This window comes from Desmodus rotundus, chromosome 9, assembly GCF_022682495.2.
Source record: "Desmodus rotundus isolate HL8 chromosome 9, HLdesRot8A.1, whole genome shotgun sequence".
In the NCBI taxonomy this organism is placed as follows: Eukaryota; Metazoa; Chordata; class Mammalia; order Chiroptera; family Phyllostomidae; genus Desmodus; species Desmodus rotundus.
Window position 1 is genome coordinate 41,199,749 of NC_071395.1, and position 71,162 is coordinate 41,270,910.

The 71,162-nt window shown below is 52.2% G+C and overlaps 2 long non-coding RNA genes across 2 annotated transcripts; both read right to left on the bottom strand.

Moving 5' to 3' along the window:
• Positions 1-19,532: 19,532 nt before the first annotated feature.
• LOC123480630 (uncharacterized) lies at positions 19,533-21,821 on the bottom strand. The gene is made up of 3 exons (XR_006656715.2): positions 21,768-21,821; positions 20,520-20,624; positions 19,533-19,587 (listed from the first exon to the last, which is right to left on the bottom strand). It is a non-coding gene; the product is annotated as an uncharacterized lncRNA (long non-coding RNA).
• A 5,543-nt stretch (positions 21,822-27,364) lies between these two features.
• LOC123480628 (uncharacterized) lies at positions 27,365-39,104 on the bottom strand. Its single transcript, XR_011650351.1, has 3 exons — positions 38,967-39,104; positions 31,928-32,041; positions 27,365-27,542 (listed from the first exon to the last, which is right to left on the bottom strand). It is a non-coding gene; the product is annotated as an uncharacterized lncRNA (long non-coding RNA).
• Between the last annotated feature and the right edge of the window lie 32,058 nt (positions 39,105-71,162).

A 71,162-nucleotide genomic window follows, 5' to 3' on the forward strand; every position in this document is an offset into this window, starting at 1 on the left:
CTGTTGTGTCCGGCTCCTGCGGAGAAACAGGCATACCCGGAACAATGGAACTGGCTTCTGCTGCAGGATGGGTGCCCCATGAGGCTGCTGTCTCTGGTTCAGGCGGGGAAAGAGTCAGAGTTGCAAAAGCTGTACCAGTCTCTGGCCTAGAACCGCTTACCTGTGTGATCTCCACCCCTGATACACCAGGGGAAAGCGCCAAGGTTGAAACGGTTGAACCGGTCTGTGCCCCGGGACGGGTCACGGAGGACACTGTGGGATCTGGCTCACGAGGGGACTCAGTCAGAGTTGGAACAGCTGACCTGGCTTCCGTTTCCAGATGGGTGGCCCAGGAGGCTGTGGCCTCCAGATGAACTTGGTCTCTGGTCAAAGTTGAAGCACTTGTGGTGGTGTCTGGCCCAGGACTAGTGGCCCGTGACGGCACCACCCCTGGGACAACCGTTTCCACAGTCCTGCCTGGAGGAGTGGAAATAGCTTCTGCACCAGGACCAGTGGCCATCGAGGGTGCGCTGTCTGACTCACTGTTGGAAACACTGGAAGTGCTTTCGGAAGAGAACGCGCTGCTGTCTGAAGACTGGGTGACCAAAGAGACTCTTGCATCTAGATCCTCAGGGGAAACAGTCAGAGTTGGAACCGCTGAACTGGCTTCTACGCTCTCTAGTTCATGTGGGAAATCAGTCAGAGTTGGAAGAGTCGGGTTGGTCTCTGCCCCAGAACTGGTGTCAAGTGAGCTCACTGCTCCTGAAACATCAGCGGAACCAGTCACAGTTGGCACGGCTGAAGCAGTCTGTGCTGCAGGGTGGCTCACCCATGGGGCTGTGGTGGCCTGTTCATGAGGAGAAAGAGTCAGAGGTGGGACAACCACACCGGCATCTGTCCCAGAGCTAGGAACCTCTGAGGTCACCAGACCTGGGACCTCAGGGGATGAGAGAGGAACATCTGGACCAGCTGAACTGGCTTCTGTTCCAAGACTGGGGGCCGTTGGGGCGGTGCTGTCCGAGTCACTACGGGAAACACTGGTAGCTGCCCCGGGGACAGTGGAGCTGGACTCTGCGGGACGGGTGACTGAGGAGATGCTTGGATCTGAGTCATCAGTGGAAACAGTCCCAGTGGAGAAAGTTGTACTGGCTTCTGTTGCAGAACTGGTGACCAGGGAGGTGGCCATGGTGAGTACCTCAGGCGGGACAGTGACTGTTGGAAGGGCTGAGCTGGCTCCTGCCCCAGGACCGGTGGCTGTTGAAGACATGGTGTCTGGATCACTGTGGGAAACTTTGGAAGTTGTTTGGGAAACATTAAGGCCGGTCTCTGAAGGACGGGTGACCACAGACACTGTGGGATCTGGCTCACGGTGGGACGCAGTCAGCGTTGCAACAGCCGACCTTGCTTCCGTTTCAAACTGGGTGGCCCACGAGGCCGTGGTGTCCGGATGAACTTGGGAATGAGTCGAAGTTGCAGCGGTTGCGCTGGTCCCCGTCCCAGAACTAGTGGCCTGCGAGGTCACCACCCCTGGTCCAACAGGTTGGACAGTCTTACCTGGAAGAGTTGAACTGGCTTCTGCCCCAGGACTGGTGGCCACCGAGGGTGCGCTGTCTGACTGCCTGTGGGAGACGCTGGAAGGGCTTTCGGGAAACAACGTGCTGGGCTCTGCAGGATGGGTGACCGAAGGGACTGTTGTATCTGATTCACGCAGGGACTCCGTCGGGGTTGAGAGAGTTGTTTTGGCTTCTGGTCCAGGACTAGTGACTAGGGAGGTGGCCACCGCGAGTACATCAAGCGGGACAGTCCCTGCTGGGAGGGCTGAACTGGCCCCTGCCCCAGGAGTGGTGGCTGTTGAGGATATGCTGTCTGTTTCACTGTGGGAAGAACTGGGCGTCTTTCTGGAAACCGAGGGGCTGGTCTTTGGTGAATGGACCCATGAGGCTGTTGTGTCCGGCTCCTGCGGAGAAACAGGCATACCCGGAACAATGGAACTGGCTTCTGCTGCAGGATGGGTGCCCCATGAGGCTGCTGTCTCTGGTTCAGGCGGGGAAAGAGTCAGAGTTGCAAAAGCTGTACCAGTCTCTGGCCTAGAACCGCTTACCTGTGTGATCTCCACCCCTGATACACCAGGGGAAAGCGCCAAGGTTGAAACGGTTGAACCGGTCTGTGCCCCGGGACGGGTCACGGAGGACACTGTGGGATCTGGCTCACGAGGGGACTCAGTCAGAGTTGGAACAGCTGACCTGGCTTCCGTTTCCAGATGGGTGGCCCAGGAGGCTGTGGCCTCCAGATGAACTTGGTCTCTGGTCAAAGTTGAAGCACTTGTGGTGGTGTCTGGCCCAGGACTAGTGGCCCGTGACGGCACCACCCCTGGGACAACCGTTTCCACAGTCCTGCCTGGAGGAGTGGAAATAGCTTCTGCACCAGGACCAGTGGCCATCGAGGGTGCGCTGTCTGACTCACTGTTGGAAACACTGGAAGTGCTTTCGGAAGAGAACGCGCTGCTGTCTGAAGACTGGGTGACCAAAGAGACTCTTGCATCTAGATCCTCAGGGGAAACAGTCAGAGTTGGAACCGCTGAACTGGCTTCTACGCTCTCTAGTTCATGTGGGAAATCAGTCAGAGTTGGAAGAGTCGGGTTGGTCTCTGCCCCAGAACTGGTGTCAAGTGAGCTCACTGCTCCTGAAACATCAGCGGAACCAGTCACAGTTGGCACGGCTGAAGCAGTCTGTGCTGCAGGGTGGCTCACCCATGGGGCTGTGGTGGCCTGTTCATGAGGAGAAAGAGTCAGAGGTGGGACAACCACACCGGCATCTGTCCCAGAGCTAGGAACCTCTGAGGTCACCAGACCTGGGACCTCAGGGGATGAGAGAGGAACATCTGGACCAGCTGAACTGGCTTCTGTTCCAAGACTGGGGGCCGTTGGGGCGGTGCTGTCCGAGTCACTACGGGAAACACTGGTAGCTGCCCCGGGGACAGTGGAGCTGGACTCTGCGGGACGGGTGACTGAGGAGATGCTTGGATCTGAGTCATCAGTGGAAACAGTCCCAGTGGAGAAAGTTGTACTGGCTTCTGTTGCAGAACTGGTGACCAGGGAGGTGGCCATGGTGAGTACCTCAGGCGGGACAGTGACTGTTGGAAGGGCTGAGCTGGCTCCTGCCCCAGGACCGGTGGCTGTTGAAGACATGGTGTCTGGATCACTGTGGGAAACTTTGGAAGTTGTTTGGGAAACATTAAGGCCGGTCTCTGAAGGACGGGTGACCACAGACACTGTGGGATCTGGCTCACGGTGGGACGCAGTCAGCGTTGCAACAGCCGACCTTGCTTCCGTTTCAAACTGGGTGGCCCACGAGGCCGTGGTGTCCGGATGAACTTGGGAATGAGTCGAAGTTGCAGCGGTTGCGCTGGTCCCCGTCCCAGAACTAGTGGCCTGCGCGGTCACCACCCCTGGTCCAACAGGTTGGACAGTCTTACCTGGAAGAGTTGAACTGGCTTCTGCCCCAGGACTGGTGGCCACCGAGGGTGCGCTGTCTGACTGCCTGTGGGAGACGCTGGAAGGGCTTTCGGGAAACAACGTGCTGGGCTCTGCAGGATGGGTGACCGAAGGGACTGTTGTATCTGATTCACGCAGGGACTCCGTCGGGGTTGAGAGAGTTGTTTTGGCTTCTGGTCCAGGACTAGTGACTAGGGAGGTGGCCACCGCGAGTACATCAAGCGGGACAGTCCCTGCTGGGAGGGCTGAACTGGCCCCTGCCCCAGGAGTGGTGGCTGTTGAGGATATGCTGTCTGTTTCACTGTGGGAAGAACTGGGCGTCTTTCTGGAAACCGAGGGGCTGGTCTTTGGTGAATGGACCCATGAGGCTGTTGTGTCCGGCTCCTGCGGAGAAACAGGCATACCCGGAACAATGGAACTGGCTTCTGCTGCAGGATGGGTGCCCCATGAGGCTGCTGTCTCTGGTTCAGGCGGGGAAAGAGTCAGAGTTGCAAAAGCTGTACCAGTCTCTGGCCTAGAACCGCTTACCTGTGTGATCTCCACCCCTGATACACCAGGGGAAAGCGCCAAGGTTGAAACGGTTGAACCGGTCTGTGCCCCGGGACGGGTCACGGAGGACACTGTGGGATCTGGCTCACGAGGGGACTCAGTCAGAGTTGGAACAGCTGACCTGGCTTCCGTTTCCAGATGGGTGGCCCAGGAGGCTGTGGCCTCCAGATGAACTTGGTCTCTGGTCAAAGTTGAAGCACTTGTGGTGGTGTCTGGCCCAGGACTAGTGGCCCGTGACGGCACCACCCCTGGGACAACCGTTTCCACAGTCCTGCCTGGAGGAGTGGAAATAGCTTCTGCACCAGGACCAGTGGCCATCGAGGGTGCGCTGTCTGACTCACTGTTGGAAACACTGGAAGTGCTTTCGGAAGAGAACGCGCTGCTGTCTGAAGACTGGGTGACCAAAGAGACTCTTGCATCTAGATCCTCAGGGGAAACAGTCAGAGTTGGAACCGCTGAACTGGCTTCTACGCTCTCTAGTTCATGTGGGAAATCAGTCAGAGTTGGAAGAGTCGGGTTGGTCTCTGCCCCAGAACTGGTGTCAAGTGAGCTCACTGCTCCTGAAACATCAGCGGAACCAGTCACAGTTGGCACGGCTGAAGCAGTCTGTGCTGCAGGGTGGCTCACCCATGGGGCTGTGGTGGCCTGTTCATGAGGAGAAAGAGTCAGAGGTGGGACAACCACACCGGCATCTGTCCCAGAGCTAGGAACCTCTGAGGTCACCAGACCTGGGACCTCAGGGGATGAGAGAGGAACATCTGGACCAGCTGAACTGGCTTCTGTTCCAAGACTGGGGGCCGTTGGGGCGGTGCTGTCCGAGTCACTACGGGAAACACTGGTAGCTGCCCCGGGGACAGTGGAGCTGGACTCTGCGGGACGGGTGACTGAGGAGATGCTTGGATCTGAGTCATCAGTGGAAACAGTCCCAGTGGAGAAAGTTGTACTGGCTTCTGTTGCAGAACTGGTGACCAGGGAGGTGGCCATGGTGAGTACCTCAGGCGGGACAGTGACTGTTGGAAGGGCTGAGCTGGCTCCTGCCCCAGGACCGGTGGCTGTTGAAGACATGGTGTCTGGATCACTGTGGGAAACTTTGGAAGTTGTTTGGGAAACATTAAGGCCGGTCTCTGAAGGACGGGTGACCACAGACACTGTGGGATCTGGCTCACGGTGGGACGCAGTCAGCGTTGCAACAGCCGACCTTGCTTCCGTTTCAAACTGGGTGGCCCACGAGGCCGTGGTGTCCGGATGAACTTGGGAATGAGTCGAAGTTGCAGCGGTTGCGCTGGTCCCCGTCCCAGAACTAGTGGCCTGCGAGGTCACCACCCCTGGTCCAACAGGTTGGACAGTCTTACCTGGAAGAGTTGAACTGGCTTCTGCCCCAGGACTGGTGGCCACCGAGGGTGCGCTGTCTGACTGCCTGTGGGAGACGCTGGAAGGGCTTTCGGGAAACAACGTGCTGGGCTCTGCAGGATGGGTGACCGAAGGGACTGTTGTATCTGATTCACGCAGGGACTCCGTCGGGGTTGAGAGAGTTGTTTTGGCTTCTGGTCCAGGACTAGTGACTAGGGAGGTGGCCACCGCGAGTACATCAAGCGGGACAGTCCCTGCTGGGAGGGCTGAACTGGCCCCTGCCCCAGGAGTGGTGGCTGTTGAGGATATGCTGTCTGTTTCACTGTGGGAAGAACTGGGCGTCTTTCTGGAAACCGAGGGGCTGGTCTTTGGTGAATGGACCCATGAGGCTGTTGTGTCCGGCTCCTGCGGAGAAACAGGCATACCCGGAACAATGGAACTGGCTTCTGCTGCAGGATGGGTGCCCCATGAGGCTGCTGTCTCTGGTTCAGGCGGGGAAAGAGTCAGAGTTGCAAAAGCTGTACCAGTCTCTGGCCTAGAACCGCTTACCTGTGTGATCTCCACCCCTGATACACCAGGGGAAAGCGCCAAGGTTGAAACGGTTGAACCGGTCTGTGCCCCGGGACGGGTCACGGAGGACACTGTGGGATCTGGCTCACGAGGGGACTCAGTCAGAGTTGGAACAGCTGACCTGGCTTCCGTTTCCAGATGGGTGGCCCAGGAGGCTGTGGCCTCCAGATGAACTTGGTCTCTGGTCAAAGTTGAAGCACTTGTGGTGGTGTCTGGCCCAGGACTAGTGGCCCGTGACGGCACCACCCCTGGGACAACCGTTTCCACAGTCCTGCCTGGAGGAGTGGAAATAGCTTCTGCACCAGGACCAGTGGCCATCGAGGGTGCGCTGTCTGACTCACTGTTGGAAACACTGGAAGTGCTTTCGGAAGAGAACGCGCTGCTGTCTGAAGACTGGGTGACCAAAGAGACTCTTGCATCTAGATCCTCAGGGGAAACAGTCAGAGTTGGAACCGCTGAACTGGCTTCTACGCTCTCTAGTTCATGTGGGAAATCAGTCAGAGTTGGAAGAGTCGGGTTGGTCTCTGCCCCAGAACTGGTGTCAAGTGAGCTCACTGCTCCTGAAACATCAGCGGAACCAGTCACAGTTGGCACGGCTGAAGCAGTCTGTGCTGCAGGGTGGCTCACCCATGGGGCTGTGGTGGCCTGTTCATGAGGAGAAAGAGTCAGAGGTGGGACAACCACACCGGCATCTGTCCCAGAGCTAGGAACCTCTGAGGTCACCAGACCTGGGACCTCAGGGGATGAGAGAGGAACATCTGGACCAGCTGAACTGGCTTCTGTTCCAAGACTGGGGGCCGTTGGGGCGGTGCTGTCCGAGTCACTACGGGAAACACTGGTAGCTGCCCCGGGGACAGTGGAGCTGGACTCTGCGGGACGGGTGACTGAGGAGATGCTTGGATCTGAGTCATCAGTGGAAACAGTCCCAGTGGAGAAAGTTGTACTGGCTTCTGTTGCAGAACTGGTGACCAGGGAGGTGGCCATGGTGAGTACCTCAGGCGGGACAGTGACTGTTGGAAGGGCTGAGCTGGCTCCTGCCCCAGGACCGGTGGCTGTTGAAGACATGGTGTCTGGATCACTGTGGGAAACTTTGGAAGTTGTTTGGGAAACATTAAGGCCGGTCTCTGAAGGACGGGTGACCACAGACACTGTGGGATCTGGCTCACGGTGGGACGCAGTCAGCGTTGCAACAGCCGACCTTGCTTCCGTTTCAAACTGGGTGGCCCACGAGGCCGTGGTGTCCGGATGAACTTGGGAATGAGTCGAAGTTGCAGCGGTTGCGCTGGTCCCCGTCCCAGAACTAGTGGCCTGCGAGGTCACCACCCCTGGTCCAACAGGTTGGACAGTCTTACCTGGAAGAGTTGAACTGGCTTCTGCCCCAGGACTGGTGGCCACCGAGGGTGCGCTGTCTGACTGCCTGTGGGAGACGCTGGAAGGGCTTTCGGGAAACAACGTGCTGGGCTCTGCAGGATGGGTGACCGAAGGGACTGTTGTATCTGATTCACGCAGGGACTCCGTCGGGGTTGAGAGAGTTGTTTTGGCTTCTGGTCCAGGACTAGTGACTAGGGAGGTGGCCACCGCGAGTACATCAAGCGGGACAGTCCCTGCTGGGAGGGCTGAACTGGCCCCTGCCCCAGGAGTGGTGGCTGTTGAGGATATGCTGTCTGTTTCACTGTGGGAAGAACTGGGCGTCTTTCTGGAAACCGAGGGGCTGGTCTTTGGTGAATGGACCCATGAGGCTGTTGTGTCCGGCTCCTGCGGAGAAACAGGCATACCCGGAACAATGGAACTGGCTTCTGCTGCAGGATGGGTGCCCCATGAGGCTGCTGTCTCTGGTTCAGGCGGGGAAAGAGTCAGAGTTGCAAAAGCTGTACCAGTCTCTGGCCTAGAACCGCTTACCTGTGTGATCTCCACCCCTGATACACCAGGGGAAAGCGCCAAGGTTGAAACGGTTGAACCGGTCTGTGCCCCGGGACGGGTCACGGAGGACACTGTGGGATCTGGCTCACGAGGGGACTCAGTCAGAGTTGGAACAGCTGACCTGGCTTCCGTTTCCAGATGGGTGGCCCAGGAGGCTGTGGCCTCCAGATGAACTTGGTCTCTGGTCAAAGTTGAAGCACTTGTGGTGGTGTCTGGCCCAGGACTAGTGGCCCGTGACGGCACCACCCCTGGGACAACCGTTTCCACAGTCCTGCCTGGAGGAGTGGAAATAGCTTCTGCACCAGGACCAGTGGCCATCGAGGGTGCGCTGTCTGACTCACTGTTGGAAACACTGGAAGTGCTTTCGGAAGAGAACGCGCTGCTGTCTGAAGACTGGGTGACCAAAGAGACTCTTGCATCTAGATCCTCAGGGGAAACAGTCAGAGTTGGAACCGCTGAACTGGCTTCTACGCTCTCTAGTTCATGTGGGAAATCAGTCAGAGTTGGAAGAGTCGGGTTGGTCTCTGCCCCAGAACTGGTGTCAAGTGAGCTCACTGCTCCTGAAACATCAGCGGAACCAGTCACAGTTGGCACGGCTGAAGCAGTCTGTGCTGCAGGGTGGCTCACCCATGGGGCTGTGGTGGCCTGTTCATGAGGAGAAAGAGTCAGAGGTGGGACAACCACACCGGCATCTGTCCCAGAGCTAGGAACCTCTGAGGTCACCAGACCTGGGACCTCAGGGGATGAGAGAGGAACATCTGGACCAGCTGAACTGGCTTCTGTTCCAAGACTGGGGGCCGTTGGGGCGGTGCTGTCCGAGTCACTACGGGAAACACTGGTAGCTGCCCCGGGGACAGTGGAGCTGGACTCTGCGGGACGGGTGACTGAGGAGATGCTTGGATCTGAGTCATCAGTGGAAACAGTCCCAGTGGAGAAAGTTGTACTGGCTTCTGTTGCAGAACTGGTGACCAGGGAGGTGGCCATGGTGAGTACCTCAGGCGGGACAGTGACTGTTGGAAGGGCTGAGCTGGCTCCTGCCCCAGGACCGGTGGCTGTTGAAGACATGGTGTCTGGATCACTGTGGGAAACTTTGGAAGTTGTTTGGGAAACATTAAGGCCGGTCTCTGAAGGACGGGTGACCACAGACACTGTGGGATCTGGCTCACGGTGGGACGCAGTCAGCGTTGCAACAGCCGACCTTGCTTCCGTTTCAAACTGGGTGGCCCACGAGGCCGTGGTGTCCGGATGAACTTGGGAATGAGTCGAAGTTGCAGCGGTTGCGCTGGTCCCCGTCCCAGAACTAGTGGCCTGCGCGGTCACCACCCCTGGTCCAACAGGTTGGACAGTCTTACCTGGAAGAGTTGAACTGGCTTCTGCCCCAGGACTGGTGGCCACCGAGGGTGCGCTGTCTGACTGCCTGTGGGAGACGCTGGAAGGGCTTTCGGGAAACAACGTGCTGGGCTCTGCAGGATGGGTGACCGAAGGGACTGTTGTATCTGATTCACGCAGGGACTCCGTCTGGGTTGAGAGAGTTGTTTTGACTTCTGGTCCAGGACTAGTGACTAGGGAGGTGGCCACCGCGAGTACATCAAGCGGGACAGTCCCTGCTGGGAGGGCTGAACTGGCCCTTGCCCCAGGAGTGGTGGCTGTTGAGGATATGCTGTCTGTTTCACTGTGGGAAGAACTGGGCGTCTTTCTGGAAACCGAGGGGCTGGTCTTTGGTGAATGGACCCATGAGGCTGTTGTGTCCGGCTCCTGCGGAGAAACAGGCATACCCGGAACAATGGAACTGGCTTCTGCTGCAGGATGGGTGCCCCATGAGGCTGCTGTCTCTGGTTCAGGCGGGGAAAGAGTCAGAGTTGCAAAAGCTGTACCAGTCTCTGGCCTAGAACCGCTTACCTGTGTGATCTCCACCCCTGATACACCAGGGGAAAGCGCCAAGGTTGAAACGGTTGAACCGGTCTGTGCCCCGGGACGGGTCACGGAGGACACTGTGGGATCTGGCTCACGAGGGGACTCAGTCAGAGTTGGAACAGCTGACCTGGCTTCCGTTTCCAGATGGGTGGCCCAGGAGGCTGTGGCCTCCAGATGAACTTGGTCTCTGGTCAAAGTTGAAGCACTTGTGGTGGTGTCTGGCCCAGGACTAGTGGCCCGTGACGGCACCACCCCTGGGACAACCGTTTCCACAGTCCTGCCTGGAGGAGTGGAAATAGCTTCTGCACCAGGACCAGTGGCCATCGAGGGTGCGCTGTCTGACTCACTGTTGGAAACACTGGAAGTGCTTTCGGAAGAGAACGCGCTGCTGTCTGAAGACTGGGTGACCAAAGAGACTCTTGCATCTAGATCCTCAGGGGAAACAGTCAGAGTTGGAACCGCTGAACTGGCTTCTACGCTCTCTAGTTCATGTGGGAAATCAGTCAGAGTTGGAAGAGTCGGGTTGGTCTCTGCCCCAGAACTGGTGTCAAGTGAGCTCACTGCTCCTGAAACATCAGCGGAACCAGTCACAGTTGGCACGGCTGAAGCAGTCTGTGCTGCAGGGTGGCTCACCCATGGGGCTGTGGTGGCCTGTTCATGAGGAGAAAGAGTCAGAGGTGGGACAACCACACCGGCATCTGTCCCAGAGCTAGGAACCTCTGAGGTCACCAGACCTGGGACCTCAGGGGATGAGAGAGGAACATCTGGACCAGCTGAACTGGCTTCTGTTCCATGACTGGGGGCCGTTGGGGCGGTGCTGTCCGAGTCACTACGGGAAACACTGGTAGCTGCCCCGGGGACAGTGGAGCTGGACTCTGCGGGACGGGTGACTGAGGAGATGCTTGGATCTGAGTCATCAGTGGAAACAGTCCCAGTGGAGAAAGTTGTACTGGCTTCTGTTGCAGAACTGGTGACCAGGGAGGTGGCCATGGTGAGTACCTCAGGCGGGACAGTGACTGTTGGAAGGGCTGAGCTGGCTCCTGCCCCAGGACCGGTGGCTGTTGAAGACATGGTGTCTGGATCACTGTGGGAAACTTTGGAAGTTGTTTGGGAAACATTAAGGCCGGTCTCTGAAGGACGGGTGACCACAGACACTGTGGGATCTGGCTCACGGTGGGACGCAGTCAGCGTTGAAACAGCCGACCTTGCTTCCGTTTCAAACTGGGTGGCCCACGAGGCCGTGGTGTCCGGATGAACTTGGGAATGAGTCGAAGTTGCAGCGGTTGCGCTGGTCCCCGTCCCAGAACTAGTGGCCTGCGCGGTCACCACCCCTGGTCCAACAGGTTGGACAGTCTTACCTGGAAGAGTTGAACTGGCCTCTGCCCCAGGACTGGTGGCCACCGAGGGTGCGCTGTCTGACTGCCTGTGGGAGACGCTGGAAGGGCTTTCGGGAAACAACGTGCTGGGCTCTGCAGGATGGGTGACCGAAGGGACTGTTGTATCTGATTCACGCAGGGACTCCGTCTGGGTTGAGAGAGTTGTTTTGGCTTCTGGTCCAGGACTAGTGACTAGGGAGGTGGCCACCGCGAGTACATCAAGCGGGACAGTCCCTGCTGGGAGGGCTGAACTGGCCCCTGCCCCAGGAGTGGTGGCTGTTGAGGATATGCTGTCTGTTTCACTGTGGGAAGAACTGGGCGTCTTTCTGGAAACCGAGGGGCTGGTCTTTGGTGAATGGACCCATGAGGCTGTTGTGTCCGGCTCCTGCGGAGAAACAGGCATACCCGGAACAATGGAACTGGCTTCTGCTGCAGGATGGGTGCCCCATGAGGCTGCTGTCTCTGGTTCAGGCGGGGAAAGAGTCAGAGTTGCAAAAGCTGTACCAGTCTCTGGCCTAGAACCGCTTACCTGTGTGATCTCCACCCCTGATACACCAGGGGAAAGCGCCAAGGTTGAAACGGTTGAACCGGTCTGTGCCCCGGGACGGGTCACGGAGGACACTGTGGGATCTGGCTCACGAGGGGACTCAGTCAGAGTTGGAACAGCTGACCTGGCTTCCGTTTCCAGATGGGTGGCCCAGGAGGCTGTGGCCTCCAGATGAACTTGGTCTCTGGTCAAAGTTGAAGCACTTGTGGTGGTGTCTGGCCCAGGACTAGTGGCCCGTGACGGCACCACCCCTGGGACAACCGTTTCCACAGTCCTGCCTGGAGGAGTGGAAATAGCTTCTGCACCAGGACCAGTGGCCATCGAGGGTGCGCTGTCTGATTCACTGTTGGAAACACTGGAAGTGCTTTCAGAAGAGAACGCGCTGCTGTCTGAAGACTGGGTGACCAAAGAGACTCTTGCATCTAGATCCTCAGGGGAAACAGTCAGAGTTGGAACCGCTGAACTGGCTTCTACGCTCTCTAGTTCATGTGGGAAATCAGTCAGAGTTGGAAGAGTCGGGTTGGTCTCTGCCCCAGAACTGGTGTCAAGTGAGCTCACTGCTCCTGAAACATCAGCGGAACCAGTCACAGTTGGCACGGCTGAAGCAGTCTGTGCTGCAGGGTGGCTCACCCATGGGGCTGTGGTGGCCTGTTCATGAGGAGAAAGAGTCAGAGGTGGGACAACCACACCGGCATCTGTCCCAGAGCTAGGAACCTCTGAGGTCACCAGACCTGGGACCTCAGGGGATGAGAGAGGAACATCTGGACCAGCTGAACTGGCTTCTGTTCCAAGACTGGGGGCCATTGGGGCGGTGCTGTCCGAGTCACTACGGGAAACACTGGTAGCTGCCCCGGGGACAGTGGAGCTGGACTCTGCGGGACGGGTGACTGAGGAGATGCTTGGATCTGGGTCATCAGTGGAAACAGTCCCAGTGGAGAAAGTTGTACTGGCTTCTGTTGCAGAACTGGTGACCAGGGAGGTGGCCACGGTGAGTACCTCAGGCGGGACAGTGACTGTTGGAAGGGCTGAGCTGGCTCCTGCCCCAGGACCGGTGGCTGTCGAAGACATGGTGTCTGGATCACTGTGGGAAACTTTGGAAGTTGTTTGGGAAACATTAAGGCCGGTCTCTGAAGGACGGGTGACCACAGACACTGTGGGATCTGGCTCACGGTGGGGCGCAGTCAGCGTTGGAACAGCCGACCTTGCTTCCCTTTCAAACTGGGTGGCCCATGAGGCCGTGGTGTCCGGATGAACTTGGGAACGAGTCGAAGTTGCAGCGGTTGCGCTGGTCCCTACTCCAGTTCTAGTGTCCTGTGCTGTCACCCATGTTGTTGTATGTGGAGCAACAGTGGCAGGTACAGTGAATGAAGTTCCATGTGTGGTGACCCATGAGGGTATTGTGTCTGTTTCATCTGTAGAGCCAATCAGAGTTGGAGGAAACATACTTGTTTTTTTTCCACCACTGGTAACCAGTGAGTTCTCCACTCCCAGTGCACTAGGGGTGAGAGTCCATGTTGAAACAGCCAAACTGACCTCTTCTTCAGTACTGGTAGCCATTGTCAGTGTGGTGTCTGATTTGCTCTTTGAATCATTCAGGGATGTCCTTGAGGTGGTCTCCACAGGACGGGTGGGCCATGAGGTTGTGACCTGTGGCTCCCCAAAGGAACCACCAGGGGGTGGAACAAGTGTGCTGCTCTCTGCCGCAGAACCAACCACCAGCTGCGCTGGTCTTCTGCTGGACATGGATCGGGTTGTCCCGGACCCTGCTGTGCTGCTGGTCTCTGCTGCAGCTCTGGTGGGTGTGGAGCCTGTCCTCTCAAGAAGGTCGGGGGAAGCGTCTGCCGTTGTGATTGTCACTCTTGGTGTGCCTGTGTTGGCCATCTTCCCTGACGATGTGAGGACCGTCAGCGTTTCAAACGTGGGAGCAGACACTCTGGTGGCTGAAGTTGCTCTGGTGGTGGTCTGTGCCCTCTCTGTCCCTCCTGCTGGTAGTCCTGTGAGTTGTGGGATGGACACATAATTTGGACAGAATCATTACCACTCACTGTACAGGTGAGAGCTTTTGTTTTTTCCTCCACATGAGGAAAGGGAGAGAAACGTGTCCGCCCAAAACGTACCTGCAATGCTTCAGGAGTAGGGAAAGGAATTGTGGTAAGTGTTCCCCCACCTTCCTGGTATGGTCTTGGGCTGTAACTCTCAAGCTGACCACTTCCTGCTCTGAAATGTTTTCTGTACTCTCCATCCTCTGAGTCTTTGTTCAAGTAGTTTTCTCTGCTAGATAAGACCATCTGTCATCAGATTCCTTACTTTCTGTTCTACTTCAAAGTCCTGGTCACGTCAGCCTTTACAAATCCATGTCAAAACTCCTTTCTCCCTTCTCGTTGTCTCCTCATCACACTGTCTGAACCTGCACTGCACCGCGCCTGACAGTCTCCTTGGTGATAGTTGCTAACGCTTGCCTGCTTGGCATATAGTACTGTCAACGCTCAAAAAATATTTGTTAATCTTTTGTGAATTAGTTAATGATGAACACATGGATGGATGGAGATATATATATATATATATATATATTTATAGCATTACACACATAAGCAGGTCTCCTCTTACTTGAGAGAGATCACGTATCATTCTGCTTCTGAGCTTGGATTCTGGAATCAGATAGTCCCACAGCAAGATTCTGGCTCCTCCACTAAATAGATACATTACCAAATCTTGCTAGATCTTCAGTTTCTCATCTGCAAAGTAAGGCTAAGTATAGTGGCCATCTCGGAGTGTTAATAAAAAAAGCACCAAGCACAGGGCCTTCTGACCCACAATAGGATTATTACTACTACCACTGCCATTACCTACTATTACCACCATTACCAACGCCTCCGCTACTACCAATCATTACTGCTATTACTACTACGGCTGTTAATATTGTTACTACTACCTCTGCTACTACCTACCATTCCTGCGGTCACTGCTAGTATTACCACCTATTCCTATTGTTATGACTACTATTGTTAGGACTACGAAAGTTATTCCTACTGTTACTATTACAACTACTATTGCTACTGTTCCTACTACTTCTACTTTTTGTACTTCTACTACAAAATAAATGTTTACTGGATTAAATTTGCCAGGGACTACAGCAGCTGTCCAAGGTGACTAGAAGTCAACCTCTGAGGAAGAGTAAAGTGCCATCAGCTGAGACAACAACGACTGACCAGGGCTTCCGAAAATGGTTCCCAGGAAGGAGGAGGAACTACCTGGAGGCCCCTCAGTAGTGACCACAAAGCCTATGGGATCCTGGTGCAGGGAGAAATGCAAAATCAAGGGGATTTTGACTCTGCTGGTGAAGCCACGTTGCTGTGCTGCTGAGAATACCCTGAACAGTGGATTTCTGACAGTAGACATTCTCAAGAGATTTGCGTGTGTTTGATGATGGTGGTAGTGGAGATGATGATGATGAGCAATTGTAAAGCACTGCACATCCTTCCTCTCTTTGCTCATAACCAGAACATTGGGTGGACGCCCTATTATTCTTTTACAGAAGAGAAAAACAGGACCTCAGAGATCATAATTTGCCAAGATCACACAACTACTGACTGATAGTGTGGAAATCTGAACTGGTAGTTTTGTCTGCATCATAAACCTATGTTCTAACCATTGTTTATATGAATTTCATAGTTAAATTTCAGGATCCTGTGGAGTCCACAACAGGAAGGCAGGATTTGAGGAGAAACATCCATAAAGACAGGACATGAGAAGAAATGTCAGTGGGGGGAGGGGACTCTCACCAAGAACTCGCTGACTCAGTAGAGCTCAGCCTGGGGGATGTGGATTGTCAGAGCTGTGTGTGGAGGGTGCTACAGGCACCAGCGAGTAAGGCCAGGGATACTGTTAAACAGCCTACAGTATACGAACCACCTCCCGCAACAAGTAATTATCTAGGTTCTTACTTGTCAACTGTGTTGAGTGTGGAGAAACTTGAGAAGCACTTGTCACTGTTCCCAAGTCCGTGTTCTGAGTCTTTCTGGTAGCCGTAATGGGTGATAAAGATGTCCAGACTGACTGGGTCCAAGTTTCCAGACTACCGACCATAACCACGGGTCCATCAGCAGTGCTTATCTTTGCCTCACGGGTAGCATCTACTGCACGTGGAGGGGTTGGTGAGGAAGTAATCCCATGGGGGGCTGGGCCAGTCGAAGAGCCAGTGGTAGCGAAGGTTGAAAAGGGGAATGGTGTTGAAGCCGATGAAGGCAGGATCCTTGCAATGGTGGACATAGAAGTATCCCCAAGGACTGATTCTGTTCTACAAAACGGACTGGATGGGCAGGCAATGGAGCTGACACCTGGAACTCCTGATGTCACAAAGTTAGTTGTGGATTCTGACAAAGAGGGTGTCAGTGTGTCACCCGGCAAGGTCTCTGCTGAGGACAGAAAGTCTGCGGCACCAGGTCGGGGACTCTTCACAAGATGAGCAGACTGAGGAGGCGAGGGCATAGGAGTAGATGGAGCTGAGCTGAAGTCCACAGCTTTGCTTGTCACCTTCAGGCCAGAAGTTGGGTGCAACAGTGGCACTGTTTCAAATGATGTTGGCATAAGGGGCACAGACACTGCTGATGTGGCAAGAGTGGTCTCCTCCAAAGATGGGGCAGTATCCATTGGATATGTGATGCTGGGTGACTCAGAGTAGATTGGGACAGAGGAATGGAGTTCACGTCCAGAACTGCTGGTTCCCACACTTGTAATGCCTGTGTTTTGGGAAAGGCGAGTTGCCCCTGCATCCGTGGAGGTTTCAGAAACGGCCAGTATCTCAATTGAGGGGCTGTGCAAATTGGGAGAAAACCTGGCTCCAGATTCAGAGCTTCTAGATACCATGTCTGTGGTCCTCACCAGGACAGTACTGGAAAAAGAGGTCCCTGGACTGAGAGAGGTTGGGCTAAACCCTGGTAATATGGAGGAAAGAGGTGGATGTGAGTTCATGGCAGGCAGTGACATAAGGAATGGAGGGGAACTGATTTCATCCATAAAGGAGGTGCTTGTTCCTGACAAGTCATCTGGAACGCTGTTCATAATAGTGGTCAAACCTGAGTATGATACACTTGGAGTCACAGCTGAGTCAGTCCCTGCCCAAGAGGACATTTTTGATGAACTCAAGGAAGATGTGTCCGGTGGCACAGGCCCAGGGTGATGTGTTAGCCTGGTAAGGAACATTCCTGAAGGTCCTGTCATGATGGGGGAGGTAGAGAGCCTGGGCATTTCTGTGGCCACGTCTGGTGTCGTGGTGGAGTGAAAAGGGCCAGAAGAGGGTGTCGTAGCAGAGGAGATGCCTTCTGTCCTGGGGACTTCAGTACCACCCTCAGTGGGCACGCTGGGAAAGACGGCAATTGTCTCCATGCCTGAGCTCATCGGCTGGGAGGTGCTGGTCCCCCTCAGGCTGGGGGCCACGGAGGATGCTGGCTCTGTCTTGAACCACGGAGTTTCAGAAGAGCCAGGCATTGATGTGGGGACAGTGGTTTCCCTTAGGATGGAAGAGGTAACCATTGCAGAAGTGACTTTGGATGGCCCTGAGTCAGCTGGCACAGGGGAATGTGTTTCATGTCCAGAACTGGTGGACCCCACACTGGTCACAGCCGTGTTTTTGGAAAGGTGAACTGCCTCTGACTCAGTGAGAGCTTGAGGAGTGGCCAGGGTCTCAACGGTGGTGTCACTCAAATTTTCAGGGGAACGTGCTCTAGCACCCAAGCTTGTGCCCACCACGTCTGTGGTCTTCACCCGGCCAGAGGTCCAAAGAGTGGTGAGTGGAGAAGGAGAGGTGGGGCCAGTTTCTGCTGCTGTAGGAGACACAGGCAGAGGTGAGGTTGGGGCAAGAATAGATTCAAGGACAGAAGAGCTGCTTGGTTCCACAAAGGAAGGGCCTGTCCTTGACACATCCTCAGGACCTCTGCTCATGAGATCTGTCACCTCTGAGTGTGTAGAATTTTGAGTTTCGGCCAACAGCGTCCGTGCCCCAGAGATCGTTGTTGATGTGTCCAACGGCATTGAGTCCTGTGCTGTAGCTCCAGGGTGACCTGTTCGTGTTGTGAGTGGCATTTCTGCAGGTTGTGTCATAATGGGGGAGGGAGAATTTCTGGGACTTCTTGTGGGATTTTCTGGTGCGTTCGTTGAATGAGCTCGGTCAGAAAGGAAAGTCCCTGCAGGAGACAGTTGGGCTAAGGTGGGTAAGTTTTCACTGGATCCTAAAGTGAATTCTGGGGATCCTGTGGTTTCTACATCAGTTGAATCTCTTGTAGATGCTGATGAGGCAGGTGCAGTAGGGAAGTCCCTGGTGGACACATCAGGCCTAAATGAGGGAGGTGCATTATTTATATTGGTCTGTGTGCCTGGTTTGTCAGGAAAAGTAATGGAAATAGGGAATGCAGTTATTTCAGGCCTTTTGGGGGTCACGTTCGCACCTGAAATCTCAGGTAATAAGAGGCTCACTCTGTGGTCATCAGAAAACGTTGCCGTGGGAGCAGACATCGTTGTGTCCTCTGGACTTAAAGTTTTCAGTCTTGTGCTGACCTCGGTGATTTCATCTGGATACGCGGAGAGTAGACGGGCCAATCTGGTTCCAGCTGGAGCTGACGAGTAATGGGTAGAGCCTGCCGCAGTGGCCGATGTTAAGGAAGAAAGTGTCCTCAATGTAGAACTCACCTCAGGCACACCAGTGACATGTAAGTGAGCAGCTGTGTCTGTGACAGTCCCTGAGGAGGTCCCCACTGCTTGGGTGCTGTCTGTGGTCCAGACCTTCCTCTCTGGGCTAGGCATTCTCATGGAAACTGACCTTGCTCTCCTGTGGCCGGAGGTGGTGACCTCCAGAGCGAGACTTCCACTCTTGCCTGTTAGTCCTACAGGAAATGATGTCACGGAAAGGGTCCTGGGTGGAGATGTAGTGTCACTGGTCTCCAATCCTGAAGTGGACTCAGAATTGGGCCCCCGTACAGGGGAGGCAGCAGCTGGAGAGGAGCCGGCTGTCTCTCGTGCCACACCCATGAGGCTGGCAGTGGCTGCGCTGTCTGGCCCATCAGACACCCAAGGTGTTGCAGGAGTCACGTGGGCTGTGGGGATGGTGACAGCTGTGTCTGTGTCCACAGAGGTGGCCCTCAGTGCCAGGTCCCTTCCAGACGTCTGCTCTGACCGTGGGACAGCAGATGAATAAGCCTCGCCCACCGGTCCCCGTGCCTGCTGCCCGGTTGTCACCGCCTTCTTACTGGGGGCGGTGGGAGGAGTGAGTGCGGTGCTGACCCATGTCACAGTTCCAAGTTCAGCTTTATCTGTCACCAAGCTTGTGGTTTCCTGGGGGACTCGAACGAAGTTCGTTGCAGAGTCTTGAAGGCCGGTGGAAGATGTGCCCAACGGAACGTCTGTGTCTGCTGTGGTCCCCCCAGTGGAACCAAGCCATGTGGACAAGTCCATTTCAGTTGGAATCAGAACTGGGCTGATGTGCTGAACATTCCCTGTGGGGCCTGAAGGAGTAGTCTCTGAGAGGAGGAAGGACACTCTTCCTCTGGATGGGCCGGCCCCTTCTGGCGTCCCATAGTGCATGCTGACCCAAGACTCAGCCGGATTTGGGGAGCGAGAGATCCTCTTTGTAGTCACTGCCATTTCCATAGAGGATTCTGCTGGCACCGCGGTTTCTGTGGGCAGGTGAGGGAGTCTGGTGGCGCCATCCCCTGTGGCTGTGGACTGAAGGGTGGCTGGTCCCGCTGAGGCCTCCGCAGGAGGAGGAGTCTCTCTTAGCATTTCCCCAAAAGGAGGTGGCACAGTGGCTCTGATCTCGTGGCTGCTGCTGGGCTTCTGTGAGCTTGGCTGTATGATGTTGTCAGGTGGCCCCGGGCTTCTGGTGGGCAGGCCTGTGACTGAAACAGCTCTTCAGTTACAAAGTGGGCAAGGAGATAAAAAAGGGGGTTCTTCTGGGTGTGCTTATCCTTCCTCCTTTCTTACAACTCAGTTGGATGCACCCTCTGCCTGTAGTCTGCTGCTTCAGATGGCAGGAATCACATCACCATGACTGTGTCTCATGGTGGGTGTACGAGCTTGGCCTGCGACTCGACTGGACTGCAGAGCTGATTTGGGCACCATGTGGACCGCTGTGCCACATCTCGTGTCTTAGGGGAGGGTGAGGGCTCTGCCCAGGAATGGGGGGGTGGGGAGGGCTATCCCGTCCTGTACTCAACGTATTTTAGTCTGATGTCTGCCTTTTCCCCCTAAAACTCTCACTCAAAACTCTGAGTCCAATTGAAAGGTAGCTCAATGGCTTGCTTTTAATAGGTTAGGGGACGGTGGAGATCCAGACAAGCTTATTTCCTGTGTACTTGCATATTCTTTCACCTCTCTCATCTGGGAAGAACAGAACCATTTCATTTATAAATAGAAAAACATGCCAAGTCACTGCTTTCAGGAGTCAGGACCACCGTGCTCATCAACCTAAGCACCTCCCGGGGACAGAGTTAACTTTCTGATGCATCGTGTCCTCCAAGATGGTGACTCCTTCCCATTTAGGATGATTCCAAAAACCAGCAATCATTCCTGACCCATTCTTATTATGTTAGTCCCAGGCCTCTTTCAGTAAGAACCATCTGCTACTAAAAATCTCCTGAACACAAATTGGTCTTTTATGTTCTTAGAAATACGCAGGTGCCCTACTGAAGAAATAGGACAGCGAGACCAACTTTTTAGGAGAAAGCCAGCTGGTACCAAGTTCTCAGACTGTTTCTAGCAAAAGGACAATTTACCAGAGAACCAACAACGAGGTTCCCAGGGAGACAAATGTCAGTGTCAGCCATCGTACCTGCAGAGTAAACTGCTGTCATAGGTGTTGAAGGGTCGCTTTGCAGCCACGAGGAGCTTCCATACATGGGGAGGTCGGCGGTGGACGCCACAGTCCCAGCAGAGCCTGCGGGAGAGACAGGCGGATTGGGTGGATACCGACACACGTAGAAGGAAGGCGCATGGGGAAGACCTGTATGTGTGCACTTTGGAAACAAAGACCTTCAACCAGGGACACCCAGGAAAGCTTAGGGCCCGGTGTTCACCCTGGCTCGATTCCCATCGGGGTGAGAACAGGTGACCCGGAGAAGAAGTTTCAACAGCTGAACGCGGGATGGCGGTGCTCTGCCAAGTGCAGCACGCTGCTTCCAGGTGTGCGCCCCAGAGATCTGAGAGCGGGGACCCCGATGGGTGTTTGGTCAGACGTTCACAGCAGCGTTACGGAAGACAAAAGCCAGAGAAAACTCAAATATCTACCTCTGTTTAAATAAACAAAATGGAGCATGTACCTAAAATGTGACATTTTTAGCCTTTAAAAAGAATGAAATTCTGACACATGTTACAGCGTGGATGAGCCTTGAAAACATTATGCAAAGCAAAATAATCCAGGCACAAAATGGTGAATATCGTGTGATTTCACTTATGGGAGGCACCCAGAAGACTCAAATTCACAGAGACAGAAAGAAGGGCGACTCCGGGCGCTGGGGGAGGAGAACACCAGGGGTTAGCGTCTCCTGGGGACAGAGTTCCCACCTGGGATGAGAGAACAAGCGTACGGAGGGTGGTGGTGACCGTGGCGCAACAAAGTGAGTGTGCCTGAAGCCACGGAGCTGTATGTTTACACATGGTTAGGATGGAACGTTCTGTGTCAGGTCGTGTTATCACAACAGATAAGGGTGTGTGTGTGTGTGCGTGTGCGCACGCATGCAGTGTGTGGTGTTCACCAGGAAAGGCTACAAGGCACAAAACGGATGGGCCATCCCGTGACTGTAACTCCACACAGCTGACTTCTACAGTGAACTAGAAACCACACCCGGGGAAATGCAGTGGCCACCCCGACCACGGGGAATACCCCCTACAGCCAGAATCCTGAAGCCAAGCAAGTAAGAAACCTTGTGGTTAAAGAGAAAGACTCCTCACCATCTTCAGTGACCAATCACAGAAAAATATCCCCATTTCCACGAAGGCAGAGGCAGCAGGTCCTGACTCACGAATGAGGGGAAGCTGTCACGATCAGGGACACAGGCACCCCCTACCCCAGAAGTCTCACCTCGGTTGGCCGGGGCCTCTGACCGTGGAAAGGCTGATGTCCAGGGAGGCTCTCTCTTGGACTCAGAAGAGGTTGATGCTCCTGACAGGGATTTGGCCAGGCCGGTCTTCACTCCTGGGTGGGTGTGCTCTGCCCCGGGGCTTCCTGAGGAGGAAAAACTCTCAGAAGTGTGGCTTGTCTGTGGCCGAATACTGGTAAATGCTTCTGAAGAGGTCCAAGTTGAGGTTGTGAGATCCAGGGAAGAGGCCTTGGGCCCTGCTCGGGTGGGCAGGTCAGAAGGAGTGGGACTGTGGCTCCTAGTGGAGGACGTGTGAATAGAGGAATTTATCTCCCCTTCAGCTGATGAGCTGGACCACGAGGTGGCTGAGCTTGTCCCTGTATCCTCCCTAATACCCATGGAGGATGGGGTCCCTGGGAGGGGTGGGAGCGATCTTGTGCCTACAAGTCCAGAGGCCAAAGAGGAAGCTAACACCTTCTCAGTGGGCATTTCCCCATCCTTAGGAAAGAATAAGGTATAGCCGATGGTTCCCCCCGTTGTGGGAGGAATGGTTGACGGAGTGGTTATCTCAGGGGACCCAGAGGAGGCAGAAGAAGAGGATGCTGGCCCAGCCCTCCTTCTGGTCACAGATGATTCAGACCAAGGGCCACTGTGCCTTCCAGGAGTGGCTGCCTCAGTGGAAGCCGGGGCCCCAGCAGTGCTTGGGGTCAAAGGCAGAGGTGAATCCCATTTGGCAGCCAAGCTTGTTCCCAGATCGACTGTGGTTTCTCCACGGTTAGGCGTCTGAGTGACCGCACTGCCGGTCTCCGCAGAGCTCACGGTGGCCGTGCGACTCTGAGCCTCTGCCGACCACTCTGGGGGTGAGCGTGTCCCTCCATGAGACGTGGACCTGACTGGCGCCGTGGCCTCTGATGGTGTGGCTGTTTCCCTGGGTGCCTGAGGGCTTAGAGGCCATGGGGTCAGCACTTCTGGAGATGTGGGCTCTGCAGACAGGAGAGTAGAGAGGGGGCGTGGAGACGGACTCTTCCTGGCCACTGTGCTGGGGGGGGTTGGGAGTCTGGACACGGGCACCTCGGTGCCGCCTCTAGTCCCTGTGGCCGTGACGCCTGCGGTTGCAGTGTCTGAGGACGAGAAAATCGATGAGATGGATGGACTTGGTTCAGGGCTCATGGAGAATTCTTGGGACGCTGTGGCTGGAAGAGGAATTAAGTCTCCAGTTGTACCCGAAAATCTGAGCTCTTCTAGGTTCTGGTCTGATGTGGTAGAATCTGTATATTGGAGAGCACTGGTATCCACTCCTGGCTTTGAAAGTTTATGAGGAGGCATGGACCCAGGTGAGAAAGTATCAAATGTTGTCTTGGATGAACTTGGACTTGAGACATCAGGGTCAGTTTGGACAACTTCCTCTGTTGAGCTGGTACTCAGCCATGTTGCCATGGGCAGGGATGCAGAGAGGGCCCCCAGCCAAGACCTGACAGTGTTGTGACCACCGGCAGTGAGGGCCAAGGGCTCACCTGGGCTGTCAGAGGTCGGCCCCAATGTGCTGCTCCCCCTGGAAGAGGGAGTGGCAGCTTCTACAGAGACTGGTCCTGCGGCTGACTGTGTCCCCAGTGCGGGAGATTTTTCTGCCACGTTTGTGTCATGGGCTCGAGTGGAGTGTTCCTCTGTGTCTGTGCTTGTCTGTGCTGTTGTGGCTGGGTTCACAGGATAAGGTGTCTCTGGGATTTTCGAACTCCCAGCATGAGTAGCTGGGCTGGGAGGCTCTGTTCTTGCATGGCTGTCTGTGGTTCCGAGCTCCTTCACTGTGTGGGGTAGTGACAGGTGAGCTGAACTGGTAACCTGGCGATCTCCCGCGCTGGGGGTGGAGGCCCAGGCACCACCGGTGCCCGTCTCTCCCCAAACTGACATCTCCGGTTGGGACCCAGAAGAGTAAGAAACTTCATCTGTCTCCATCTTCACTGCGGACACAGGAGTAGTGGTCTCCACTGAGGGGGAGGGGCCGGGGGTGCGAGGGCCAGCTGAGGCTGCGGGGAGGCTGGTGTGGCGGGGACGCTCTGAAGCGGTGCGGGCTCCGAGGCTGATGCTGGGCGTGACTGCCGACTCTGGGGAGGGGCTGAGGACAGCGCGTCTCCTCTCTGACCTCTCTGCCGACGCCGACGGGGCTGGAGACAGAGTACCCGGAGAGACGGTGGCGCTTCTCCCCCCGTCGGCGCTGGTTGGGATGTTAGCCAGTGAGGAGGAAGCCGTGGAAGGTGAGTTGGGCATGTCCCATTCACTCGTTTCACCTGTGTCCACGGTCGTGCCTGCGGCGACGCTCTGGGCTGAAACTGTGGCGGATGTGGTGGCTTCGGCAGTGGGAGCGGGAGGGGGCGAGGACAGAATGCTGAGCGGGCTGCTCCCAGCAGAGCGGGGCTCAGGAGGTGCGGAGAAAGCAGCCCTCCGCAAAGCTGGAGGCGGGCTAGCTCCACCCCCAGAAACGGTAGTCCCTCCGGGGGTCGCGCGATAGGGAGCTTCAGAAAACGTGCCAGTCGGTTGGCTCCCCGTTTCTGGAGGGGTGGAGCCAGCCGCACCCACGGACTGAGGTGGAGGCACGGAGAGGGGGACCCTCCTCCCACCCGCCAGGGTGAAATCTGTGGATGGCTCAGGCGGAGGAGTGGCTCCATCGGGCAGGTGGGTGGTCCCCAACCTCCTTTCACTGTCGTAGCCCCTCGAGGCCTTTACATTGGTGGAAACTGCAAAGGGAACGGTGGCTGGGCCACTCGTGGTTTCTGTCGTGAGCGTGGTCGTGGATGGTTCACCGCGAGAAGTTCTCCCCGTGGAGCGCATCGCTGGGGAGGTGAATCGCGTGACCCCCACAGAGGCAGAGAGAGGAGTGGCAGCGGCTGAAACAGTGGCTGGTGCTAAAGGCGGCCCTGTCTCGAATTTGGGACTAGGCTCTGGTGGAGTTGTGCTTCCAGGTGCAGTGGAATAATTCCATGTGCCTGGGGTAGTCTGTGACGTCGCTGCTGTGGATGATTTAGGGAGAGCTGTGCTGGCCGAGTTTGTCAGGGGGCGGGGTGAAGAAGACAGAGCTGAAAGGGAAGGCAGGGAGTCCACGGTGGGGAAGGCTCGGGTGTGGGCAGAGGTGATGGCCAAGATGGTCTTTCCTGCGGAAGGAGATGTCTCAGGAGGAGAAAGAGCTGGATTCGAGGTCCCCCTTGAAGTCCCTTCAGTAATAAATAGATGGGGGCTGGTGTCTACTGAGGTGGAGGGGACAGATGAAGAAAATGGCATTTTCCTTCCAGAAAAACCAGTGTGGCTGAGGGTCCTAGGACCACCTGACCGTTCAGAAGCCGAAGTCCTGGCTGCAGGGATGCTGGGCGTGCCCCTGGTCTCAGAGGAAGTGCTGAGGGTGTGGATGCTGCCTGCCATCCCTCCCCCTGATGGAGATGGACGGGCCGGAGGGGCAGTTGTACTTGTGACTCTTCCAGCACCTGTTGCTGCCGAGCTTAGTGCCATGGACAAAGGGACAGCTGAGCTGGGCTCAGTTCCTCCTGTGGTCTCAGGGGTGGCTGTGGTGAAGGAGGAGGTGACTCTCTGCACTGAGAGTGTGCTGGACCCTGACATTTTGTCACCAAGAGCAGAGGCAGACGACACCAGAGAAGCGCTGGTGCTGATCTTCCCGTCTTCTGTGGAGCTGGTCTCAGGGGCGAAGTCCTGTCTAGTGTCAGAGGCAGTCAGACCCCAGCTGGGTCCTGCACTGGTCCCTGCATTTCCTGTCGATAACACCACAAGGGTTTTGGGAGAACTGCTTAATGCTGGGTCTGTCCCCCTTGGATGACTGGAGCTTGGATGACTGGGCACCACTGTGGACAGGGACATGGAGACACTGTTCATGGCCGGATTCAAATCTGTGGGTGTCTGCAAGGAAGCTGTGGCTCCCGGGGGGAGGTGAGATGCACCCTGACTTGGCCTTGTGCTGAGCCCACGGGTTGCCGAGACGCCAGTGGGAGGTGCAAACTGACCAGTGGCTGGGCCGGTCGTGGCTTCTGTGCTACGTGTGTCTGCAGATGTTTCTCTGGGTGATGTTATTTCAGTGGAGCTGGTCCTTGGGGTGGTGGATCCAGAAATCACCAAGGTAACAAGGGAAGTGGTGACAGGGGCTGCCACACTGAGGGATGTTGTCATGCCAGGACTTGCGTCTGTCCCCGGTGTGTGCAGGGATTTGGTGGGGTGTTGAGCTGTGTGTGTAGTGGTCCATGGCACTCTAGTTGTAGTGGTGGCAAGGGGCGTCCTGGGTGGCGCAGAGCCCTCAGGGGCCGCTGTGCCGGTGCCAAGCCCTGCAGAAGTGCCGTGCGATGTCCTGCCCTCCCGCACTGGGTGGGATGAAGGGGGTTGAGGTTCACTTGCCAACCTGCTGTCGGCGATGGTAAAACCCTGGGTAGGGCCCGAGTCGGTGGCCATATTGCTCTCTCTTCCAGGACTGGAGGCCTCAGGTGCAGACACAGATGCACGGGAACTCTCCCTGGTCCCCTTTGCAGTGATGGAGAGGAGGGTGTGGCTCTCCTGTGAGCCTGAGGTGGTAGAAGGGGATGTGGCTTTCACTCCTGACATGCTTGTGATGCTGGGAGTCCCAGGACCACCTGACCATTCAGAAGCCAAAGTCCTGGCTGCAGGGATGCTGGGCGTGCCCCTGGTCTCAGAGGAAGTGCTGAGGGTGTGGATGCTGCCTGCCATCCCTCCCCCTGATGGAGATGGACGGGCCGGAGGGGCAGTTGTACTTGTGACTCTTCCAGCACCTGTTGCTGCCGAGCTTAGTGTCATGGACAAAGGGACAGCTGAGCTGGGCTCAGTTCCTCCTGTGGTCTCAGGGGTGGCTGTGGTCGTGGAGGAGGTGACTCTCTGCACTGAGAGTGTGCTGGACCCTGACACTTTGTCAGTAGGAGCAGAAGCAGGAGACTGTGGAGGAGTACCGGTGCCCCTTGTCGTATGTCCTGCAGAGCTGGTCCCAGGAGAGGAGAGGGCACGTCTGGTGTCCAGAGGTGTTGGGTCCTGGCTGCTTGCACCCCAGGATTGTGGAGCCCCTGGAGGTGAGGTGTCTAGTAGGGAGGAGGAAACCGCCCTGGACAATGGGCTCATGTTTCCTGGAGCAGGTGCGTCTGTAGTCGTGGTCTCTGATGATGTTGAGGGTGTTGGGACCTTGGTCTGGGACACTGTCCAGTCTGTGTTTGTCTCCGTGGAAGCTGGGACTGCTGTGGGAAGGTGTTTCGTGCCCCAGCTGTTCTCTGCTCTGTTGTCTGTCTTTGCCGGGATATCACTGGGAGAATTGTACTCATTGGGGGCCTGACCGCTGGCGGTCTCTGCGGCGTGTGTGCCTGTAGACGCTTCTCTGGCGAAAGCAGCTTGTGTGGAGCTGGTCCTCAGACCGGTCCTTACAGAACTAAATCCCTGAACTATGCTTTTAGTCGGGGAGTTCCCGGAAGGAGTTCTGTTTGCCTGCGGACTCAGTGATGGGCTGGTTCTTTGCTCTGAATTTGCAGTTTCTCTAGAGGTTGAGTCCGCGAGGGCAGAGGACGTCATTTCCGGGGACTGGCTGGTTCTTCCCTGACCCCAGGGTGCAGCTGTGGTCTTCACTAAAGAAGTGAGGGGCGCGACAGTTTCCTTCACCGGGGTTACACCTACAGACGCATCCTGTGGCAAACGGGCTCCTGTGGGTCCAGAATCCAGCTCCAGTGTGGTTTCCACGCCGCCGCCCCCTGGTGACAAGGACGGGGTGGGAGCGGCTGACCCAGGGAGGCCTGTGGGTTCAAGCAGGAACAGGTCAACACTTGCCCCTTGGTGGGTGGTGTAAGAATAGTGCCCTGGCGAAGGTGGCTGCTGCAGAGCTACGGGGCTCCCTGCAGTTCCCTGCTGCAGCATCTCTGTGCTTCTGCTGGACACACCTGTGTCCGGAGAGCCGTGTGTAGGGGAGGCTGGGGAACTGGGCATCTCTTCTGACCCAGAGGACACAGTTTGGGCAAGAGACAGAGAAGGGTGTTGCAACCACAGAAAGTCGACTTGAATGAAATTTGACCACCCCGTTTCCTCCTGCAAACCTTGAAATGGAGCCTGTTCTTAGGGATCCATCTCCCTGTCTGACTCTCTCTAACAACACGGTGGTTCTCAACCATCTATGACTGCCCCCCAGCCCCACCCCTGGAATATTTATTATCTATACCTTTTTTGGTGTCACAATTAGTGGTGTTCTACTGCCATCTAGTGGTGAGAGGCCAGGACGCTGCTTAACAACCCCCCTGGCAAAGCCCGAAACGTCGATCAATAGCGCGGAAGTTAAGACACCCTGCTGCTGTCTGACCTTCCACATCCTTCCCCGTGTCTTCGTCAAGCCACAGCCACATTCGTGCGGTCCCCAGCCAACCAGATCGTTACTCTGCGCTCATCTTCCCTTTCTGCCAGCAGTTATCACTGTAACATTTCACAGATTAACACCTGTTTATCACATTGTAGGCCTGCCTTTGTCTTTACTGAATTTTCTGAGTGTTCTACAATGAGCATACATTACGTCCCATGTTGTCTTTTTTTTTTCTTCTAAAGACAGAATCAACACCAGCTCATGTAAGACCACTGGAAGTTTCAGCAAAGTCTGAGAAGGAAAACAAAGGCCCCTGCTCTTTTTTTCTTTTTCTGTAAAGTTAATTTTAAACATACGCAGCTCAAGCATCTCCTCCTCTGGAATGTCTCTTGACCAAACTGTGTCCTCTTGTTTGATGCTGTGATACTGGGGTTTATTAAAAGTATGTATTCGGTCTTGGTCCCATTTCCGGCTCAGACCTTCTCGAACCCTTGGGATTTCCTAAGAGAGGGATCCAGGTGTCTTCTGCTGTGTTAATGCCGTGACTTTTGGAAAGCCTCTGGGACATCACAGGGTGAGGGCTGGTTGCCACCCCCCTCCAAAGACAACCACATGATTAGAGGGAGGAACTTTCAGGGGGAGGGGTCAGGGGCTGGAGGCTGGATTGGATGCCAGCAGTCAAAGATGTCATCTGTCATGACTATGGAAGGAGGCCTCTATAAAAACAACGGAAAAAAAGCATTCAGAGCGTTCCCAGGTTGGCACCTAGCGGAGGTGTTGGAGGACGGCTGTGCCTGGAAGGCAGGGACTCCTAGCCCCTGCCCCACGCCCAGCCCTAGGCACGTCTTCCATCCGGCTGCTCCTGCGTTATCTCCTTTTACGATAAGCCAGTGAACTAGTGAGTAAATGTCTCTCTGGGTTCTGTGAGCCACTCCGGTAAATGAATTGAACCCAAGGAGGAGGTCGGGAACCTCTGATTATGGTGAGTTGGTCAGAAGTAGAGGAAACAAGCTGGACTTATTATCGGCATCCCCAGTTGGAGGGCCCGTCAGAACCTCCCATTGTAGCCAGTTGCTCGGAAGCACAGGTGACAGCCTGGGCTCGCACCTGGCACTTGAAGTGTGTGTTGTGGGGCTGGGAGGTTGAGGGGAGGGACGCAATCTTGTAGAAGTGAGCCCTCAACCTGTGGAGCCTTGAAGCTGTCTCGGGGTGGATATTGTCAGAACTGAGTTGAATTCTCTGACACCCTTTTTGTGTCCCAGAATTGCGGGGTGTTGTGTGGGGAGGCCCCCAGCATGCACACATTGGACCCAGGAAGCTAAAAGAGAAGCCCTTTCTGACCCTGTGTTCTCTCTGAGTGCTGGCGCGTGTCACTTCAACCTGACTTGTATGCTGTGTCTCAGTCCTCTGGTGGTGTTACAATAGACCAGGAGCTCCTAAAGGATAAGTATACATCCTCTAGACATATATGTATGAGATAGACAGATACATCTTTGGAATCTGCATCTCTCCTACACATCACAGTGTCTTGTATCCATCTGTTGCCTGAATGAATCCAACTCGGTAACAGCACAACTGCAGCGTGAGGGTCCAGGAAATGAAGAGAAAGTGAAGCTCAGCCCTGACGGGTGGGGCATCCTGCCACAAAGCGAAGGGTTGCCGCTTCGATTCCCGGTCAGGGCACATGCCTGGACTGTGGGTTCGGTCCCTGGTAGGGGCATGAATGAGCGGCAACCAATCGATGTTTTTCTCCCTTTCTTCCTCCCTCCCTTCCTCTTTCCTTAAAAATAAATAAATAAAGTATTTTTTTAAGTAAAATTCATTGCTTCATCCATATGTGTTAAGTATCTCCTGTTCACAAGAATATTGTGCTGAGCTAAGGATAACATCAGCTTCCTCAGACATCTGGAGACCATCTGTCCTGCAGAAAGCTGCCACCCCCGGAGGGCGGGGATGATGAAGATGACGAGGGATGAAGAAATTGTTCAGGATCTTGGTGCCAGATCCTCCGTTTTCGTGCACTGCCTCATTGAGTCTCCATAGCAACCCCACGAGCTTCTTACCACTCTGAATTAATCCGTACAAATAGTGTTTGCACCCCGACCCAAGCTCTCCCCCATCACGTCGTTACACCTTCTCCGGACACAGAATGCAGAGTAATATGAATGAGATTTTTTTTCTATGTATCCACGGTCCAGAAGCCCCTCTCCAATTCCCAAGTGTCACCAGCTAGCCCTAACTCCCCTTCAATTGTGCTGTCCGAGCTCTGCATGATGGTCTCCATCCGAGGCCATACAAGATGCGGAAGCAGCCACCCCAGGTGCAGAGGGCGCTACCACACATATATTGTATCCGCTCACTCTGTGAACTGAGAACTCTGAGAAAGTTCTGGTAAAAAAAAAAAAAAAAAAAAAAAAAAAAAGCTGAGATTACATGCTGGCCTTCTGCCCTCCAAGTGGCAGGGAGTGAACTCCCAAAAGACAGTCAAGATCGGAATGGGAAGAGCTTGCTAAAGCAAAGACAGGCAAGGATGGAGGGCTGGGTCTGTCGGGCTACCATCCCATAAGCAATCAAAGAGGTGGATGCCGTTTTGGGGGCTGGAGCACAGAGGAGGTCTCCCTGGTATGTTTCAGAAACCAGAAACCAATGTAAATGCCCCCTGAGGCCCTGACGGGTGCACAGCCAGAAGGACGACACTGGGACCAGCACCCCCAAGGGCCTACTGCCCTGGGTGCCCAGGACCGCAGCGTTCACCTGCGGAAAGGGGGCACTGGCAGAGGAAGGAGAGGATGTTTCGCAGCATCCTGGCCTCCACCCACCAGATGTTGGCAGCCCCTGTCCTCCCAGAAGCAACAACCAAAAGTACCTCCAGGCACTGCCAGCTGTCCCGGAGGGCAAAAATCACACCCACTCCAGAACTGCTGTTTAGGAGCCGTTGTCTAATTTAAATTAGATTTTACAAATGTTCAACCACACATTTTTTCCCACGTTATAGACACGAAGCTGGAAGCCCAGAGGGCTAACCTCACTGGTCCAGGACGTGGCAGAGGTGGGGTTTGAAACCAGGCTGTTCCGGCACCAATGTCTGTGCTGCTCACTCTGAAGTCTCTGTGGTCTGAACACAGGGAACAGACTAGACTCCTGGGACAGGGAAGACCTGTCACTCGGGAGCAAGTTGTGGAAGGCAGAGGAAGAGCCCGAATGGGGCTCAGGCCTCAGACTCCCCCCTTCTGCTGGTGCCGGCTCCCCCTGAGCGGGGTCTGGGCAGTTGTGCCCCAGCACCGGCAAACTTGCCTGTCTGCTGACTGGGCTGGTGGCTGGGTGCGGGCGGAGGCCCATTGACACAACTGCATCCCGGACACTTTGTAGATGTAGAGACAGAAGGTGGGTGGGCAGCCAGGGGGTAGAGGGAGAGGAATAAGGGCCAGCTGTCTCTCTCCTGCCTGCGCTTAAGGAAGCCAATATCTGTAAGGCAGGGGAGACAGAGACCTCAGGTCCAAGTCACTTCCTGGAGACCCACTGTCTCCCCTTCCTAAAATCAAGCCAATTGCAACCTCCGCAGGACAGGAAACAAAATGCACAGTGGGAGGAATCTGGAAAAAATGGACTCAACTGGATTTAAATCCCAGCTCTGTCGCTTGCTTGCTGTGTGACCCAGGTCAGGTCTCTTTACCTCTCTGAGCCTTACCTCCTCGTGTGCCCAATGGGGATGACAACACAGGGCTGTTGTGAGGATGCAGTGAAATGATGCACATGAAGCCGTTAGCACCATGCAGGGCAGGAGGGTGGGACTTACTAACTGCTGCTTGTTGATGGCCTGTCATTACCTACCCACAGAGGTGGCAAGCGATCCTGGGAATGAAGAACTGTGTCTTGACTGCCTGGTGGCTCCAGACGTCACCTGGTCTGAGGACTGGGCAGAGACCCCTGCATTCCATGGCGCCCCTGTGGAGGAAGGATGGGGTTGGCGATCTCAGCAGGAGGCAGCAGGGGGGCAAATCTTTTCCTCTGGACCTCATCCTCTTGTTTCCATCGGACTCTCTAGGGAGACTCACTCACGGACCACTGCAGTCTTCCATCCATTCATTCATTCTAGCCCCTGCATGCAGCCCACAGTCGTCCGACAGAGCCCGGGATCAGCCACCGCTCCACGCCGTGGGACGGAGCGGTGAACAGATAGCTCCTTGCTCCCGAGGTTAATTAATTACTAACGGCCTCACCACCACATCTCTCCCCAGCTCAAGAAAAGCAACGTTCTGGTTTCATGGCCGCTGTGGATGTCTGAACCCCAAGGTCAGACTTCCTCACCTCCACCTCCCTGGCTATTTGCCCAAAGGCCTTCTCAGTGAGTGGACTGAGCAGCCTTGGGCCCCAGGCTCAGGACTCCACACTCCCCTGGCTGAGGCCTCCATTCCTGGAGCGGGAGGTCCCGGGGGCATTGCCATTCAGATTTGGGTTTAGTTCCAAAGCAGCTAAGAGTGATGACTTAGCATTCAAGTGTGTTCAAGATTCAAATCCCACTTTCCATTGGTTCTTTTGTGGCCTCAAGAGGTCACTTGATCTTCAGTTTCAGGTTTCTCATGTGGCGGTAATAATATAAAAGTACCTAAATATTGTTAACATATAATATATAGTATGTTACAAAGTGGAGGTAATAAAAGTATCTGACGATAGAAACAGGTTCGTAGGCACAGAGCACAGACTGACGGTCGCCAGATGTGAGGGGGTGGAGGGGTGGGTGGAAAGGGTGAAGGAATGAAAAGGACAAGCTGGGAGTCACAAAACAGTCACAGGGGTGTAAAGCGCAGCACAGGGAGTGGAGTCGATAACACCGTAATAACTCTGTGTGCCGCCAGGTGGGTGCCGAACTAACGGGGGAACACTTCGTAAATTATATAAACGTCTAACCGTCACGCTGTACTCCTAAAACGAATGTTGAAGGTCAACAGTCATTGAAAAATAAAAAATAAAAAACACTAATATAGAATGTCAACTCTAATTGAAAAATAATAAAAATAAGTAAGTCATAGAAATAAAAACATCTAACAGCTTTTTTAGAGAAATTAAGCAAGCAGTGCACCTCAAACTCTTCCCCCTTAATGAATGATAGATAATCATTACTATTTTTATCATCAGTACATTTCTTCCGCCTCTGCTGTGTGGGGGTGGGGGAGGTACTTCTCCCGCCTTGAGAGGCACCCAGCTCCCTCCCCACCCCTGCGGCCTCAGGGGTTGGGCCAGTAACAGTCTGCAGGGTGCGAAGAGACAGGATGAGCAGTGCTTCTCGGAGACGTCGCAGCGGGGAGGGCAGGGACTGACAAAGAAGCTGGCTGTGGTCAGAGAGGACGTCCCCCAGGCAGAGAAGCTGCCCCTGGGGTGGGATCAGGGAGGAAGTGCCTGCGGCTCCCTCCTCAGGGCAGCCCCGAGGACCCTGCCGGGTGGGGGCAGGGGAGGGCCGCGCAGGATGCGGGGGGGGGGGGGGGGGGGGGGGCTCCCACTGTCAGAGAAGTTGTCCACCTGTCTTCAGGCCTGCCAGTCCTGGCAGCTTGAGAAGTCTGGGTTTTTGTTTTGGACAGGGCAGGTGGGCAGCACGCCCCGAGGCTCTCAGGAGGAGGTGAACCAGCAGTTCTCACCAGGCGAGATTTCTGCCTCCTTCATTCATGCAACACATACTACCGCGTATCTACTGTGTGCCAGGGACCAGGACAGGCTGCAGGAGAAACGACAGTGTAGAGTAACTACAGGAGAGGGGCCGGGATAGAGGGTGACTGACGTTGCTTGGTGTGGACTTTCTCAATTACAGCAATGAAAGTTTCAGAGCCCATGAACTCCCTCTGTCTCAGGGCAGCCAGGAGGGCTGGTGACCATCCTGTGACATGTGTTCCTGACCTGGCGTCTGCCTTCCACAGCGCAGGGCCTATGGTGAAGTAAGACCCCATGAACAGCTGGGAGCTGGGAGTAGGGGGCAGGAAGGTGAGGAAGCGGGCTGCTATCCCCGCTCAGAAACCAGAGCTGGTCGGTGACAGTGGATGCAAAATGTGTTGGGAGCCAGACAACCTGGGTTTGAAGCCCAGTTCTACCCTGGACACACGGGGAACCTTCCTCCCTGAGCTTCTGTCCCCTCACCTGGGAGATGCCGATACTCATCTGGACCCTGAACCTGCCCTCAGGAGTGGGTGGGTCCCTCTATGAGCCGTGTGTCTGACCTTGGGTCTCCAGAAAGGCACCCACCTGGGGGCAGCCCTGGGAGCATCATGTGACCAGAAGGACAAGCTGGGCGTGAAGAAGCCCCAGCTGACCCACCTGCCTGCACCTATCACCCTCCTTCTGAGGAGGCCACAGAGTCACTGGGAAGAAGGGTGATTCTGTTTCTTCAGGCTGAGGGGAAATCTGAACAAATCTTTCCTCTTTTCTTTTTTTTTTTGATGTATTTATTGATTATGCTATTACAGTTGTCCCATTTCCGCCCCTTCACTCAACTCCATCCTGCCCACCCCCTCCCTCCCACATTCCCCCCCTGTAGTTCATGTCCATGGGTCATACTTATAAGTTCTTTGGCTTCTACATTTCCTACACTATTCTTAACCTCCCCCTGTCTATTTTCCACCTATCATTTATGCTATTTATTCTCTGTACCTTTCCCCCCTCTCTCCCCCTCCCAATCCCCTATTGATAACCCTCCACGTGATCTCCATTTCTGTGGTTCTGTTTCTGTTCTAGTTGTTTGCTTAGTTTTCTTTTGTTTTGGTTTTAGGTGTGTTTGTTAATAACTGTGAGTTTGCTGTCATTTTTACTGTTCATATTTTTTATCTTCTTTTTCTTAGATAAGTCCCTTTAACATTTCATATAATGAGGGCTTGGTGATGATGAACTCCTTTAACTTGGCCTTATCTGAGAAGCACTTTATCTGCCCTTTCATTCTAAATGATAGCTTTGCTGGATACAGTAATCTTGGATGTAGGCCCTTGCCTTTCATGACTTGGAAGACTTCTTGCCAGTCCCTTCTTGCCTGCAAGGTTTCTTTTGACAAATCAATAAGCTGACAGTCTTATGGGAACCCTTTTGTAGGTAACTGTGTCCTTTTCTCTTGCTGCTTCTAAGATTCTCTCCTTCTGTTGAATCTTGGCTAATGTAATTATGATGTGCCTTGGTGTGTTCCTCCTTGAGTCCAGCTTCTTTGGGACTCTCTGAGCTTCCTGGACTTCCTGGAAGTCTATTTCCTTAGCCAGATGAGGGAAGTTCTCCTTCATTATTTGTTCAAATAAGTTTTCAATTTTTTGTTCTTCCTCTTCTTCTGGCACCCCTATAATTCGGATGTTGGAACGTTTCAAGATGTCCTGGAGGTTCCTAAGTCTCTCCTCATTTTTCCGAATTCTTGTTTCTTCATTCTTTTCTGGTTGGATGTTTCTTTCTTCCTTCTGGTCCACACCGTTGATTTGAGTCCCAGTTTCCTTCGCATCACTATTGGTTCCCTGTACATTTTTCTTTGTTTCTCTTAGCATAGGCTTCATTTTTTCATCTAGTTTTCGAACAAATTCAACCAATTCTGTGAGCGTCTTAATAACCAATGTTTTGAACTGTGCATCCGATAGGTTGGCTATCTCTTCCTTGCTTAGTTATATTTTTTCTGGAGCTTTGAAGTGTTCTGTCATTTTGGCCTTTTTTTTTTTTTTTTTTTGGTCTTGTTCTGTTACTTAAAGTGGCGGAGCCTTAAGTGTTCCCTGGGGTGGGGTAACGCTGGTCGCTGCGGTGTGATGCTGTATGTGGGGGAGGGGCCAAGAGGGAGCAATGGCGCCCGCTCCCCTCTCCACCGGATTTCAGTCGCTCCCTCCACTACCCACAATCAAATTGGGCCCCTCTGGTCCTGGTTCCTGAGTGGGTGGGCTTGTGCACACTCTAGGCCCCCGTGGGTCTCTCCAACAACCTCTCCTGTGAGGCTGGGAATCTCTCCTGCTACCGCCCCAACCCCCACAGGCACTTTCAATCAGAGGTCTGAGGCTTTATTTCCCCGCACTGGAGCCCTGGGTTGCACGGTCTGCTTCGGTCCCCGCCATTCATCCCGGTTTATCTGTGCTCGAGTGTGGAGCCTCGGGGTGCTACCCCGCCGCTCTGCCTGCCCCGTTCTCCGCCAATCTGAGTCTGGCCTCTCGGTTTATCTGTGCGCGACTGTAGGGCCGCAGGGTCTGCTAGTGGTCAGACTGCCTGCCCCTTTCGTCCCACACTCCACCAGTCTTGGTCCCGCCACATCCCGCCACGGCCACGCGAGTTCTCTCCGCCCCGGTGCCTGTCTCTGCCCCTCCTACCGGTCTGGATGTATGTTTCTTTTTTATCTACTTGGTGTCGGATTTCCTTGCCGTTTGATTTTCTGTCAGTTCTGGTTGTGCGAGGAGGTGCAGTGTGTCTACCTACGCCACCATCCATCTTTCCTCTTTTCTAAGAGATGAGTCACAAGCGGTGGACCACAAACTGAAATTCTGGCCTGAGCAAGTTAGACTCAGAGGCCCACCTCTCAGCTCCAAACACCCTCCACTCATATGTGGACGTCCACCAGGGCCCCCCCCCCTCAATAATCTCTGGGCTGCAGATATCTTTGACCAGGCCCAGGCCGGGGTGATGGCCACTGTCCAGGGACCTAGCAATACACTCAGCAAAGCAAAATGAGATCTTTTTACACGCTATGCTGTGGGGGAACCCTGATGGGAGCGGAGGTGGTACCCCTGTGCCAGGAAACTGCCAGGGAAGGAGAAATCTTCATCGACCCTCAGCCTCTTCCCAGCAGAAGGTAAAGGTTGGGGCTTAAGAAACATCCAGAAACTGGAATTTGGATCCTCGCTGTGTGACCTGAACAAAAGGCTTAGCCTCTCTGAGCCTATTCGCTCTTCCACAGAAAACAGAAAAACAAGCCGGTGCTGCCTTGTTCTTGACCGCACAGGCTCGGTTGACACAATGCAGGTAACGCTCTGGCCCATCCATGTAGGGGCCCAGCACAAACTGATGGCTACTGAAGCCCTTTGGGTCTCCGAGTGTCTCCGCCGGAGGGGTGGGAGGGAAAGAGGACAGTGCACAGACACGGAGGTGGACAGACAAGGTCCAGCCTGAAGTGAGAAGTGAGTGAGAAATGGAGTTCTTGCAGCTCTGTAGCTTTTTAAAAACTGCTCTTCGGGGTGATGGAAATTCAGAGAGGTTTGGTGTCTGACCCCAAAACACAGCCTGTCGGCAATGGAGTTAGATTTCTTTTTATCTCTGCCAGGCATGAAAGGAGTCTTTGGCAGCGTTTGAACCGAAAGTCCTGGCCCATGTCTGGACTGACTCCAGGGGCCCCCTGCCTTGAGAGGCTGTCTGGCTGGGTGCTGCGGTGGTGGGGACGGGTGTCTGCCCAGTCCAGGCTGCCAGCCCTCCCAGGGCAGAGGCAGGAGTCCGCCCGGTTCACACGGCCCCGCAGGAGACCCCGAGGGAGCCTTGGGACAAAAGCAGTTTAACAACCTCTCTTTGTGGCAGCGTGCTTGGGGACAGCACAGGGGGACACGCCCCATCAGAAGTGAAGGGATTGTCCTGTAAAACCCGCCCATCATTGTGTGGACACCTCACCATGGTGTCCAACCGCAAAGCTCCCTCGGGCCAAAGCCCAGCCTGGGTGACTCAGGCCTCGGGGACTGGGGTGCCTCCCCATCTGCCTGGCCGGGGCTGGGGAAGGGGGCAGCGTGGGCAGGGTAAGCCTGCGCACCCAGCTGGCCCCCAGGCAGTGCTACCAGCTCAGGACGCAGAAGCCCCTCCCCTCTCCCCTTCGGGCCCTCTTGGCCTCCGTTTCCCAACTAAGCATTAAAGATGGTCGTTTCGACAGTCCTTTCTCCCAGAGAAGCCATGGGACAGATATGTAGCACCCAGCACACCATGGGCGCCCTTTCTATAAGCCTCAGCTTGTCTTGGACCAGACCAGATGAGTCAGGCTGGGAAGTCCTGACTTCCTGCCCAAGGAGGCAGCTGGAGTAAAGAAAGCCCTGCGGGGGGTGGGTGGGTCTGGGCAGCCCAGGGGCCACTTGCGGGGATCCTGGACCTTCTCTCTGTAGGGCAGAGAGACTGGTCCTTCCCCCTAACCCCACTCTGGACCTCTACCTTTCCCTGAGGCTGGTGGGCTTTCTCTGGGCAGCAAGACCCAAGCTGACCCCCCAAAATGACCGAGAGGCCTGCAAAGTCCCCCTTGGAATCTAAGAACAGAGTCTCATAACCCTCACAGGCTGTCTTCCTGCTTGTTCTCTTCCCCTCAGCACCTGCCCCCCCTCCAGATTCACTCACATCCCTCTGACCTCCGGGCCTTTGCCACCCACTTCTCCCCGCCAGGGGCACCCTTCCCTTTACCACTGAGTGTGCCACCCCAACCCCACCCTGCCATTTAGGCAAACTCTCTCCTCTCTGCCCCCCTAAGATGGCAAAGCTCCTGCTCAGTTTTGTACCTCAAGTGTCTGATCACCCCCCTGCCTCATCCATCAGCCCGGAGCTCTTGGAAATCTGGAGCGGTCACTTGCTTATTTCCCACCTGAGAGCTGGGCACAGGTGATAGGAGAAGAGGTATCAATTAAAAAAAATCCCACCAGGAATGAGTGTGTGAGTGAGCCAGGGAATGGAGAATGCCTAGATACCTCCACACTGATCTCGGCAGGTATTTGACTCATAAACAGCAGTTTTGTGGACCTGCTCCAGTCAGTCCGGGAAACACAGCCTCGCCTGGCTGGCTGTGGAGCAAGCCTGGGCCAGAGGGAAAGTCCCCCTGGCTGCCCCGAGGGGGCTTGGGAAGCGCCAGGCACTAGTCACTTCTCACCTCTCCTCTGCAATCTGTCAGGCTTCTCCACTGGCCCCAGCCCATCCAGCTTACCTGGCCCGCAGGTGAGGAGGAGACTCACGACCAGAGCCATCAGGTGCCCCGGCTGGTGGGGAAGGGGGTATGCAGGGCCCTCCCAGCCCATGTCCTGCCTGCCCACCCTGGCTGTGCTCCACACCCCTGAGAAGTCCCTTCGACTGAATGCTGCCCAGCCCGGGCCCCAGATCCTGGGAAGGCGGTGAGGACACGCCTTGCTGAGCTGCCCAGGAGGGGCAGGGCCACCTGGGGGGAAGCAGTGGTGCCACTGCTGCTGGCAGAGGTCAGCCGGAATCATTCCGTGCCCGCAGTGACTCACACCTGCAGGCGGGTGCCCTCCTGAGGTGGGCCACAGGGGACCCCACCCACCAGACAAAGCCTGGCTCCTGAGTGTGTGGCTGAACCTCGAGACCCCATGGATCCACCTGGGTTTCAGGAAGGACAGGGACCTGGACATCAACCTGTCCCTTTCTTGGAAGCCCGTGGGTTCCACCTGGGACACCTTCCTGCTCAGGGGCTGGCCCACCAGACGGGAGAGGGTGGACCTGCCCCGGGGGAGGCATGGCTGGCTCTGAGGGTGAGGGAATGCGAGGGAGCAGGGAGGAGGCTGCATTCCCTTGTGGGAACTCCCCGGCTGCCAGGGGAGCGAGGGTTAGGTCTGCAGTGCTTTTTGAGAACCCCCAGAGCCCCCCTGTCCCCTTTGTGCCCCTCACAGCCCACACGAGCACTGTGGTCCCTCACTGCCCAGCCAAGCCCTTCAGCTGCCCCTTGCCAGGGCCAGAAAGGGGCCTGAGGGGCCGCCCTGGGGTGCCAGGAGGGAGTTTGGGGTTCTGCCTCCTCCTCAATTCTGCAGCCCTCTCAGTGTTTCTTATCACCCTGGACCTGGGCCTTATGACAGCCGCCCCTGAAACGGCCCCTCCCCTGCCATCCACCCAGCACGGGGCGGTCCTCCTCAGGCTTCACACACGCAGTGCCCCCCTCCCCGGTCCAGGCACTCAGGAGACCCTTGCCCCTCAAGCTTCTAACAGTCCAACAGACAGGAGTTTATCATCTCCTCGAAGGGAAGGCATGTGTGGGAGCCCGGTGCTCAGGTGGGATCAGTGGACACCCCATGGGGCCTCATACCGCTCCTGGATGTTGCACTCAGGGCCAAACGCCATGGACCTGTGGCCAGGGCGAGCTTATCAGAGACACGTGCGTTCTTCCGTGTCCTATGCCGCCTCCTCTTTCCTCTCCACTTGCCCTGATCTCGTTCACTCACTCAGGACAGGCACAGCCTGAGCCCCGGTGATGCTCCGGGCGGCAGCCTGTCCCAGGTGGACACATGAACCAGTGTGGGGCGTCAAACTGGGGTGGCAGAAACATAGAGATGGGTGGGACACAGCAGACCCAAGTTGGGAAGGGGCAGAGAAACGGGAATGCTACCTGGAGGAGATGCCACACATACCGAGGCCTGAAGGGTGTGCTAGGGTTGGCTGGGCCAGGGGAGGTGGGAAGAGGAAATGAGAGGGCTCTGGGGAAAAGACACAGCTGTAGTAAAGGCAGAGGCTGAAGGAAGAAATTAAATCTGGCCTTTGTTCAATCCCACCCCCACCCCCAGTTCTCTACCGAGGCATGCCCTCCCGCCAGGTAGCAAATGACCGCTGAGAAACCCAGTACCTGGGCCAGCGGAAGATCACTGTTCCCTGCTTCACAGAGGGGAAAATTCCCCCCTGAAAAACATCAGGACCTGCAAGATCAGTGGCACAATGGGGACCAGACCCCAGGCCCCTCGACTGCCTGACTCTTCCCATGTAAGCAGTCCACATCTCTTCATCTCAAACTTGCCCCTTCCGTCTTCGAGGCCTCGGGGTGCAGAGCTGCCCAGCTCTTCAGAAGGACACACAGGGGTGAGCAGGTCTAGGTTCTTGGAGGGTCTCACAGCCGCTGTTTGCTGGACCCCTGCTGTGTGCCGGGCGTGGCCGCTGGCGCCACCACGACACCTAAGCAAGGTCTTACACTCTCAGCAGCTCTGTGAGGTGGCTGCTCTGTGTTGCTGCCACGTAGGTGAGAACGACAAGGCTTAACGATTTGCCCTCAGAACAGCAGAACTAGCACTTGAACTCAGTTTGGACCTAGAAGACTCTTATCACCCAGGGTGAATTTCCCCCCCCAGAAGACATTTTGCAATGTCTAGGGTCACTTTGGTGTCATGAGGGGAAGGGGGTGTGGTTGGCAAGGAGTCGGTGAGGGACAGTGAATACCTTACAGCGCACAGAACAGACCCCCGCCAACGAGAAATTACCTGGCCCCCATGTCAACCACTCACTCGTGAACAGCCCCGATCTGTCGCCCACTGCCAATCCCCGTGCTAGCGTCTGTGCTCTGTGCTCTGCCGTCCGTCCAGTGAGCCCCACGTGGCCACCCAGCCCTTGAAATGTGACTGGTGTCACCGAGCAGATGAGTTTTTCACTTCGTTTAATCTTAGTTGGAAAAAACCACTATGTGCACCCTGTGCTCACTGCAGTGTCATTCACAATGTCCAAGATATGGAAGCAACCCGAGTGCCCATCGATGGTGGGAAGAGAAAACAATGCAATGCTATTCAGCCATAGAAAGGAAGGAGAGCTTGCTATTTGCTACATCATGGATGGACGTTGAGGGTATTTTTAAAAAATATTTTATTTATTTTAGAGAGGGGAAGGGAAGGAGAAAGAGAGGGAGAAAAACATCAATATGTGAGAGATACATCGGTTGCCTCTCACACGCCCCAAATGGGGACCTGGTCCACAACACAGGCATGTGCCCTGACTGGGAATCGAACCAGTGACCTTTGGATTAGCAGACTGGTGCTCAATCCACTGAGCCACACCAGCCAGGGCTGGAACTTGAGGGTATTATGCTAAGTGTGATAAGTCAGACAGAGAAGGACAATTACTGTATGATCTCACTTATGTGTGGAATCCAAAAAACCCCACAGACCCAAGCTCATAGATACAGAGAACAGATTGGTGGTCGCCAGAGGCAGGGGCAGGAGTGGAAGAAATGAGCGGAGGCATCGAAAGGTTCAAACTTCCAGTTGTAAAGTCAGCAAGTCAAGGAGACGTTGCGTGCGGCACGGTGAGAATCAAACACCTGCTCCTCGGCTCAGTTGTCAGCAGCCTTGTGGGCGGGCGAAGACCACATGGGCTTGTGAATACCCTTTTTTGACTGGAATTTTATAACATCTAAATAGTTCCAACCAAATAGTTCCAATTAAAAATCGAGGGTCCAATGGAAATGTGCTCTCAAGTCTAAAAGGCGCACCGGATTTAGAAGATGTGCCAAGAAGAGTGTAAACCATGTCCTCAGTCATTTTAATACCAGTTACTTGTTGAAAAAACAAATATTTGGATACACTGGGCTAAGTAGGACATGTGACTACAATGCACTGTACCCATGTCTTTTCACTCTGGAAAATCTACAATTACATATGCAGCTTGGGTGCTTTCTATTGTATAACACTGGTCTGGAATCTGAGTGCCCCCACAATAAACGATCTTAATTATTTAAGATAACATGATTATTTAATTATTTAACCTTAATTTTTACTATAAATGCCCTCCCCTCTGTGCTGTCTGTCCCAGACTGGCAATGACAGGGATGGGGTGAGACCCATATTCCCTTCTTGGCCTCTGATGGTGCTGAGCTACGTCAGCAGGACCCCTGGGGAGCTGGGGAAGACGGGGCTGGTCTCTGGGTGCTACCCTCTCTGAGGTCACCTGTACTTCGGTGAGTGTGTGGAGAGAAGGCTGCACTGGGAAAGGAGTAGAGAAACATCTGGCGCCTGTGGTACACAGACTGGCCGGGCCCTGCCCCAGCCTTCCCTGTCAGATGGCCTTGATGGGGGCAAAGGTAAAGACCAGGGCTGCTGAGCTGGGCCAACCGAGCAAGACAGAGGGCTGAGCACTGCCTGGGCCGGTCAGAAAAGTGGAGGAGAAACCCACTGCCCCCGTGGGAGAACTGGGTTTCGGGCACAGGGGAGAGGCCCATGCAAACACCCTACAAAACGCAGAGGACACCCAAGAGAAGGGAGCTTCCGTGTACGAGAGCGGACGAGGCCAGATTGTCAGCGTCAGACAACCATAGGGAATGAGGCCGGTGTGGGAGGTGGCCTGGGTTCGGATCCCCACCGGCCCCAGCAGTGGTGTGACAGCAGTAACAATGATGTGCACTGATCATCGCTGCGGGCCGGGCGTCAGGGCCAAGGGCGCTGACGTTAAACCAGCAGCAACAGGAGGCGTTTATTCAACATTTTCTCTGAGCTTCGCCCTTCGCAGACCTGAAAGCTCTTTTAGTTCTCTGGGTATTTCCATGAGGTGGTTTATTCATCAACCCATTTCACAGAGGAAGAAACGGAGGCACCAGACCACACAGGGAGGTACCATGTATTTCCATTTGTAACAAGTTCAAGAACAGGCAAGGCTAAGAGATGAGGATGAAAGTCAGAAAAATGTTCCGGGGGTGGGGTCATTGTTTGGAAAGAGGCATGAGGGGAACTGCTGGAGCGGCAGCTTTCAACAGCAAGGGGCCATTATGGTCCCCAGAGGACGTGTGGCCTCTTGGCTGTCGAAACTGACAAGTGTTCTCAAAGACATACAGATGGCTGGCCGGCCTAGAGAAAGACGCTCAACATCACTAACCATCAGGGAAATGCTAATCAGACTCTCAGTGAGATAGCACCTCACGCGGGGCAGAATGGCCAGCAGCAGAGAGACAAGAAACAGTGAGGTTCGGAGAGGACGCTGGGAAAAGGGAACCCCTGCGCACTGTGGGTGGGAATGCAGACTGGCACGGCCACCGCGGAAGGCCGGCCGTGTGAACGTCCCTCACAACACTTAAAGTGGAGCTACATGTGTCTCCGCAATTCCACTTCTGGGTGTGGATTGAAAGACACAAAATCACTATCTCAAAACGGTATCTGCACCTCCGCATTCATTGCAGTTCCTTTCACAGCGTCAAAGACACGGAAGCTGCCTTCCGTGCCCAGCGGCGAGTGAGGAGAGAGAGTGTGTGATATATGCGCGTGTGAACATAAAAAGGAAGGAACTCTTGCCATTTGTGACAACAAGGATGGCCCTGCGGGCGTTGTGTTAAGTGAAATAAGTCAAACAGAGAAAGACAAACACTGGGTGGTATCACTTACATTTGGAATCTAATGCATATATTACCGGTAGACAGGTGTTTGCTAGAGGCGGGGAGTGGAGGCAGGGAAATGGGTGAAGGTGGTCAAAAGTTTAAAACTTTCAGAAAAAAAGCAACTGAGAGGGGAGGGTGCTACCAGCACCTGCGGATGGTGGCCAGGGCCCATGCTCAGCATCCTGCCAAGTACAGACAGCCCCCGTTCCCAAACGGCAATACCGAGGAGGCTGAAAACCCCTGTCCCGGGAGGAAAGAATGTTCTATGCTTTGAGCTGTGGGAAGTTACACAGATGTGAAAATTCAGAGTCATATATTTACCATGAAGACATTTTGTGCACCTCACTGGGTGGATGCTACATCTCAACAGAAAATGTTTAAGAGTTAACTTAAACATTCCAAAAATGCAACTGAATAGTATCTTTTCACCTGCACAGTGATGCCGCCCTGCTCACAGGGCTCCCTGCAGCCCCTCTTGCTCTGACCTGAGTCACTCTCTGCAGCTCCCATGCCATCCACATGCCACCCTTAGAGCAAAACCGAAATCCCTGTCCTTGACCTTCACAGCCCTTAGGTCTGGCTCCAGCCACCTCCTGGTCTTTTCTCTCCTGTCTCTGCTCTGCTGCACTGCTCTCCTTGCTGGAGGCACATGTGAAGACTCTGCCGACCTCAGGGCCTTTGCACATGCCTTTTCCTCTGCCTGGAACTCTACACAGCTGTCTCCTTCCCGTCTCTCAAGCCTCTAATCAAATGTCACCGCCTTAAGAGGTCTACCCTTACCACCCCTCAAACGGCCCTGCCTTCCCCACGGCTTGTCACCTCAATATCCTTTTTATGTCCTCCTTAGCACAGGCCAATTTTCTACATTTCTAATTATTTTAGGATCCTTATGTTCACTTGTCTATTGTTTCCAGTTCCCCTGCTGAGCAGGGGCTGGGTCTCTCTTAGTGTGCAGCTCAGCCCCTTGTGATGTTATGCCCCCAGTATCTCTGACAGCTGGAGCTAAATAATTTAATTCTTAGTTAGGCCTTAGGCCTTAGTTAGGCACATTAACCTGTCTGTCTGCTCAACTCCGTTAGTTCTCACAACCAAAGTCTTCAGTGGTGGACGCGGTGTCTCTCTGTCAAGCTGGAGGAGATAACTTCAAGGTCTCCAGGAGAATTTATTATGAGTTTGTTTTGCAGAGGGAAAGAATGTCTCCAAGGCAACCAGACCAGCTGCTGACTCCCAGGAACGTGTTGAGAAAATGTGTTACCTGTGTCCCAGTTTCCTGGGACACCCCCCCCCCCCCCCGCCTGCCCTCCGCCCTGCCGCACACAGACTCCCTACTTTTGCTTTTAAACAGGGGCGGGGTTGAGAAATCTTGCTCTCCTGTCCTCTCGCTTTGGCCAAGTCAAGTAAACGTTCTCTCTCTCCAAGCGCAGATGCCCCAGTGTTTCGGCTTTCCCTGCGCAATGGGCACACGGACTCAGGACCTCAGTCGTGACAGGGGGTTCTGCAACATCAGTCCTGGCGACAGCCCGCACGGATGGCGCACAGTAGGCCCTCACGGGTTTGCTGAATAAAAATTATCAATTCCTCAGATTTCCTGACGGGGCCGAGAAGGAAATCCTAGTCTACGTAATTCAGCCGCATGCGGGCTTGGCAGCTTTAAGCACCAGCCTTCTGGAGGCGTGCTCTGGGAGACACAGTCCGTCTTCAGAAACTTCTGGCTAATGCTGACTCTCTGCTAACCGCCCTACCTTACTTCAGGCCCTCATCTTCTCTGGCTTTTCAAATACCACTTTCACTGATCCTCTGCCTCCGGCTCCACCCGGAGTCTACCCCCACCCAGCCAACAGAGTGACCTCTCAAAAATGCAGAACCAGCCATGCCCCTCCCCTGGCCTGAATTCTTCAGTGCTTTCTCATCCCCTTCAGGGTCAAGGTCAACCCTCCAGCCTGACTCTGAAGGCCCACCCTGATCTGGGAACTGCTCTCCCCGCTCACCTAATCGCCATGTCCCCAAAGACCAGTGCATCAGCCGTGTCCAAGAACCCACCCTTCCCCCCCCAGGGTTTGACATGGCTTCTCCCCTCCGAACCTTTGCCCAGCTGTTCCCTCTGCCAGGACTGCCCTCCCTGGCTTCATGAATTCTTCCAAAGGCTTTGCTGACGTGCCCAGTGACTCATGGAGCCCCACCACCTCACCCAGACAGAATGTAGATGCCCCTCCCTGTGTCCAGAGCACCCTGTAGCCTTCTACGTGAGAGAACCTAATCCCAAGCTCACGTCTGTGTTTTTGTTTCTCGACACCCTGGAGACCTGAATACCGCATAGGGTACCTGACGCAGGGTAGGTATGCACAAAAAGTATAGTTTGCCAACTGATTCATTCATTTATTGACCCCTCACCAGGCCCCAAGCACTGGGACGAAGAGATGGATGTGATGGACATTCAAATCAAATAGGATTCTACCCTCTGGGCTTTCTGTGCCCCTCTGGTGCCTCATCCTCTTTCTGACCTTGGCAGTTCTCAGTACGTGGTACAAAGACGGAGCCCACGCCGACTCATTCTCAACCCCAGACACAGCTGGGTGATTCCAGAGGACGGGTGGATCCGAGGATTTAAGGTCTACTGGGGATGGATGATCCTGACCTGTGGGGGGTTGCCCTGGGCACTATAGGGGGGTTATTAGCATCCTTGACTTCTAGCCACAAGATGCCAGTAATACCCCCACCTCCCTGCACCCCACGCCCAATGGTGACTACCAAAGTGTCTCCAGATATTGCCACCTGTCCTCTGGTTGCAAAATCACTCTTAGCTGAGAATTACTGAATTATATCAACACCACAGAATCTGATCCAAAGACAAAATCCATTTATCAGAAAGAGAAGTGATTGCAAGTGTAGCCCAGAGGCTAAAAGCTTATGGTTCTCATGAAAAAAAGAAAAACAGTATTGACCTATATGCTTAAGATTTATAGACTCTCCTGGATCTGAATTATATTTTCATATAAAAGCAAAAAAAAGAGGCAGATAAGTAGAAATCAAACTAATAGTTGCAGAGGGCAAGCGGTGTGGGATAGGCGAAAATAGCATGGTGATGCGTCTGCGTGGAGACAGGTGATCACTGGGCTTCATGGCAGCAGTCACGTTGTCAGGTACGTAGATTTCAGATCGCTACAATGTACACCTACAACTAAGATAACACTGTATTTGAACTATGCTTGAATAAAAATCTGTTAAAGAAAGGAAAAAGGAGGGACGATATTCTATATCTTTGTGGGGTGATGCTCATGATCTGTATTTTGAGAGGGGTTTGGGTTACACCAATATATGCGTTTGTCCAGAGTTAGCAAATTACACTTGACATCTGTGCATTTCATACAATGTGAACTAGATCTCAAAAGATAAACACTTATGAACAGATATTGAACTGTGGTTAATTCTCTGCATGGTGAACTATTTGGGGGGATGGTGCTGATAATGCAACTTCTTTGGAATATGTAAAAAATAAGATGATTAGATATGGTGGATTTAAGGATGGAGGGATGGATGAGAGGAAGGAAGGATGAATGCATGGGTGAGTGATGGATGACGGGATGGGTGAATGGGTGGACGGAAGGATTAGTGGAGAGGGGATGGTGGATGGATGGACAGACGTGTGACAAAGCGGGTATGGCAAAATGTGAATGCAGAATCTAGGTGTTGGGTATATGAGAGTTTATTGCAACGTTCTTTCAACTTTGCTGTATGTTTGAAAATTTTATAACAAGTTATTGGGAAACACCACTTTGGGCTATGTGCTTGCATTTCTGCATGATGTATACATGTTCTTATTTCTTAAAAAAAGGAAAAATATGTAGTCTATATATCTTCGAGGTCAGGTTCACCTCTGACATGGCTGTGCCTGTTTTTCGTCTGAATCTACCTTCTCTCCCATCAGCTTGGGGTGGTGATTTATTGAGTCAGAGTTATAGACACAAGCTCTGGAGTCAGACACGGGACTCAAATCAAATCTCCACCCGGCACAGGTGTGCAGCTTCCGATATGATGTCACTTTCTGTGCATCTCAAACAGGACAAGGAGAGCACTTACTTTGCAATATTGCTTTTGAGGCTGAAATGAAAAGCCTCATACCCATGTAGCAAAGCCCGTGTAGACAAGAGGTGGCACTAAGCATGCTTATCTGGGAGCACTGTTGAGAAGAGACAGTCTTGGGGGTGATTAGAAGAACCCAGGAGGCCCTGCAGAAGTGTGTGAGGGCACTGGACCATCCTTACTTCAGTGACCACACCTGGCACTTTTGAGCACTTCTGACATACCAGGCGCTTTCTACTGAGGCTCATAGAGGATCAATGACTTGCCCAAGGTCACACAGCCATAACCAGGATTTGAACCTGCAACCCCTACAACTTAGACCACACACTTTCTCTAGTTTCTCAGGCTCTGCAATGGTTGACTCCAGTCTCACATCATGTCCCTCTCCTCTGTCTCTCTCCACTTCAGTCACCCTGGCCATTTTTCAAATTCTCACACATTGTCCAGCCTCCCACCATCCACCACAGGGCTTTGCACAGGCTACTCACTCCATCTGCAGGGTTCCTCCTGCTGTGTATCTGTCCAATTCAGCCTGTGGATGACAGGACCCAGGTGCCCCCTTCCTGATCCACCGTTGGAAACACCTCCTTAGTACTGATCCCTTCTTTCTGTACGTCTCATTGCAACGCCTAACTGTACACAAACTTTATGGTCGTCTGGTTAGTCTTACCTCTGCCACCAGAATCTAAGCGCCATGAGGGCCAACCCGGGTCTGCCTCCTTCCCCATCTGAGCCCACACCCTGTACCGTAGTACTTGGGCACAAAGTGGGTGCTCAGCAGATACTAATTGCACATGTGTACATGTGAAGATACTTATGTGACATTCAGCAGGCATTACATAAGTGCTTTAAAGGTACTAACTTAATGACTGAGAGGCAAGTCCATTGAGGAGGTTCCAAATGCCATCCAGAGGCAGCCAGTGGCCCCATGCAACCACTTGAAGTGTGGTCAGTCAGTACAACAACAACAAAGACCCTGAATTTTTTATTTTATTCATTTTTACTTTGTCTATCCTGAGAAAGAAAATAGCCATTAAGAAGGGCTCCTGGTGGCTGATTGGGCTCAAAATTATAAGCAGCCTAGCAGCCATTGCTAAACAGGGGCCTCTCAGGCAGTTTGTGCTTTAGCGAGAAGCTGGCCCTGAACTGTGCCTGGCTCCTTCCCGCAACCTCCTGCCTGCACTTGGTTCCCACCAGCCTCGCCAAGGCTTTTTGGTGTGGAACGCTGAAATCGTGTTTCAACCAACAGGACTGGAACTTTCCCCATCCCATCAGAACTGTGAAGCCATATCCTGGTTAGCATCTTCATCAACCAAAGTGGCTCCATTCTAACCAATCAGAAGGGTGCTTTGTGAACCAATCAAACTGAGAATTGGAATCCTCCTTTGCATGAGAACAGACCAATCAGAGACCAGAGGCAGGAAATTATGAGTCAATGGCTCAAAGGCTCTGGGATGCACTTGCAGTTTCCCCAGCTGGAACTGGAGCACTAAAGCTGTCTAGCCAGACCGGAGCGGACCAGCAGGAGCAGAGCAGAGCAAGCTGTCCCACAGAGGGGCTGCCATGCAGCACCGTGGCCATCTCACCCCAGGGCCTTCTCCTCGCTGTGCTGAGTCCTCACTGAGCTGTACCACTGAGTTGTTTCACAGTCTTGCTGAACCCCAATTGAGCTGTTTTCACTGAATAACGTCTCCCCCATGACTGCACAGCCCAAATTAGGGACTCCTGCAGGCATTGAACTGGCTTCAAAGACCACCAGTTAACACATTTAAATTTGAAAACTGTTCCTCAATTCAGTTACTAGAAAACTTTTAAGTTTGTTTGGGACAGCTTGGGTACGTAATCTGCTCTTTCACCTGTAAGATCAAGTATTTCCAACAAAAAAGCAGCTAGTCCAAACTGAGATGTACTGTGAGTGTGAAACATGCACCTGACTTTGAAGACCTGGGACAGAAAAAAGAATGTAAAGGGCCTCACTACCCTCATTACTAATGAGGTCTTATCAAGTTGAAATAATAATATTTATCACAATAGCAAGATTGTTGATATCAACATCAAAATAACATTTACCAAGTTGAAAGATAATATTTTGGATAAATTGGGTTAAATTAGATATATGGTAAAGTTAATTTCACAGTGTGTTCCGGCTATTGTAACAAAATATCACAGATTAGGTGGCTTTTAAACAACAGAAATTTTTTTCTCACAGTTCCAGTAGAGACTGAAAGTGTGAGGCCCTCTTCCAGCTCACAGGTTTTTCAGCCCTTACTGTGGTGGGAGGGGCCAGGGAGCTCTGTGGGGTCTCTTTCATCAGGGTGTTGATCTCATTAGGGCTGAGCTCTGATGACCTATCAGCTCCCAAAGGCCCCACCCCTAATACTATCACCTTGGACACTGGGATTTCAACTAAGAATTTAGGGGCTTGAGCGATACAGACATTCAGACCATAGCTCCTGTTTGGTTTTACTTTTTAAAATATGGCTTTTAGAAAAACTTAAAGTTACACATGTATGTCCCATAATATTTCTACTGGACAGTGCTGTACTAAAATTACCCTCATTTTATAGAGGTGCAAACTGAGGCACAGAGAGGTTAAGTAACAAGCCCAGTGTGACACAGCGGGTGGGTAGCCAAGTCAGAGTCTGAAACCAGAACATGTGGCTCCAAGCCAGTGCACTTGGCCACTGTCATGGCCCCAACACCCCTCACACATTAGTGGGGGAAGTCTGTGGGAGGGCGGTACCTAAAGGTCAGGCCCCGCCAACAGCCCGGGAAGGAGCCCTTCTGCACCGAGATTGGCTGCACCGGGCTGAAAAGCCAGAGGTTCAGCTGCACGGTTGTCCCTCCCCTACTGACTCCCACCCGGGGCGGATCTGCATCTTCCTCTTCACACAACAAGAGGGAAATATTTGCAAGCATCAAGGTGAGGAAAAAGTGAGGCGTGGAACAGAACACAATTGTGTTTCTGGATGGTTGGGTTTAAAGTAAACAAAACTTTCTTCCTCTTTCTCTCTGAGTGTGACTGGCCCTAGGGAGACAGCCCAGGCCACCGCCCAGCTTCCAAGGACACCTGTCCCACGCGGAAGGGTCCTCGGCTGGTCAGAGTCTCTGGGACTTCAGGGGCCAGCCTCTCAGAAAAAATACAGAAGAGGAATGTCAATCTTTTCTTTGACTCCATAGAGTTTCTACTTAAGGCCACGCCCATCTGTCACAAAAGCCAGATTGACCTTCAGTCAGAGATATTCATCCCACACCTGTACTACACACCCATGTGCAGTCACTCACAGGTCCTCACCCCCTACTGGTATGCTCCCCTGGGAACACAGACTCAGAAACGTACACCGCCGGGATCTTCACTGACACCCTCCACCCATGCCTACTCACTTAGAAACCTTCCACCGCTGCTACTGGTCTCACCAAGTGCATCCTTTTCAAGACAATCCACAACCAGAAGCAGACCTGCAGGCCTCCTGTGCCATCGGGAAATCTACCCCGCAGCCACAAGTCACCCCACACCTGTTATAGAGTAACAGACCCAAGAAGGGATGGGCGAAAAAGGTGGAGGAGAGTTAGAAGACAGACGTCCAGGTGTAAAACAAAGAAGCCGTGGGGATGGAGAGTACAGCACAGGGAATATAGTCAATAATATCTTAATAACTTCGGTGGTGGGTGGGTACTAGATTATCGTGGTGATCACATCATAAAGGATATAAATGTAGAATCATTACGTTGCACACTTGAAACTAATACAATATTGCATGTCAGCTATCATTTAAAAATGCATTCAGGACAGTCAATAGACATATGAAAAGATGCTCAACCTCATTAATCATCAGAGAAAGGCAAATTAAAACCATAATGAGAGATCATCTCTCATCTGCCAGAATGACTCTCATCCATAAATCAACAAGCCACACATGCTGGCGAGGATGTGGAGAAAAGGGCCCCTGGTGCACTGCTGGTGAAAATGCAGACTGGTGCAGCCACTGCGGAAAACCGTGTGGGCTTTCTTAAAAAATTAAAAATAGGAAAATGATATGACTCAACGATCTCACTTCTGGGTATGTCCGAAGAAATCCAAACCATTAAATAGAAAAGATACATGCACCCTTATGTTCATTGCAGCATTATTTACAGTCACCAAGCTATGGAAGGAACCCAGGTGTCCATCGATAAAGGATTGGATAAAGAAGCTGTAGTCCATACATACAACAGACTATTAGTTGACCATAAAAAAGGATGAAGTCTTACCATTTGTGACAGTATGGATGGACCTAGAGGGCATTATGATAGGTGAAATAAGTCAGTCAGAGAAAGACATATACCATGCAATTTCATTTATGTGGGATCTAAAGAACAAAATAAATGAACAAACAAAATAGAAACAGACTCATAGATGCAGAGAACAAACTGTTGGCTGTCAGATGGGAGGGGAGTTGTGGCTTGGGTGAAAAAGGTAAAGGGATAAAAAAGTACTAATTGGTAGTTACAAAATAATCATTGGGTCCTGGCTGGTGTGGCTCAGTGGACTGAGTGCCAGACTGAGAAGCAAAGGGTCGTTGGTTCGATTCCCAGTCAAGGCACATGTCTGGGTTGCAGACCCGGTTCCCAGTAGAGGGTATGTGAGAGGCAACCACACATTGACGTTTCTCTCCTCTCTTTCTCCCTCTCTTCCCCTCTCTAAAAATAAATAAATAAAACCTTTCAAAAAAAATCATGAGATTGGAAAGGGAATTATAGTAAATAATATTGTCATAATTATGTGTGGTGCCAGGTGGGTGCTAGAGTTAGGAGGATCACTTTATACATTATATAAATGTCTAATTGCTCTGCCGTACACCTGAAACTAATGTAAAATAACACTGAATGTCAACAGTAGTTGAAAAATTCAAAAATAAAATATTGAAAACTGTTCTCAAAATAGGTGGTATATATAATGGAATATTATTCAGCCTTAAAAAAAGAAAATCCTGCTCTTTGTGACAACATGAATGGACTCGAGGACTTACGCTAAGTGAAGTAATTCAGACAGAGAAAGGCAGATATGGAATGGCCTTGCCTGTATGTGGAATCTTAAAAAACAAATGAACTCATGGGTTCAGAAAACAGACCGGCGCTAGCCAGAGGTTGGGGATGGGGAGTGGGCAATATGGGTGAAAGGGGTCAAAAGATACAAACTTCTAGTTATAATAAAATAAATAAGTCCTGGGGATGTGTAGTTAACAATACTCGTTTGTATGGTTGGAAGTTGCTAAGAGACTGAACTTAAAAGTTCTCATCACAAGAAGAAAAAACCAATTTATAACTATGTGTGACTAAGGGTGTTGACTAGACACTATGGTGATCATTTTGAAATATATCAAGATATGAAATCATTATGTTGTATACCAGAAACTCACATAATTATATGTCAATTATATCTCAATTTTTAAAAATGTAAAAATAAACAAGTTCTTACTCTCAAATGTGTTCACATTCAGCCCCTCGGTGTAAACACGCTTCCCCAGCAGATCCCTTGCACTGACGCCCACAGCGGCCTGGACACAGGCCACCCGAGTGCAGCACCAGGAAGTGACCCCACATGTTGGATGACTCCCAGGCCAGCAACAGCGCCGCTCTCCAACCAACCGCCCGCAAAGACACACAGGGTGCCGCACGTGGCACACACCAGCTCACAGGCCCGCCTGCGACTGGCCTCGCCTCCCACAGAGCTGTCCAGACCGGTGATTTCCAGCCCTTTGCATCTCATGGCCCACACAAACTAATTACTAAAATTCTGCAGCACACCAAAAAATATGGTTTTTGCCAATCTGGCCAAGAAAATAGGTATAACTGATTTATTCACACAGGACAACTATTGTTGTGTTGGCTGTTGTCAGTTTTTAAAATTTGACAATCTAAGGGAAATGTTCATTGGGTCAGGCATTGCATGATTTAAAAATTCTTATGGCCCACTGGTTGATAATCGCTGATCTAGACCTTCCTTCATGAGGAAACAAACATACAGAAGACCAAGGGTGTAGACAGACAGCCAGGCAGTGTTGTGACACTTCTCAAGCCCTAGCCAGAGACCATTTATCCACTCAGCTGACAGACACGTACTGAATGCCTACTGCGTGCCAGGCACTGTTTAAAACATTCAGGATACGTCAGTGAACAAAACAAGGATCCCTATGTTGGAAAGTATAAAGCGCCTGCAACACCTCGTTCCAGAAAGTAAAGAAGTACTCCGAGATGAATGGGCACGTGTCGTAGAACAAAGAAGCCGGCCTGAAAGAGCTCCCACTTAGCCTAAATAATGTGGTTATCAACGATACTCTGCTCAACGTAATAAGAATTAAGAGTTTATGCTGATATAAATAAATAATGAACAAGTCACTAAATGCGGGGAAGAGAGAGCTTTCCTCACAGTGGAATGCCAAGTATTAAATGCAGACGGAATGGCAGCGCTGCAGAACCCTGACAGGGGTGACCGATTCGGCAGGGGTCACCAGCGCGGGCATCCGTTTGACTGGGCCACGGGGTGCCTGGGCATTCGAGCAAACGTTATTCTGGGTGTTTGGGTGAGGGTATTTTTGGATGAGAGCGGCATTTGAAATGGTAGACTAAGTAAAGCAGATTGTTCTCTCACGTGGATGGGCCTCATCTGACCAGCTGAAGTCCTGAGTAGAATCAAAAGGCTGACTGAGGGAGAGAGCCCTCCTCCTGCCTGTCTACCTTTCCACTGGGACACCCGCTTTTCTCTGCCTGAGCACTCAAAATGAAACATTGGCTCGTCCTGGGTCTCAAGCCTTGTGACTCTCCTGCTGGAACTGCACCATAGCTCTCCTGAGTGTCCAGCTGGCGGACCCACCCTGCAGATCGTGGGACTTGTGAGTGTCAATAACTGAGTGAGCCAAGGACTCAGCTCTCTCTTTATTGTTCTCTTCACTTAGGAAGTTCCAAGTGTTTCAGGAGCTCTGTGCCAGAAAGGAAATGAAGGCCGAGTATATAGTCCTTATTGTAAATCCCAATAGCTCGGAAGGCTATCTGGCTGGTGATGAGGATTCTTTGCTCCACCAAACTTTAGATAAGCTCTAGGACCTTCTCCTAGCCCATATGTGTATTTCCATTTTAGCAAGAATCCTCCTAAGTCAGTTTAACAAGAACCCTCCATCCTGATGATTCTCATATCCAGTATTTAACATAATAATATTTAACATCTCGTTGGTTTCGCCAGAACCCTCCTTACCTCTAATGTTTCCTCTTGGTAATTTTCCATCCATTAACACCCACCTGGCGCCTTGGCTGCAAATTCCCACTTGCTCAGGCTGTGTGTGCAGGTGAGCCCAGTCTCTCTTCCCCAATGAACATTTCCATCAAAGTGGTCCCTATGCCTATCTTGATAGCCCCCCTTAAATAAAGTCTTTCTTACTGTGCTTTAAAAGGTGTCATTAGGTACTTTTTTCTTTAACACTGGTGGAATGAATGAGTGAATGAATGAGCACCCTTTCAGAAACTGCTGTGCCAGCCATCAGCTTCTGCTAGTGTCTTCATGCGGGGCCCAACCATCGTAAGCACTCAGTAAAGGGCAGCTGTGGTTACCCTCCTTACTATCTTGCTCTCGAGCCTCACACATCCTAGGGGAACCAGAATTCCCCAATTCTTCACTCACCACACACACACAGCCCCAGAACCTTCTCTTGGACCACCTGACCCAGACGCAGGAGACTTCCCATCACTCCAGATCAAAGCCTCGTTTCCCTGCTTCCGTGAAAGTGACAAAGAACCTGTGCATGTTCCTTTCCTCTACTGTGCGTTTTTACCCCCAGGCTTTCTGAAAATCTAACCTGGGCACCACTAATCTCCTTTCTCAACCACCTGATGTCCCTGCGTCCTGATGCACCCGCCCCTTTTCCCTATTGCCAGATACCAGCAAGTCCTTTGAGGTCTTTAAAACCTATCCACGAGCTGACCACTTCTCACCACCTCCCTGGTCCGGCCATCAGGTCTTTCTCCTGGAGGATCACAGAGCCTCCCAATGGCCTCTCTGCCCTCTTTCCCCACAGGTCTGTTCTGCACGACTCCGCAGCCAGGAAGGGGTTGTTAGGAATAAGCATCAGAGCACCATGGCCAGAGCCTTATGGCCCTGCACTTCTGCCAGAGTAAAAGCCGAGTTCCTCACAATGACCTAGGACAACCTATTGATTTATCCCCCACCTGCTACTGTCCCTACCTCACTAATTCCTTCTCCCCACTGTTCACTCTGTTTCAGCCACTCTGATCTCTCCGCTGTTTCTCAGACTCACTCCTGCCTCAGGGCTCTGCACGCACTGTTCCCACTGCCTGGAACATGCTTTCGCCAAATATCTACAAGGCTCCATTCCCACCTTGGTCAGTCCTTTGCCCAGATGTCATCTCTTCAAGGACCACCCCCACCCCACACCACTGTCCCCCACTTTCTCTCCTAGATTGTTCACAGCACATACCCCCCCACACACAACGCCCTCCCTCACTTGTGTGCTGGCCCCTCCCCTCTGAAACACCAGCTGCAGGAAAGCAAAGGCCGCGTCCACTTTGCTCTCCACTGCATGCCCAGTACCTCGCACACCGTAGGCACTCCAAGTGTTGTAGGTGAATAAATGATGAAAAAGAGCTTCTGCTCAAATCCTTCCCTCCTGTCCTCTCTCTCCCCCACCCTTGAACCATCCCCCAATGTTCTCCCTACTTCTCTCTCCTTCCTTTGAAAATCCCCATCTCCCTCCTGAAGAAGGGTGTGGACACCCTGGTCCTAAATCCCAAACCCCACCTCTGTCACTCACTGGCCATGTTTCCTTGGGAGAGTTGTGATAATCCTTCAGCTGAGGAGCCTCGGCTCTCTCAACTATAAAACGTACACAAATAAAATTCTAGTTCCATGTGGCTGTTTGGAGGATTAAGTGGGAGTGGTTACTGATGTGAAGCCCTCAGCACAGTGGTGATCCCAGTGTAAACTTCGAGAAAATGGTGGAACGAGCTGTTGTAATAGTAATTCTTACCTAAACATGACTGATAATTATAATGCTTTACATAATCATTATTAATAATAGTTACATCACCCATTATATGGACTTCCAGGTCACCCTTACCCGATTACAGACAATCAGTAGACAGTGAATAAATGAATGGATGAATGAATGGATGGTTATTGAACTTTTGTGGGGAAAGAGCACGGGTCCAGTGAGAAGTATGTCAACGGTCCCTTTCCCTGACAAAATGTCGTGCATATGGCATTTCACACAGTTCAGCAGACTTAAGGTTCCTTTCATAACTCCTCCACCCACAACCCTTTGCCATACTGTTTTTCCAACCTCAGGAAGCTGTTTCAATTTTTTTTCATTACTTTTAGAGAGGAGGGGAGAGAGAAACATTGATTGGTTGCCTCGCATATGTAGCTGGACCTAGGATCAGCACCCGGACTGGGGGGTCACATTGTGTCTGCACTGGGATTGAACCCGCAATCCAGGTATGTGCCCTGACCGGGAATTGAACCCGCAACCCTTCAGTTACGGGTTGATGCTCCAAACAACTGAGCCAGGGCTACTTTTATTTTCTCAAGTGTCACAAAGATTTCTTACCAGGGGCCATACCTCCCTCAAAAGCTTTACGTCACAGCCTCCTCATAACCTAAGGCAAATGCACGACTGTCTCCTCACCTCCTCTCTTGGAACTGGGCTCGTCCTGTGACCTCTGTGAGGGCAGAGGTAACATCGATCACTGTGCCATTGCATCATGGACAGCAGCGTCACTGAGCACACTATGACAGCCCCTGTTCTCGCCACCTCCACACAGAGTAACACAGGTCGTCCTTTAAAACCCCTCACGACTTCCCCAAGTGAGGGTTCAGGAGAAGAAGGAGGAGGAAGAGGAGGAGGAGGAGGAGGAGGAGCACGTGGTGGAGAACAAGGAGGAGGAGGAGGACCATGAGAGGCATTTGGAGCCCTCCCTGAGGAGAAGGACCAGTCCCCCTAAGTAAGGCCCCGGTCCGACTTTGTGGTGATTTCTCACACTTTTGGAAGCTCTCAGAGGCCAAAGACATCTCGACATCCTTGTTATACAAAATTTTTTAGAGAAAAGTCTGCACAGTCAGCACCAAAGTCTGCCATACACCAGGTGGCTGTCTTCCCAGGACAATAAAGAGGGGCAGCAGCGCCCAGACCAGGATGGAGGCACTGGGGTGCAGTCCTTAGCCAGCCGTGTAGGCCTCCCTGAGCCTCAGCTTCCTTATCTGTAAAATGGAAATAAGAATAATAAAGCCTCCTTACAAAAGGTTTTGTAAGGAGTGCCTGAGAAAGATCATCGGCGATGGTCCCAGCAAACCACTCATGATCAACGGCCTTGGGCTGCTATTTGCGCTGGCTGGGGCTTAGGGGCAGCCTGGCTCAGTCCAGACCCGCCCTAGAGGCCCTGGTTTAGTGGGGCCCCAAATCCTCTCTGGCTGCTGCTCAAGGTCTGCTGGCCCCACCCGCCCTTCGAGCTTTATTTCACCCCTCCCTCCGGTACACTGCCTCCCACATACTCTGCATTCCTGCAGCTGGCCAGTGTGCGTCATGGGTCACGTACACCTGGAGATGTCTACCCCGAAACCTTGGCTGATGCTGCCCCCTCACAACAGAACAGGGCAGAGAGGATGGGTGTGGGCATTGGACCCCGACAACCTCGGACGCTATCCCAGTTCTGCCACTGGAGAGCTGCTGTCCTTTAGCAGGTGACAAAACTGCTCTGAGCTGCAGTGTCTCCATGTGGGGTGTGGAGAGGATGCAGGGTGCCTTACAGGTGCTGGCTGAGCACGAATGGTGGGTGGGAGACTCACAGGGACCAGGGAGGTATAGTAATAACAATCATTATTATTATAGTACATTAATAATATTAACGTTATAATGGAGATCAATTAATGTTACTTATTACCTATAATATACTAAAAATGTAATTATTGCAGTAAAATAATCATATTATGTTCATAATAGATGCTAATGCAATTATGCATAGTATACTATTATATATCATTACAATTGTAAGTATAATTATGTATTTATATAAAACAACATTTAATAATTATATATATTTATAACAGCAATAAATGTAAGTATATGAATGTTATTATAGATTTGCTACATATGTATTATGTACTTAATTAAGTAGCATATGTAATTATATCCTAGAATTATAAAATATACAATGGTATACTATATTATTGTATTATATAACAATGCATAACATAATTATTACATGGATACATTTTCTTATATCATATATAATGTATAACAATATATTATTGTTACAGAGCAGGGTGGGGGGGTGGTTCACGCTAACTCTTTCTTTCTCTGGAGGTTCCTCCCCCCCACACCCACCTGCTAGGTTTGAAATGCCCGCCGCCAGAGGAAAGACGTCTCTCAATGCCAGAGACTGGTGAAAACGAAAGGAATTGTTTATTTAAAAGTTACACAGACTTAGAGTAATGGCTTAATATCTTCAATAAGATACTAAAGTCCTTTAGAATACCCACAGATGCACAGTCCTTCCCTCTCCCTGTGCCCAGTCTGGGGTACCGTATCTCAGGAAAAGAAGTAGAAGTCAGTGGTTCAGGCTCCCGGCACCATCAGCTGTGTGGCTGCTGCAATCTCCAGTTAATCCAAAGCCATGTGGCACCTTCTCACGGCCCACCAGCAAGAGTTCTTTCTCCCCTTTTCTTCTTGGCAAAGTCTCTCCTGCTGCCTAAGCCACATGGCAAAAAGAAGCACTCCAAAACCACATGGTCCTCTCTACTCTCCTTCAGAACCGTGTGGCCCTCTCCCTTTCTCCTCAGAACCACGTGGTCTTCCCCCCTCTATGGCTGCCGTGCCTAGGTTTTAAATCCCAGTGCCCATCTTCCTTTGCAGCCCCATTTCTGACTCCTCCTACAGTCCGTTACACCTGCCAGCATCCCCGTATTCTTCCAGCTTTTCTGGGCTGCCATAGCAAGTCTGGGCAGGTGTGGCCCCATGGCATGGAGCCAATCATCTCCAAGCTCTCACACAGGCCCTGTAACCAGGGGGAGTTGCTTCCCAGTCCCATCTTGGGTGGAATTTGGTCCCATCCCCCTGGCTCAAAGTATGGCCACAGCTATTTAACATATCTATGAAACCAGTTAAAGGTTATAGATATGTTAAATGACTGTGCCAGGGGTTAGCTGCAAAGCTCTTGCTACCCAAAACAGCTCTGAGTGGCCCTGTTCCATGTGTCCCAAACCCCCTGGCTCAGGCCTGTGGGGGTGAGGACATCCTATATATATTTTTCTAATATTTCCTGAACACCTTGAGCTCTGGACCCCATTACAAATCCCTTCTTGGGGCCCTCCTCTTGGCTGCACCCTGCTTCATTATTATATATAGTGTATATTATATATACATTTTACGTTACATTAGGAATATGTAGTGCTATAACAGTATAAAACAATGTGCCTCGTGCGGGCACTGTTCCCGAAGCCCTACGTGCGGTCAGTCATGGAATTCTCACGGCAGCGCTTTGATGTCAGTCACTGCCCAATGGGCCACAGGGCGTTTCTGCAGCAACAGACAGTTTCGTACCATGCAATACGGTAACAACTAGTCCTGTACAGCTGTTAAACTCTCATGATGTGGCTACTATGGCTGAGAAACTTAGTTTTTATTGTTATGTAACTTTTATTAACATAAATTTAGCCGCGTGTGACCGGAGGCTACTGCGTTGAGAAGCGCAGTTCTGCGGCCCTTTCTCTCAGCCACCGCACTTCACCTCCTGATGTATAACGTGCTCGATGCCTTGGGCTGGCTGTAAGAAAAGCATGCTTGGCATACCAAATGCAGGGGCATAATCTTGGCTGCCATAAAGGGAATACGAGGCTCCCATTTCCCACTCGACTTGGAGATCCTAACTACAGGTGAATATTTCACCTTCCTCTAAACTTTATTTCAAGAAGAAATAGCAGCACAACTGAAGAGGAGGGGAACTGGGTGCTCTGACTCAGCACCCAGGAAGCAATAGGGAGTGGTGGGGACTGTGACAAATTGAAGAACTCTTCTGTCCCCCTCTAAAGGAACAGCTGTGGCTCTGTTTCTGCTGGGAGATATACCTAGGGTGGCTGAAACTTCAAACTTTTCAAAAGAAATTGGAAACCTGGAAACCTTATGAACTTTAAGTTTTAAAATATTGATGAGGAATGAAAATATTTTAAGACACTATGAAGCAGAATAAACATACCCTTGGGACTGAATCAAGCCCTAGGCCATTATTTGAAAGCTTTTGATTTAAATCAATAGTTCTCATTTCTGACTGTGCATTAAAATCTCCTGCAGAAGCTTTTTTTTTTTTTTTTTTCTTTTTAAACTACCAATTTTGGGTGGAGCACTGGCTTAGGATTGTTTTCAAAGCTTGTTCGGATAGGCCTTCAGGCGAGAGAGCCACTGAGTTAAATATCTTGGACCTTTCACGCAATAAACATTTGTTGCCTGTTCGTGTGCCACACTTTGTGACAGGAACAAAGGGGCACTTGGAAAATGGGACGGAAATGCAAGCAAGCAGGCACCTCATCTCTCTCTCCCACCTTCCTGTCTCTTCCCCTTCTTCCCATCTCCCCTGCTCTTTTTTCTTTCTTTCTGTCCCTCCTTCCTCCCCATCTGTTCCTCCTCTCTTTCTCCTCCCCTGCCTGCTCTTCCTGACTTTCCCTCCTCTCTCTCTCTCTCCCTCTCTCTCTCTCTCTCTCTCTCCCCATCTCTCTCCTTTTGAAGAGAATAAAGACAAGCCAAGCTGTTATTTACTCCCATCATTTCCTTCTACCTTTTCACTGACATTTGAGCCCTGAAGTGCCCGGGGGCCTGAAGCCTGTAAGGACTTCTTGGCAGGCCTTGGGGAGGCTTGAGCTGGGCAGCTCTGATGCTCTTTAATCCTAACCCAACAGGACTAGCAGGAGGCTTGCAGGGCTGGAAGAAGCCTTCAGATCGTTTCCTCCTGCAAGACCACAAAAGCAGAGCTGAGGACAAACAATAAAACTATGTTTGCAGGAGTGGAGAAAAGGAAGGAGGGAGGCTGCCCCACAGGGAGCATTTTTATTTTCCTTCAGAAATTGGAGGGGAGCAAAAACGTGAGTTGGAACACATAGAGGCTTTAAGATGGTTACTTCCTAGCTTTGTGTCAAGGGCTGCACTCTCACAGGGCTGGTGGGAGCAGGGGCAGCTGGGGCACCTTTAAAATGCAGCTCGATTTGCAAGATTCCTACTGCTCCAAGACAGACAAGACCACCTTTACTCACGTGGTTTCTCTCCTGTCTGTTTTATCTGACATCTGAGCTCTGGATGGGAGAGCTTGGGGGTTGGAAGTATAAACCAGGAAGGCCTGGACAGAGCAGTCCCTCTGGTCCCTGTCCTCCAGCCGGGCTCTCTGGTTTAGATACAAGCCATGTCCAGAGCTCAGAAGGGGTTTGATACTGCCCTTCTCTGCTCAAAACCTACTATTTGTCCATTCAGCCAATAAATATGAGTGGGGACCCCCACCAAAAAAAACCCCAGAATTATACTCTGGAGACTGGGCCCCTTTACAGCACCAGCTTCCCCTACTAGGTAAGTGTTCTAGGAACTCATCTGTATCAGTGTACCAGCTGGCGTTGTTGTGAGAGGCTGTGTTTGGCTTTAGTGAATTTTCTTTTCACGAAAGACTCAACACCTTTGCCCATTTCACGATGGGTGATTTATGAGTTCACCTGTCCATACGGTGCTGAGTGTTCAGCAGTTTTTGACCAAAAACGGCTTGACCCCCAGCCCCCACCCTTCCTAATCACCCTATCTCAGCCCAGTGACTTTTTTTTGTTGTTTCCCTAGATGAAAAAAAGTCCTCAAAGGGGAACGTTTTGCCAATGTGGAAGATGTGAAACCAAAAATGGAAGACGCACTAAAAGGCATCAAAATCGATGAGTTCAAAAACTACTTTGAACAGTGGAAAAATTGTCTCGATAGGTGCATTGCATCAAATGGAGAGTACTTTGAAGGTGGCTGAAGTTTAAACATGTAAGAATAAACACACTATTTTTTATAAATAAATTCTGGTTTGAGGGGTCCCCTTTCATATTGTGGGTATCTAATGTAGGCTACATTCTATGCTAGAAGCTAAGGATTCTATTATTATTACTATCATAAGAAAAACAGCAAACACAGGTTGCCTGTTCTGTGTCCCCTACATGTTCTAGAAGTTGTTCAACCTTTCTTGAAACCCTCCTGTTTCCGGAAGAAACAGAGGCTTGGCGAGGCCTCGAGTCACACGGCCTCGCCAGGGTGTGCACCCGGGCTGTGGGTGCTCTTCACTACCTTGCACCTCATCACCTTCACCGAACAATCCAGTGGGAGAAGCATAATTAATAAACAAACAGCGTAATTTCAGATATTGAAATAGTCTGAAGATTCTGAAACAGGGTATTTCCTGTATTATTATTTTTTGAGAGGTCAGGCCATCCTTGGGAGAGCTACAGAGACAACACTCAGCACAGCAAATAGCAAGTGCAAAGGCCCTGTGGCCCCAAACTCTCCAGAAACAACAGAGACCAGTGGAGCTGGAGAAAAGGGCCGTGAGGCAGGGAAGCAGAATGTAGCAGTTTTAGGCCATGGGACAGGTTAGGACAGGAGCCTGGGGGCATAAGCAGGGGAGCGGGAGGCAGCTCCGTAAGCATCCTGGGTCTCCATCCAGTTGCCTCGCCCCAGATCCGTCATACCCTTGCCCCTGTAAGACTCAAGCCCCGAGAATTCTCTGCCGTCCCCTGAATGACACACACCAGGCAAAGCACCTGCAGCCCTCCTCTCTCTGCTCCCGTATTTACCTCCGTTTAACTTTATATCCTGGACTTGTCTGTGTTGGGACAAGGAAAAATTAGAAACAAGAGACTTAAGTCTCCGGGTCTCCCAGTTTCTGTGGGAAGGTAGTAGCCTGACTTCAGTGGGTGCCAAGCTCCAAACTGCAAAACCTCCTCCTGTCGTGGAGCTAGGAGAAATTTGGTGTCCCTATGGGTGAAGCCCATTAGCTAAAAATAGACGGTCACCCCAATCCCCAGGGTGAATCTCGGACAACCTGTCGTGACACGTGGTGTTGAGTCCTCTGACTTGAGGATTAATTATCGTTTATCTTGAAAACATGTAGATACCATTGTCTCCCCTTATCCACGGGGGATATATTCCAAGACCCCCACGGATGTCTGAAACTGTGGAGATCACTGACTTCTGCATATATATTATTTTTTACACATACACTCCTATGATAAAGTTTGATTTATACATTAAGCACAGTAAGAGACTGACAGCAATAACTAATAACAACATAGAACAATTATAATAATACACTTAGTAACAGTTATGTGAATGTGGTCTCTCTTTCTCAAAGTATCTCATGGTCCTGCACTCTCCCTTCTCCTTGTGACGATGAGAGAGAGACGACAAGATGCTGAGGTGAAGGTGTGTGAGTGATGCGGAGGGGCCATGTGACGGGCGCTGGGCTGCCACTGACCTGACCTTGCGTAACAAACACTTCGCGGCTTCTCTCTGGCGCACCTGAATTGCCAGCATCACTACTCTCACACTTTGGGGCCATTTTTAAGTCAGATAAAGGTGAATTGAAGACAAGTACTGTGATTCCACAACAGGCGATCGATCCGGTCACCCAGATGGCTACTAAGTGATCAACAGACGGGGGACATCTGCAGTGTGGGGTCACTGGACCAGGCCAGAGGATGATTCACATCCTGGGCACACAGAGTGGGACATCGCGAGATGTCATCACACTACTCAGAACAGCGCCCTTTAAAGCTCATGAATTGTTCATTTCTGGAACATTTCATTAAATATTTTCAGGCTGCGGGTGACTGCAGATAACTGACACTGTGGAAAGTGAAGGGTGAATTAGGATGACTAATGGGTTGTGTCTGCTCGGCTTTGTGAGAGGGGAGCGTGCTTGTCTCCCAGTCTCTTGCCGATTACCTGTGAACCACGTCACACTCTGGTTTAATGCTTTGGGTTTAATGTTTTTTTCATTACATTTCCTTAACACATGCCCATCACTTCCGACTTTCTTCTAGTCTACACAGTCCGTGCAAGATTCCCAGGAAGCCAGAGACGGCTCAGTATGTTCTTACAATCTCACGGTGACAGAGAGGGCTCTATCTTCAACTCTGGGTTCAAATCCTGTGTGGTTCTGGACAAGGGACTCAACCTCTCTGTGCCCAGGTTCCCCCTTTCCTAAATTAGGGTTATGTAAGACAGCACCTGTTTCAGAGTCACTCTAGGACTGATGGGGTGAAGGGCTTAGCACAAATCCCAGCAGAAAGCAAGCGTTTTAGTTAACAATAACCACCCTGCCTTTAGAGTCGCTCCTGCCCACTGGGTGAGCGCCGTGCCAAACCCCGGTGTTAATAACAGTGGAATGGTGCTCACACTCCCAGTGAAAGCTAACATTTAGTCTTGACCGTGTGGCAGATTCTGGGCTCATTCCTTTTTATTTTTTAAAATTGTAATAAAACACACCTAACATAAACTTTACTATCTTAACCATTTTGAAGTGCACAGCTCAGTAGCTTTACGTACATTCTCACTGTTGTGCAGCCACCGCCACCACCCATTCCCAGAACGTTTTTTGTCATCCAAGCTGAAACTCTGCTCCCATTAAACACTAACTCTCAGCCCCTCCCCCAGCCCCTGGCCCCCACCAACCACTTCCTGTCTCTACGGATCTGACTCCTCCAGGGACCTCCCGTGAGTGGAATGACCAGTGTTCGTCCTTCTGTGTCTGGCTTGTTTCACTCAGCGTGATGTCCGCATGATTCACCCGTGGTGTAGCAGGTGCCAGAACTTCCTTTCTTTTTAAGGCTGAATACTATTTCATTCCATATACGTGTACATTTTATATATATCCACGTCTCTCATCTGCGGATGGACGTTCGGGTTGCTTCCACCCTCTGTCTGTTATGAACAGTGCTGCTCGGAACATTGGTGTACAAATATCTGTTTAAGACCCTGCTTGCAATTTTTGGGGGGTATATACCCAGAAGTGTAATGGCAGGATCATAGGGTAACTTGTTATAAATGCAGATCCCTGGGCCCCACTCCAGACTTACTGTCCCAGGAACTGTTTTAGAAAGTCCCTGAGAAGGTGCTAAAATGCCCTCAAATCTGAGAACCCTGCAGCAAAAGTCCCTGCTTTCTCTCACTTCACATCCCTCCACCAATGTGTGGGCTAAGACCCTCACCCCTGCCGCAAGCCGGGCCAGTGCAAGACCTCCTCTGACAGTGGGGCCTCCCTCCTTCAGGGCTCACCGGTCAGCCCATCTTCTTGGAAAGGCTTCCTCTGAGCCCACACCCCAGCTGCCTTTACTTTCCTAGCACCTCTCTGATGAGTTGAATTGCCTCCCCACCCATATTCATCTGTCGAATGACACCTTATTGAGAAGCAGAGTTGATACAGATACAATTGGTTAAGTTACGATGAGGTCAAACTGGAGCAGGACGTGCCTCTAATCCAGTATGACTGGCATCTTAGGAAAAGGAGAAATTGGGACACACACACGCACACACAGCACATGACGTGGAGGTAAGGCAGATACTGGAGTGAGACTGCTGGAAGCCAGGGACACCAAAGATTGCCAGCGACCACCAGAACCTGGGAGAGAGAGATTTTCCCCCGTAGCCTCAGGAGGAGCCAGGCCCGCGGACACCGTGACCCCAGACTTCTGGCTTCCAGAACTGCAAGATGATAAATTTCTGTTGTTCAAACCCCATGGCAGGAAACTCAGGCCACTTTCAAAGCCCTCATCCCTCTGCACTGGGCTCTTGCTTCCTCCCCTGCACCCCCCTGGGAGCATCGGGGGCCTGCTGTGTCCTCAAGGCCAGCAGGGGTGCATGGCAGGGAGTCCACAAAGAAATGCCCCAGTGACTGCGTGACCCTCCCCAGAGCGGCAGAAAGAAGGCAGGACTGACTTAGAGAGAGGAGCCCGGACCTGGCTGCTCCCCTCTGGCTCGGTGGTGCTGGAAAACCCTGACCCTCTCTGCACCCCAGTACGATGGGGCCATCAGAGAAGCCGCCACCTCTAAGCTCCCTGTTATCACGAATCCTACACACCGCCTCCTTCTAAGCCTGCCTGTGAAGTGTGGTTTCTTCCGAGCACCACACACACAGAGAAGGTCCTGTCCATGCCCCTCAGTCTGCCAGGATGTGCCCTTCCCACTTCTGACAGGAACGGCCACTGCTCATTGGCCTTTTGTGCCAGGCATTATCCCCACGATGCCCTGTAACCTAACTGCTGTTAACATCATTCTGCCCATTTTGCAGATGGGAAAAACTGTGGCTTAGAAAGGCCAAGTCAAGTGGCCTCAGGAGTCATAGCCAGCAAGGGTTGAAGTGGGGATTCAACCCCCAGATTTGAGTCTTCAGCTACTGTCCTTCCTAACCCCAGCCAGATTAGACCTAGCTTATGAGACAAACATGTACGGAGGGCCTACTGTGCGCCAGGCATTATTCCAGGCACTGGGGACACATTAGTGAACAAAACAGTGTCGCTGCCTTAATAAAGCTCACAGGTTAGGAGGGAGAGAGACAAACAACTAAATAAATAACAGTGGAATGTAATACTGGGTGAAGAAAAGGAGAGTAAGGGGAGGGAGGTGGTCTCTTTCGGTGACATGTTTGGCAACATGAAAGAGGAGACCAAGCCGGAAAGGGAGACCCAGTGCATTTGACACTCTAGGCCATTCCGGAATGAGCTTGGGCCCTTGTGCACCTGCATCCCCTCCTCTGCAGTGGACCAGGACCAGCAGAAAGCCCTTACCTGTGGGCAGCAGGTATCTCAGTGCCAGCAGCACCAGGAGCCATGAGCCGGCCATTCAAGGCATCGGGAGATGTGAGGACCACTCCTTGCCCTTGGTGCAGTCTCCCAGCTGAGCTCACAGTCATGTCCAGCACCCCCTCCCCAGGGCCGGGCAGCCAGGTATGTGATCTGGTGGGTATCAAATGCTCCCAGGCGGCCTAATCCTTCTGAGGCCGGGTGGGGCAGGGAAAGGCCCTCTTGCCTGTTCCCAGGCCCTGATTGGTTCCCTGGGCCCTTGGTTCAGTCTGCCTTGGTCCCCAGGAAGACAGGAACCCATGGGCGTGGGGAGCAGCCTGCCAGGCTCAGCTGCAGGTGTCAGGGAAAACCTCCGCCCGCCAGGCGGTGTTTCTCCTGTGTGTTCCCGGAACCTGGGCCACGTCGCCACCTTTGTGGGCCGCCAGCACTACTGCCTTCTGGAGCCCCCTCCTCCATTATGTCTTTTAAATTATATTTTATATCAGCTTCGGTATAAAGGTAAATATAATTCATGATGATGCATATTTATTTTTTTCCTTCTGATCTCAAAAGAAATGAAAACATTTGGCGGAGCCCTGAAAACTTTCATGGGCCCCAGGCACTGCACCTTCTAGGCCTGAAGAACAAGTTGGGGCCGCCCGGCCTCCGCGTCCTGGGACATGCCTCCTCAGAGGAGGAAAGGAGGGCGTGGTGCCTTCGATACAGCCCACGGCCTCCTGTTAGTGACTCAGAATGTTCATCAAAAGCTGAAATTCCCCTCTGGCAGCCATCAGCTTGTCGCTTGTATCTGCAAGCTTGTTTCTGTTTTGTTTGTTTTGTTTTTTAGATGCCACATATAACTGAAACCGTATGATGTTTGTCTCTCTCTGTCTGACTTATTCCACTTCGCACGATACCCTCTAGGTCCACCTGGGTTTTTGCAAATGGCAATATTTCATTTTTTACGGCTGAGTAATATTTCATTGTGTATCTGTACCACCTCGTCTGGGGGATGGGTGAAACGAGTAAAAGGGAATAAGAGGTACAAATCTCCGGTTATTAAAAAACCGCAGTAAGTCATGTGATGTTACATATAGCATAGGGAAAATAGTCAATATCATTACAACAACCTTGTATGGTGACCAGTGGTTACTAGACTAACTGTGGTGATTGTGTCACAACGAATATAAATGTCAAGTCACTTTGTGGCATGCCTGAAACTGATATAATATTGTATGTCGACTGTACTTCAATTTAACAAATCACAAATCCACGAAGCTGTAAAATCCAGCACTTCCCAGACCTGTACGAGGAAGCACTGGTTTTAAGAACAGAGAGGTTAAGTTGCCGAAGTCACACAGCCGTTTGAAGGCCGGCCTGCCGGGTGCTGCAGCGCATGCTCCTCATGGCCGTCCTGCGCCTCTGCCTTCCCGCAGGAACGCAGCAGAGCGGTGCGGACGTCCTCTGTGATCTGAGGCAGCTCAATCCTCTTAAACCCCAGTTTCCTTGCCAGTAAGATAGGGATAATAATAACACCTCCTAGAGCGGCAACAAGGCTCCTTCTAAAACTTTTAGAATAATTCATGCTGCTAAAAGCAAGCACTCTGGCGAATTAGTTGTGAAACAATGAGATGATTTGTTTATGATGGCCATTCTCACCAATAAAAGTCAAAAGTATTTTTTAAAAAACAACAATGAGATGAACAGTTCAGAAATACGTGTTAAGAAATGTGGCTACAGTGGACCCTTGAACAACACGGGGTTTAGGGCTACCAACCTCCCACAGTCAAAAATCCATATATAATTTTAAAATCCTCACCCAAGGATATGCTTTTATTAATTTTCAGAGAGAGAGGAAGGGACAGAGAGAGAGAGAGAGAAACATCAATGTGAGAGAGAAACATCAATCGGTTGCCTCCCGTGCACCCTGACCGGGGACCAAACCAGCAGCCTTTCTTTGGTGCATGGGACGATGCTCAGGCCAACGGAGCCACCCAGCCAGGGCTCCGTGCGTGACCTTTGACTCCCCCACACTTAACTACTAAGAACCTACTGTGGACAGAAACTTACCAATAACATAAACAGTCAACTAACAAATATTTTGTGTGTTGTCTGTATTACACAGTACATTCTTACAATAAAGTAAGCTGGGAAAAGAAAATGTTAGTAAGAAAATCATAAGGAAGAGAAACTACACTCACAGTACTGTATGTATTTATTGAAAAAAATCCACATAAAAGCAGACCCATGCAATTCAAACTACGTTGTCAAGGCTCAGCCTATGGAGGAGAATGGAGAAGCATCGAGCAAGGTGCTAACAGGCAACTTTACACATGACAGGTGCTGCATTTTTTTACAATCTAAAGGCAACACCCTCCACCGGCAAAGATTACAACTTGCTTTATTGCTGTACTCACTTTGTTGTGGTGGCCTGGAATCGAACCTGCAATGTCTCTGAGGTCTGCCTGAATTTACTGAGTGTTGGCTGTGTGCCGGGCTCAAGGCAAAGTCTTTCATGTGATGTTCCCCCTCCCGCCCCAGCCAGACCTGGACCAGACCCCGAGGTGTAGATCGGTGCTTCTCCAATCTCATGTGCCCATGAGTCACTGGCACACAGAATCTGCATTTTTGACAAGCTGCTGGCTCAGGCTGCCAGTCCCAGGGCTACACTTGGAGTAGCCAGAGGTACTCGCGTTTTTCAGAGGAGGTAAACTGAGATCCGGGGTGGTGAAGTGGCTTGCTCCATCTCACACAGCCAGTGAGGGTCAGGGCTGGAACGGGCCCCAGGATCTGACTGCAGTTTCGACAGCTGGGCTTTGTGAAAGCCCACCTGGAATCTGATCAGAAAGGGCCCTTGCACCAGGCAGAAGAGCTGTGTCTTGCTCTGGGCCTGACAGGCACTGAGGTGCTTTAAGTGGAGCAATAGCAGGGTGAGGCTGGGGCTCTAGAAAAAGTCCCTGATGGCCTTGGTAAGAAAAGTTTGGAAGGAGAGATCCTGGAGGCAATGAGTGGGTGGAAATCGAGGAAGGAGGCACTTGATTTCTTTGAATTAGAAATTGCCCACTAGGCTCCTCTTTTCTCGTGCAGCAGCCAGGGGCAGGGGTGACAGGTGTCCCTTATCATGGATGAGTTTTGTAGCCGCACCAGACCTGGAG